General features: G+C 33.7%; 7 protein-coding genes across 16 annotated transcripts; 4 read left to right on the top strand and 3 right to left on the bottom strand.

Annotated features, from left to right (window-relative positions):
• The first annotated feature begins 3,713 nt into the window (after positions 1-3,713).
• Positions 3,714-11,718, top strand: LOC142552759 (uncharacterized). Of its 3 annotated transcripts, XM_075662563.1 has the most exons (7): positions 3,714-3,863; positions 6,599-6,722; positions 6,861-10,121; positions 10,252-10,494; positions 10,607-10,765; positions 11,219-11,477; positions 11,614-11,718. In XM_075662563.1, the coding sequence occupies exons 2-6, from the start codon at positions 6,636-6,638 to the stop codon at positions 11,462-11,464; spliced, it is 3,996 nt and encodes a 1,331-aa protein (XP_075518678.1). In that variant the 5' UTR covers positions 3,714-3,863; positions 6,599-6,635; the 3' UTR covers positions 11,465-11,477; positions 11,614-11,718. The 3 variants fall into 3 exon arrangements, with proteins under 3 accessions (XP_075518678.1, XP_075518675.1, XP_075518677.1); XM_075662560.1 differs by having other exon boundaries at positions 11,219-11,718; XM_075662562.1 differs by having other exon boundaries at positions 3,737-3,864; positions 6,608-6,722; positions 11,219-11,718.
• A 422-nt stretch (positions 11,719-12,140) lies between these two features.
• LOC142552760 (protein CYSTEINE-RICH TRANSMEMBRANE MODULE 9-like) lies at positions 12,141-14,052 on the bottom strand. The gene is made up of 3 exons (XM_075662564.1): positions 13,768-14,052; positions 13,151-13,313; positions 12,141-12,391 (listed from the first exon to the last, which is right to left on the bottom strand). Exons 1-3 carry the CDS (start codon positions 13,790-13,792, stop codon positions 12,346-12,348), a joined length of 234 nt encoding a protein of 77 aa, XP_075518679.1. The 5' UTR covers positions 13,793-14,052; the 3' UTR covers positions 12,141-12,345.
• Positions 14,053-24,333: 10,281 nt separating this feature from the next.
• LOC142552761 (protein PAT1 homolog 2-like) lies at positions 24,334-29,934 on the top strand. Its single transcript, XM_075662565.1, has 5 exons — positions 24,334-24,569; positions 24,798-24,964; positions 25,492-25,548; positions 26,009-26,090; positions 27,523-29,934. Exons 1-5 carry the CDS (start codon positions 24,506-24,508, stop codon positions 29,610-29,612), a joined length of 2,460 nt encoding a protein of 819 aa, XP_075518680.1. The 5' UTR covers positions 24,334-24,505; the 3' UTR covers positions 29,613-29,934.
• A 2,807-nt stretch (positions 29,935-32,741) lies between these two features.
• On the top strand, positions 32,742-38,101 carry LOC142552763 (polyamine oxidase 2-like). Of its 2 annotated transcripts, none has more exons than XM_075662567.1 (10): positions 32,742-33,246; positions 35,011-35,120; positions 35,196-35,284; positions 35,361-35,474; positions 35,790-35,844; positions 35,958-36,043; positions 36,136-36,238; positions 36,541-36,638; positions 36,739-37,168; positions 37,586-38,101. In XM_075662567.1, the coding sequence occupies exons 1-10, from the start codon at positions 33,204-33,206 to the stop codon at positions 37,892-37,894; spliced, it is 1,437 nt and encodes a 478-aa protein (XP_075518682.1). In that variant the 5' UTR covers positions 32,742-33,203; the 3' UTR covers positions 37,895-38,101. The 2 variants fall into 2 exon arrangements, with proteins under 2 accessions (XP_075518682.1, XP_075518681.1); XM_075662566.1 differs by having other exon boundaries at positions 32,744-33,246; positions 35,790-35,877.
• Positions 38,102-38,306: 205 nt separating this feature from the next.
• Positions 38,307-43,272, bottom strand: LOC142552764 (uncharacterized). Of its 3 annotated transcripts, XR_012821868.1 has the most exons (8): positions 42,813-43,272; positions 42,091-42,238; positions 41,449-41,640; positions 40,555-40,683; positions 39,908-40,077; positions 39,377-39,507; positions 39,032-39,127; positions 38,307-38,669 (listed from the first exon to the last, which is right to left on the bottom strand). XR_012821868.1 is itself a non-coding variant. In XM_075662568.1 (7 exons), exons 1-7 carry the CDS (start codon positions 43,078-43,080, stop codon positions 38,595-38,597), a joined length of 1,113 nt encoding a protein of 370 aa, XP_075518683.1. In that variant the 5' UTR covers positions 43,081-43,272; the 3' UTR covers positions 38,307-38,594. The 3 variants fall into 3 exon arrangements, 1 of the variants encoding a protein (XP_075518683.1); XR_012821869.1 differs by lacking the exon at positions 39,032-39,127 and having other exon boundaries at positions 39,859-40,077; XM_075662568.1 differs by lacking the exon at positions 39,032-39,127.
• Positions 43,273-45,633: 2,361 nt separating this feature from the next.
• On the top strand, positions 45,634-47,349 carry LOC142552766 (oxygen-evolving enhancer protein 2, chloroplastic-like). Its single transcript, XM_075662575.1, has 4 exons — positions 45,634-46,035; positions 46,303-46,535; positions 46,721-46,771; positions 46,892-47,349. The coding sequence occupies exons 1-4, from the start codon at positions 45,771-45,773 to the stop codon at positions 47,150-47,152; spliced, it is 810 nt and encodes a 269-aa protein (XP_075518690.1). The 5' UTR covers positions 45,634-45,770; the 3' UTR covers positions 47,153-47,349.
• Positions 47,197-59,925, bottom strand: LOC142552765 (anaphase-promoting complex subunit 5). Of its 5 annotated transcripts, none has more exons than XM_075662573.1 (21): positions 59,595-59,923; positions 59,323-59,482; positions 59,030-59,151; positions 58,361-58,397; positions 58,148-58,282; positions 57,665-57,887; positions 57,438-57,516; positions 57,243-57,328; positions 56,296-56,425; positions 55,994-56,026; positions 55,182-55,430; positions 54,547-54,624; positions 54,174-54,436; positions 52,669-52,728; positions 52,486-52,553; positions 51,209-51,314; positions 50,979-51,120; positions 50,500-50,598; positions 49,958-50,222; positions 49,231-49,298; positions 47,197-48,301 (listed from the first exon to the last, which is right to left on the bottom strand). In XM_075662573.1, the coding sequence occupies exons 1-21, from the start codon at positions 59,769-59,771 to the stop codon at positions 48,134-48,136; spliced, it is 2,748 nt and encodes a 915-aa protein (XP_075518688.1). In that variant the 5' UTR covers positions 59,772-59,923; the 3' UTR covers positions 47,197-48,133. The 5 variants fall into 5 exon arrangements, with proteins under 5 accessions (XP_075518688.1, XP_075518687.1, XP_075518686.1 ...); XM_075662572.1 differs by having other exon boundaries at positions 57,665-57,783; positions 57,832-57,887; positions 58,148-58,397; XM_075662571.1 differs by having other exon boundaries at positions 49,231-49,292; positions 58,148-58,397; positions 59,595-59,924.
• Positions 59,926-66,803: the final 6,878 nt, after the last annotated feature.

The raw sequence follows: 66,803 nt of genomic DNA on the forward strand, positions 1-66,803 counted from the left end.
TTATATCATAAAATTGAAAATCTATATTATAAAAAGATAGTCGGGAAATGGTGATAAAAATTTCATCTTGGCAAACGTAGACTGGACGGTTTGGTCGGCTGATGGTGGACTCCACAATTACATGTCTTTTTTTATTAAAAGTTTTTTTAAAAAAAATTCTAAAGTTTTGGTTTAATTTTGTCCATTGACCAAACCAACTTTATTCGTGTTTTATAATTTTGAAATACACAGTGATAATAATACCAATACCATATTGGGTAAACAAAGGCTCCTTATATTTTTACAATTGAATTTAATAGTAATCCATATTTAATTGAGTTGTTGGATCTAAAATGTAAGGCTCGAGATTTATTAGTTTTCATTGATGTGATATTCGGAAGATATGAGTATGCATGACATGTAATGAGAAGCACTAAATGAGATTATGAAGTGTTGCATAAAGTCTAGACCGCACCCGCGCTACGAACAAGACCGCACCCGCGGTTGATGGACAGAGAGTTGGAGATTAATTACGGAAGTGACACCGCACCCGCGGTGCTAGACAGACCGCACCCGCGGTGTTGTACCAGTAGGGTCAGCGCACCCGCGTTAAAAGACAGAGCGCACCCGCGGTCCAAGCTTCGGGGAAAGTTGATGCATATAAATACATGGAGCGCACCCGCGGTGCAAAAGTGAGCGCACCCGCGGTGCGACGTGCAGTGTGAAGGTTTAGCCATTTGTTTGACATACAATTGAGATATATATATATATGTATTGATTCTCACGATTTCAGCATAAGAAATCGTGGGTTTTCCTTCAACAAATTTCTTAAAGCCTTTCATATCTTCAAATAGTGATTTTGAGATATCTGTGTATCAGAAGTCGAATCCGAACATAGTATCGTACTCCTCTCGCTACGAGCTATACAAGGACGTAAGTTTCGTTACGTTTAGACATGATATGAATTTATGATATTGTCAGAATTGAATATGAATCAGATATGATGTTTCTGCTACAGTAGACATTGTATAACTGAAGTCAGATTAAAGAATAGACTGTTTATGAAATTGTTATGAATTTCAGAGTTGATTTAGTTGAGATTCTATATCAGAGTTGTGTTATTATTCAGATTTTGAGTTGTACTGATACTGGTTATGAATTCTGGTATTATATCTGTGATGTTGAGATAGACGGGGTTATCGTGGCTGTATTATTATGCCGTCGAAACATCAGTAGATTGATATTAATCAGATTCAGTAATGATTTCGATTGTACCGTGATATCATTGATATGAATTAGATTGTACCTTGTTCAGATATGGATCAGATTATATACTGATGTGAGTATTGATCAGAACAGGTCTTGAATTGAGTTATATACTGATATGGTATTTATATGATCGTCATTATCAGATTTGGATATGGACAGATTGGAATACAAGACTTCGTCTTCATCAGACCGAGAAGAGAAAGGTATAAATGGATGTTCATTAGGAGATCGACTTGAGTTAGATTTAACTCGAGTTTCCCTAAATCACATACTTGTATGGTATTGTTTTTATACCTTTGTGTTTTAATGAGTATGTTTATTCTATTGAATTAGAAGTAGAAAGCAGAGAGCTATTAAGTAAGAGTCACTGACAGAGGGGTTAGATTTTGACAGACTTGTCACTGACCCATTGCACATTGTCAGAATAGGCTTAGTCTTGGTAGATACGCCAAGGCACTGGACATTTGGTATATCGTTATGCTTCAGATACAGATAGCATTCTATTCGATATAGATTAGACCAAAGTCCAGAAATAAGAACGTACCGCCACTGCGACTGGTAGTAGTAGGTGGGAGACTTGTTACGTTCTTATTCACCGGGATCCCTAGATTAGAATGAGAGATGAGTCGAGTTTTAGATATTGAGACTAGAATTTGATTTACAGATCCGTATTGATTTATGTTTCGTAGATTACGATTCATGTTTTATTTACAGACTGGTATGGATACATGTTGTTTGATTATGCTACATGTGATAAGATATAATTCATGCTTTTATGTTAATTCAGTTAACTGCATGTATACATTATTTATACTGGGATTTATTCTCACCGGAGTATCCGGATGTTGTCTTGTTTGTATGTGTGCATGACAACAGGTGGGGCAGGATCAGGGTCAAGAGGATGATGAGAGATCGAACCGTGGTGCTTTGAGCTGCTGTGCGATTTAAAAGATTTGAGTTGCATCATTACTACCAGCTATAGATTTTGGTAAAGCGGCAAGCGCTCGATCCTACAGTTGAATACTGGTAGAATTGAAAATTTGATTTCAAAGATTTATACTCTACTCATTTTAAGTATTGAGTGCAAAAATAGATGAAAATGTTTTGAGTTATCGGTTAGTTCATTCTCTATCAAGTCGAACAATTTTAATAATTATTATGGTTTTTTTCAAATACATAAAATGGGTACCATTTGAAATTACTATATCAAATCATTACTCGAATCAAATCATTTCTCTAAATAAAGTTCCAAAGTATAACATGATATTATACCAAAACCATGGAATATAAACTTGAAATTAATGGTTATGTGTAGTTATTTTTTTGTTGGAGTATGTCTCTTATGAGACGGTCTCACGAATCATTATCTGTAAGACGGTTTAATCCTACCGATATTCACAATAAAAAGTAATACTCTTAGTATAAAAAGTAATATTTTTTCATGGATAACCTAAATAAGATATCCGTCTCACAAAATACAACCCATGAGACCGTCTCACACAAGTTTTTGCGTTTTTTTTAAATCTCAAATGACCAAATCAATTTCAAATTTCTGGATCTCCTAATGTATTAGGGCATTGTCCTTATTGCTACAAGAACTCAACCTTGTTATTAAAACATTAATTTAAATGTATTTCGTAATTTAATTTTAATTTTTCGAGCTCGAGATCGTAGGTAGATGCCATAATCAATAGACATCAACAATAAGCAATTCCACTTATTCATTATGTTATGATTTATTTATAAATGGATCTAATTAGATTAAGAGATAAAATTTCTTTCTTTCACGTACGATCCAATAAAAGGCAAATTTCAATAAATATTAATACTAATATATACATTACGTACATACAGAAAATAAATTTTCTCTTAATCTCATTAGATATGTATATATATAGTTTTGATATGCTCCTAATATACTGTGTACATTCATGTGAATATTAATCGAGTGACATTTTTTACTTATCGATTGTGATAAAACGTATAAAAATTACACATTCAACATGATTATCACTTCATCAATACTTACAAATACGATAATGTAGCTATTATATATATATATATATATATATATATACAGTATATTATTAAGTGTGAGACAATTAGAGTAACTATTTTAGAGGACACTAAAATATTTAATTTCATAATTATTCTTTTAACTATGCTAAAAACTTTTTCAAGTCACTCCATATTTTACATAAAAAAAATCTAAATAAAACTTTTTTTTTAAATTGAACAATTTTTCTAAATTGAAAATAATTTCATATTAATTAATTATTATTATTTAATTTAATCATTTAAAAATAATGGTATGCATCTTCACTAGTATATATGAACTCTTTCCAACGCGTCTGACGCCGTTGAACCGAACAATTCGAATTGGCAAAAAGGTCCCGCCACCCCGAGCCCACTACACCGCCGCGTAGACGAGGGCGACTCCTCCTGCTCCCCCTCCCCTCCCTATTAAATCAAAAAATTCGCAGTCTCTCTCCCCATTATTCTTCTCTCCAACTCTCAATTTCGCATAAAAAAGAGAGAGAGAGAGAGAAGATACTCCTAAAAAAAGCAAAAGCAGAAAAGGCAAGATCAGCTCATCACGCTTCTCCGATTCCACAGGCAAGTTATATATTACATATTCGTGTATTTAAATTTGATCTCTGTGTTTCTCTTCAATTTCATGTGCTTCTGCAGATTCTCTGTATTTTTGATCAAATCTGATCTATTTATGCTTCAATCTATTGCTCTCTTAGAATTTCTTCCTGCGTTTGTTGAACTTTGATAATCTGTGTACTGATTGTGACTTAAATCAGTCGGAAGTAGGCACTGAAACTGGATTGATCGAAGATCATCAACATGATTTTTTTTTCCAAAAAAAAATTGTTAATTCAAACAAGTAGTACTTTTACGATGATTGATTGATGATCATATAGGAGGAATTTGGTTGAGCTATCTATTTTTATTAATTTCTTCCCCTGTTGATACTTTTTTTGATGATTATGATCTGATTATTTGCCTGATTTTCGAAATCTTAGTTGGTTAGTCGCAGCATTATTGATAACAATTAGCATCAGAATACCCCTAAATCTAAGTGTGTAATCTGTATAAAAAAAAAGTAGAAACTGTTGTCTTTTTTTCCTGTTCTTTACAGCCTGTAAATTACTCTATCTAAAAGTCCAAAAGAGCACATACATAATAAAAATTATTATCTTCGAAAATTTGACAAATCTGAACAATATAGTATTTTAGGCAGAAAAATATATTTTTGTGCACTTATTAGCAAATGTTGAAATTTTTGCCCTTGTAAATGTGGGTTCATCAGCCTCCGCAGACCGTAAATTCCCAAAATATTTTGTTCCGCGCATTGTCTGGTCATTGCCTGTCAACTTTTTGTCTTCGAGTGAGTTAATTCGCTTCACTTACTTTTTTTGCCACTGAAATTGTAAAATATTTGTCTGGGAAATAGAAATTATAAAATATTCGACACAAGAATTTTCCAAACTTTTGTGGGTTCCACTAGCTTTGATAAAGAATAATTATGTATAAAAAAATTACGAAGTCATACATTATTTATATATATATATATATATATATATTATACAAATATAATTTTATATTTTTTTGACAATATTTGTATAAAAAAATTACAAAGTCATACATTATTTTTTTTCGTTCGTCTATTTTTAAAATTTAGTATTGTTTTTTATAGTAAAATATTCGTTAAATGATAGTAAAATTTTTATTTTTTTTATAAAATTTGCCTTTTTCAGTTATTTCGTAAATTTACGTATGCAAATAGATTTATATATAAAAAGGAGATATTATTTTTTTTACGCACTCAACCGAGCGAAGACGTCTGAATCTCTATTCTCTAGTTCAATTTCATTACACGGGAATATACTATTTTGCGTTTGGAAAGTCATTGTTTAATATAACGTAAACAAAAAAAATCAAATTCATATATCTTTCTAATTATTTGTATTATAATTATACTAGTTTTAATGAATTTCAAATATTTAAAATATCAGAGTCATTTGAAATGTATTGTGATAAATATAATTCTAGTGTAATAAGTAAGAGATATATTTGAATTTTCTTTGTTCAAGTTATTTAACAATGAAAATAGATTTGAGAACTCCATCGAAATGTAATCCCACTCTATTTTTCTAATCGATTCATGAGATGGAATAAATCAATCCGATATAATTTTGCCAGATAGAAAACCGGATCCGTGGGTGCATAATTTTGTTTCCACAACAAAAATATTAAATAAAAAATATATCGCCACAAATTAAGAGTGTAATTCTGAAACATATAAAATCATAGAAATATACAAATGAAAATTAAAAAAGATAAAGTTTATTATATTTAGATAAAAACTTGTGTGAGACTATCTCACGGGTCGTATTTTGTGAGACGGATCTCTTATTTAGGTCATTCATTAAAAAATATTATTTTTTATGCTAAGAATATTATTTTTTATTGTGAATATCGATAGGGTTGAGACCGTGTGGGCCATATAGATATTATTATAGAAGTGACCATTCGATTTAATCTTGCCAGATTTTATTGAACCAGAATCTCAAAATTCCCATATTTAATAATGGGGTCAAATTAAGTGCGGAAAAAATGTTATACGAATTAAATATTGTGGCCAAATTCAAATTTCCAGGTTTCCGTTCACAATTACTTACCCTACACTGCTACACATACCTCATTATCTCACGTCTTTGGAATATATAATAATCCATTAGAATTGGTAGTGGTAGGTAGGTTCATGGATTCGATGAACGTGTGCCCAGTTTTATGCATCTATTTATTATATATATATTGTTTTATTTCGGAAGTGGTGTCCTGATTCATCTGGTGTGCCACTGTTCCTTGCTGTTTGAGAATAATATAAAGTATATGATGATTCCTATTCAATCAAATATATTGTGCAATATGAGAATTTTGTATACGCATATTTTTAATATACTGTTGGTGAATTTCATGTTCTGAAGCATTTCCTCTCTCAACCAAAAATAGTAGGGGATTGTGACGAGCATTGAAATCTCGCATGTGGGGTCTAGTTATCAAAACCCCTAGGCACGTCAATAGTCGCAAATAATGAGATTAAGCGTTTCAACTAGCAACATTTATTATATATTTAAACCATTAATATGAAATTGATAGAATATAATTGCATATATAATAAAAAAAGAATATCATCCAAGACGACTTTTGAACTTGTATTAAATTCACGTCCTTAAAATTCGAGAATATGAGTTTATCCCATTTTCCTTTGCAAAATATCGACGGCATCGTGCAATCAAATTCGAATTCATCTATTAATTTCATATAATTATTTTCGGGATTTTAGAAATCGGTCAGCGGCAATTCATTCAGTGATGGCAGAAGAGACACCTATAAGGCGGGAGACTGAGGAGGACCAGGTGGCGGAGGGTGCTGAGAGCAATGGAGTGATTCCTGCTAAGGTAAAATTTGTGAACATGGTTGCTATTAGTTCAAATCATGGTCAGTTTAATCAAACTTTTGTTGCTTCATTTTGGAAACTTTAAAGCTGTAATTGTTTAATTACGCTTCTTAATTTTTTCACAAAATTTTAATTTCAGATAATAGAAGAAAACACAAAACAGGGGGAGAATGTAGAAAAGAAAGAGGAAAAATTGACGTCAAATCTTGATGGTGAATTCGTAAAAATAGAGAAAGAATCTCTTGATGCAAAGGATCATCCCTATGATGCTGAGACAAATTCCATAGCCGGTGAAAAACCAACTGTCGTTGAGCGTAGCTCTACTGCCAGCAATCCTGAGGCTAGTAGAGAGTTGTTGGAAACACAAGAAAAAGTTAAAGATCTTGAGCATGAATTGCAGAGAATTTCAGGTGTTTTGAAAGAATCTGAATCCGAGAACACAAACTTGAAGGATGAACTTTTGCATACAAAAGAGAAGCATCTGGAGAGTTCAAAGAAACACGGAGAATTTGAACTTGAACACCGACAACTGCAGGATCAGATATTAGAAACAGAGAAGAGATACAACGAGCAGCTGAAAACTCTGCAAGATGCATTACAAGCTCAAGAAGAAAAGAACGAAGCATTGACCGGTGTGAAAGAAGCATTTGATGGTCTCAGTCTTCAGCTACAGAAATCAAGAAAGAAGATGAATGATTTGGAGCTTGAGCTTGAAAATTCTAATACTGAAGCCAAAAAGTACGAGGAGTTGCATAAGGAAAGTGGTTTGCATGCTGAATCGGAGACACAGAAATCCTTGGAGTTGGAGAGGTTGCTTGAGGTTGCAAAATCTAGCACGAAAGAGGTGGAAGATCGTATGATTTCTTTACAAGATGAGCACAGAAGCTTAAACGAAAAGATTGCCGACAACCAGGAAATCGAAGAGGCGTTAAAGAACACTATTACTAAGCTTTCAGATGTCCAATGTGAATTGGAGCAATCAAAATCACTGGTGCAAGATTTGGAGCAGAAACTAGCTTCAAAGGAAGATCTTATCAATGAATTGACAAAGGGATTGGAACTGGCCAAGGCTTCTGAATCTAAGGCTAAGGAAGAAAACGAATCACTTGAAAAGTTGCTGTCATCAACAAAAGAAAATCTTACAGAGAAGGAATCCCATCTTGAAGATGTAAAGTTGAAATTGGAGGAAGAGGTCAGGTCAAAGGAAGAGATCGAAGAAAATTTGAAACTCCAGCAAACAAAGATGGAGACAGTGCAGGAAGAACTAACCAAAGCAAGTAAAGAAAAAGAAATGCTGGAAGGTGTGGTGACTGATCTAACCAACAAAAGTGCCCAGTTGAAGGAATTGTGTGATGAATTTGAGGCTAAGTTGCAGCACTCAGATGAGAATTTTAGCAAAACAGATTCTCTTTTATCCCAAGCAGTGGCGAACAGCAAAGAACTGGAACAGAAACTGAAAACCATTGAAGAGCTTCACACCGAGTCTGGTCATGCTGCTAATACTGCGAACCAGAAAAACCTAGAGCTCGAAGACATGGTAAAAGCCTTGAACTTAGCAACTGAAGATACAAGGTTGCAGGTGACAGAATATGAAACACGATGTATCGCACTGGAACAGAAAAAAATCGAGCTAGAGCAACAGCTGAATATGACGGAACTGAAATGCCATGATTCTGAGAGAGAATCGAGAGAGTTATCTGACAAAATATCAGAACTGTATGCCACAATCAGTAAGGAGAAGGAGGAGCAAGAAAAATTAGATGCCCAATTACAAGAATTCAAGGCCAAAGTTGATCAAATGGAATCTGAATTGGAGAAGGTAATGTCACACAAGTTGGAGCTTGAGCTGGAGCTAAAGAACGCTACAGACAAATCTGCTGAGCATGAGGGACGAGCCAATACGATTCATCAGCGAAGCCTTGATCTAGAGCAATTAATGCAGGCATCGGATTCCAAAGCAGTTGATGCAAGCAAAAAAGTGAGCGAGTTAGAGCTCCTTCTTGAAACTGAGAAATGTAGGATTAAGGAGCTTGAAGTGATGACAAGCTTATTAGAAAACAAATGTTTGGATGTAGAAGCAGAATTCAAGAAAAGTAATAATAATATATCTGAAATTGAAGCACAGCTTGAGGTGGCCCAATTAAAAGTGTCGAGCCTAGAGGTTGCCCTGCAGGCGTCCACTGAAAAGGAAAAGGATTTGATAGAGTCCTTGAATTTAACCACAGAAGAAAACAGAATTTTGAAAGATCTGTCAAAAACCTCGAATGAAAAGCTATTGGAGGCAGAAAATTTACTAGATGTTTTACGGAAGGAACTCAATATTTCCCAAGAGAGATTGAAGAGCATCGAAAAGGAGCTCACGGATTCTGGAATGAAGGAAAATGAAGCTGTGCAGAATCTTAAGTTAGCAGAAGAACAGCTAGAGCAACAAATTAAAGTCTTGGCGAAAGAGACTGCAAGAAGTGCAGAACTTGAATCATCTCATGAGATTCTAACGAGGGACTCTGAGTTGAAACTCCTGGAGGCAATTGCAAATTTCACCAGCAGAGATTCCGAGGCAAAATCATTAATCGATAAAGTAAAGAGTCTTGAAGACCAGATGATCAGTTATCAACAGCAGCTTGCCGAAGCAGCTGAAAGATGTGAAACTACTAAAAAAGAGATGGATCAGATTTTAGAGAAACTAGCTTCTTCTGAAAATGCCAACGAAGAACTCAAAAGTAAGATCTTGGAAGCAGAAGGTAAAGTTGATAAGCACATTGAAGAAAATTTGCTGCTGTCTGAAACTAACGCACAATTCAGCAGCAAAACACGAGATCTCGAAGAAAAGCTAACTGCCGCTTTTTCTGACTTGGAAGCCTCTAACAGGCAGCTAGCTTCCCACACTAACACTATCACTGATCTAACAGAGCGCCATTCTAAAGTCTCCGAACTCAAGTTGACAGCTGAAGCCCGTATCTTAGAAGCCGAAGCACAATTGGAAGAAGTTATTCAGAAATTTGGCCTGAGAGATTCAGAAGCCAAGGACTTGACTGAGAAGGTAAAAGCTTTTCAAGCACAGTTGATAGAAAATGAAGAACAGGCTAAGGAAACATCTGCACGGGTGAAAAGTCTAGAATTAGAATTGGAACAAACTCTCTTGAAATGTACTGGTCTGGAGAAAGAACATCAGACAAAATCGGGTCAGTTTGAAAAGGATGTTGAAGCTCTAGTTGGCACAAACTCAAAGCTTACTCTAGAGCTTGCCTCGTATGAGTCTAAACTAAATGAGTTAGAAAATAATTTTTCCATTGTGTCATCTGAGAAAGATAGTACAAGTGAAGCACTAAATGCTTCAAAAAAGGAGATAGAAGAGCTGACACTGCAGCTTGCTTCTGAAGGTCAGAAGCTACAATCTCAGGTTAGCTCTCTTCTCGACTAAATTAGCTCTCTTCTCGACTACAACATATTTTACGAGTTGAGATTGTTTGTTATGGACTTTTTGTGTTTGTGAAACTCAAATTTTTCTTATTAATGTCTTCATTGTGCAGATACACTCTATTATGGAAGAGAACAACATGCTTGCAGAAACATTTCATGGTTCCAAGAAGGATCTTGAAGCAATGATAATGAATCTTGAAGAACAGTTGAAAGACCGCAATTTAAATGAAGATGCCCTCAAGTCTAAGATGGAAATCCTCAACACTGAAGTAAACCAAAAATCTGAGTTGCAAGATCGACTAAAGGAACTTGAAGAACACTTAGCAAATGCAAAAGCTAGATTTAAAGAAGAGGTGACAAAATTATTCTACCAGTTTGATTAACCGATTGTTGTAGATTGTAAATACAGAAAATATGCTGTTTTGAATTGGTTAGTAAATTCTTCGTTCTATTTCTGGAAAACAGAAAGAGTTAAACTCTCAGAAGGAGCTGGAACAAGAAAATGCTTTGAAACGTTCCGTGGGTGAACTTGAAGCCAGGAAACACAAAGTCCTACTCTTGGAAAATCAAGTTAAAGAAATTGAGGATAAATTACATCTGGCTGACACAAAATTTAAAGAAAAGGTTAGACTCTACTTTTCATCGGCTTATACATGCATATTTGTCATCTTTTCATATTGCCAATTTAACTATCAATTGCAAGCTCGAGCTCGACAAGCTTCTTGCATGTGTATCAACTACTCAAACTATGAGCTCGGGGCATATTCATGTAGCATCATAAAAGCAAAATAAAAGATATAAAACTTGTGCTCCAGTTGACCACCCAAGCTTGAATTTATATGTGCTCAAGTGGGTCGAGTTTAATCGAGTTTCTCCTTTAGCTCATTTACACCTCTGCTCTAACTAATATGTACTAGAGTAGCTCGAGTTTGACTCAAGACCCGATTGAGTAATTGGCTAAGCCCTCTTGTTCTCCTAGTTTCATTTCATAGCTTTGCACTACATTTAACAACAAGAATTGTCTCAAAGTAGCCAAATACTTAATATAAGCATTACAAATTTCATTGTATAATACAGGAAGTTGAAAATATTTCCGTTGAAACCAAGGATGAGACAATAAGATCTCGGGATATTGATTCCTTCACCAACATTCCCCCCAAACGAAAGAGTAAGAAAAAATTGGAGGCACGTCCAGCCCAAACATCTTCCTCCGACACACAGATTCAAACCGCAGAGACATCACCAGGCATGACACCTAAATTCATTTTAGGTGTGGCTCTAATTTCAGTTATTGTTGGCGTTATTCTTGGGAAGAAGTATTAGCTTTGGAATTGAGGTTTGGATTTGGCTTCCATTTTTATTGATTTTTTGCCACTTGGGTTAGTTTGTTATTTATTTTGTACAAAAGCGCAGGGGGAAGCTTTATTTGTACGTTTGATTTTGTTTGAGGTTTGATCTTTTGATTAGGTCAGGATTGGTTTTGATTTGAAACCTGACCTGTAGTTTTATAGCATGGAAAAAGGAACAAGGAAGAATGTTCACTATTATTCTTGATGTAATCAAGTTTGTACTTGTTATGTTGTCTCTTGAAGAATGACCATTATATTTCTCATCAAGCTCGCATTTTCTAGCAAAGGCTGGACTCTAATACAAACTTCAAATTTGATATATTATTTTTCCAGAAAGCAGATTTAGGATTGAGTTTATCCTCCCTCTGCCAGTGGGGGTAGTTAAGCTCCAAAAGAAAGAAATTTTTTCTTCCAAGTGCAATTTTTTTGAATAATATAAGTTTCACTCTCCTGAAATGTTCAAAATCGTCCTTCCACTTCACATCGCCACCCTATATTATGTTCTTGGTTCGGAACATGTACAATTCTCCTTCGTTAAATTCATCATTACTTTTCAGTTTAACTTTGCAGATGTTGATAAATTTCTAAATTCTAAACGATAAATTTCTTCTAAAAGAAGATGATTTGTAGGAGGAAAGCAAATCAGGTGATGCCACAAGCCCAAAACCAATAGTTTTAGCGCAATAAAACTGTCGTAATGCTACAATTACGAAGAATTCAATACATGGGAAGAGCAACAGTGCAGATACACGAGTAAACTTCACGCACAAAATAAAACAAAATAAAATAAAATAGGCCCACAAGATATACATAGAAACTTAAAACATATTCGAACACAAGCCTCCATGTAAAAACTTAGAAACAAGCATCCAATACACAGCAGCAGCATAAGGCAGCGCAACTGCAGAAAACACAGGAACATTTCGTTACCAAATCATGTATTAATTCGAACATTGAAAACGGTTGCAATGTCAAGACCTAGTGGATTCAAATCTTTCGTTCTAAACGTCACTTGTTTCTAACATTAGATAAATTGATACCAAAATAAAGTTTAATATAGAATATGGACTGCAAGGGATTAGGAGTCTTGTTATGAAGCTTTTGCCTTGCTCTACTTATTCGTGAAGTTAACTAAAGCTTTTACAAGAGGGACGAAGAACCGGGAACCTGATTTTTTCAAATGAAACAAATTTAACTTTTGTGCATCGTTTTTTCTTAAAATATAAACTCTATTCTCTAAAATATGTTAAATGCCTAACCAATCAAAAAAATTAAATACACCATTACATACACCATTACACACAAACATTTCGACATCAATTAACAATTATGAGTAAAACCAACATTTGAGGGGGAAGAAAGGATTGCGAGTTTTGAGGAAAAGAAGCCTGAGTCAGTCTTCGCATCAGTTTGATGGAGATTCAGATTTTATACAAAAGTTTTAGTTCAAGAAAATATTCTGAATCAACTATACTCAAATCACAAACTGATAAATTATTCTACAACTCAAATCACGTGTTATTGATATTATATTTATGAAAACATGGAACCATTTCCTTTTTAACTGGGAGGCGAGATTTTTAATCAAGCAACTGAATCCACAAAATTCTTGATGGTAATAGTTTCTCATTATCATTAAACACAAATGTAGAGAACTGACCATCCCTTCCAGAAACCATCGCCTCTAGACTTGGTGGTGGCCGGTGGTGCCTGAATCTGCCCCTCACGGCCATCTTTCGTCGGGTAGCCGGCCGGTGGTGGTGGAGCCATGAACCCACCCTGAGCTTCCGCGGGGTACGCAGTTGCCGGTGGCGGATATGCAACTGAAAAATCAATGCGCTCTATAATGCACTCAGAAGAAACAAGAACGTAAACCAGGCACTCAGTAGCAGAGAGAGGAAGTCAAATAATTTTACGATCAACTCTGATTTCCAAAATTATTTTCTAGAATTTGTTGACTATAGTTTTGAAATAGAGAAAAATCATAGAATCGATTAATCCAACGAAATCATTAATTTCATAATCTATATTTTTGGATCCACAAATTGTGGACAGGGGGGGGTAGCAATCCATATCACATCCAACTGTGCTCAAATCCAATCAATCAAATCAAATAAACATTTACAACAGAATTATCATCTACAGTCAACTGATCGTCGATTATCCTCCACCTCTCACTAGATCCACAGTATTAACCAGCAAACATAAATACCAACGGTTGCGAAATCAAAAAACCAGCTGCATATATAAATTCACAGAGAAAAGTAAGAAACATACCTTGAGGCTCGTTGTGGCTGCTCATATTGATGGATTGTTTTTTTATAAAAAAATAAGCATCAGGAACAAGAATTAAGATCCGCACGGAGATCAATTACGAGTAAAAACGAAGAAATTATGGAGAATATCTGCGCATGTATAGGTGTATATATAGATCTTCGAGCATGGTGGAGTTGTTAAAGAGGTTACTTGCTGAGACAGGGAATCTGAATTGGGCGGCTGAAACCGCGTGAATGAAGAGACGAGGGAAACTTCAATCTCATATCGACACATGAAACCATTGGAAAAATGTGTACGTAGCTCGTCTGTCTATCAATATCTCATATTTGAGAAGAAATTCGAATTAATATCTCAAATTTAAGATGAGATCTTCCGTTCGATATCCAACTTCTCAAGTTAAAAAAACGAGCATATTATAATTACTTTTGAAGTAATTTTTGTTGTCTAATTTTTTAATAAATCCATAATTCATAAAATAAGCGTGATTTACATTAATCACCTAACAAGATTTATTATATCAAAAATTATAACTAGTGATAATTAAACCACGCAAGTATTCCAAGAAATAGATTAATACAGCCAAACGGCATTTCCATCATTATTTAGAGTGTGGTTTCTTCATTTGTTTTATTTGGATTTACAAGGGAACCTCACCCTACACAAATAGAGGGACATGTTTATTTTATGTATATATGTATGGATAATGACGTCGGATTGGTCAATTTTATTACGCTCACAAATTATATTATGTGAGACGGATCTCTTATTTGGATTATCCATGAAAAAACAATACTTTTTATGCTAGGGTACCGTTTGGTTCATGGTATGAGATATATAGTACATGGATAAGTAGTACTTTGTAATAATAAAATAAATAGAAAATGATAGTTAATATAAAGTTTGATTTGATTGATTTGTTTGATTAAATTTGAGATAATATGATATTACCATTTTGTCTTTGTTGAAAATATTAATAGAATATTAATAATATTATTTATTAAGAGTAATATCGTATTTTTATATTATTGATTTGATTGATGTGAGATAAATAAGTACGAATTTGATTGATGTGAGATAAATGATTAATAATATAATTGATCGAGATAAATAATAATTGTACAGAACAAGTGGTAAGATAGGACTATTTATATTAGTACTGAGAAGTACTCGAGACAAACGGTGCCTAAGAGTATTATTTTTTATTATGAATATCAGTATAGTCGACCTATCTCACAGATAAAAATTCGTGAGACCGTCTCACAAAAGACCTACTCTTAATATATTAAACTGATATTCCTTGCACGCATGAATTTATTCTTTCGTGGTGTTTTCGCTTTTTCCTTTTTAGCTCTTAACTCTTTTTTAATGATATCTCATTACCTGATATCGAGGTTAGCTCATTTCTATATTTTTTTGTTATTTTGATTTTTTATAACACAAATTCTATATTTTTTTGTTATTTTGATTTTTTATAACACAAATTCTATAAATGGTCAATTTTGTGAAATATATATATATAAAATATGAATTTTTGTACCTAATCCAAACACATAAAAACTATAAAAATTGCCATAGAAACGTGTTGGTTCACCGAGTTTCGAATATGTGATGCAATTACTACATACTTCGAAAATATTCTCTGTGAACTTATGCATCATATTATGTTTCAAGGAAAGAACTACGATTTTTATCTCGATTATATTTTATTTATATCAGTAAAGTTTTTTGTTGGTCTAAAATAATGTCGTACATAAAACTTCTCTGTTTTAAAATACTTAATCATATCTTTTTTTTCTCATATTTCTGCAATTAAGTCAACTTGATTAGCAAAAAATAGTAATAGTTATGTCTCACACCACAACCAAACAACGGATTTAGCGATAGTTTTCTGTATAACGATTTTATAAAATCTCGTCGTCATTGACATAGTGACGGTGTTTATGGTAGAAATATCGACGATATTCTGAAACAAACTATTGCCAAACTGGTTGACGGAAAACTGTGATCGGTTTGGCAATGATTTGAATTAAAATCCTCACGACGGTTTAATAAATTTTGTCTTTAAAATAAATAGTTTTTTACAAAATAAGTTAAAATAATTAATTTATATTTTAATAGAAATACTTCAAAAATACATTAATAAAAATATAATAATTTTTTTAATTTATAATTAAATTCAATAAAATCACTCGTTAGTTGCATGCATTTAATAATTTACATATATTATATGAAATATACAAACAATTATATATATATAATAAATATATAATATATATATATAATACACAGCCAGCTAGTTGCCTGTATATATGTATATATAACATGCACATTTCCAATACATTTAACATTTAATTACACAATATATAAAGATGCACATAATTCCATAAATAATATATAAGAAATAAATTAAATATAATATATATACACACAAAATATACATGTAAAATTGACCAAGCATCGGCTAAAATTGAAAACCGGCCACCAGATACGCAATAATAACAAAAAACACATGTTAGTGTTGAAAAATATATTTAAAATGTGTGTATTGAATATTTGAATGTTGAAAATAAGAGTTGTAAATATTGAAAATTAGTGTGTGATGATGTAGGTAATGATGTATTTTATTTTTGGATTATTTGTAAAGATTTCCTATAAATAGATCTCTCATTTGTGAAGAAAATCACAATTGAGTAGAGAGAAAAATATTATAAAGTGTGTAGTTTGGTAAATTTTGAGAGTTTGAGATTTTTACTTTTTACCATAAATTTTTACTTTTTCATAACACGTTATCAGCACGAAGCTCTAAAAGTCCTCCATCCTTTTCCAAACTCCAAACAGAAGAAAAAGGTAACAAAAGTAATAATATTTATTTTACTGTTATTTATTTATTGTGTATATATTTAATATATAATATAATGTTATTATTAATAATAAAAATAAATTTTTCAAAAACTTGTTATAAATCCTGGGAGTATGTTAAGACGACATCCCACACTCCCGGTAAGGGATACGACAAGTATAAAAGCCTATAAGATTTTTAAATAAAATATCTTACGACACATCATTATAATAATATGATATGATATACATAATTATTTAAATATGTCTAATATTATATACACCATATTATTACCATAAAATTATACAAATACATACATTTATTTTTTTATACACCAACGGTCATAAACGGTAACAAAACGGCTAGTTTTTGCCCTATAAATATGATCTCATAAACACATTCAATCACTCCAACTTTCTCTTCTTCTCTAAAAATTATTCTTCACTAAATTTTCGAAGAAAAAAGAAGATGGCTTTCTCAAGGTTATTTTTAATTATTTTGGTTATCATACTCAAGAGTCTTTTATTTATCGGAGAATATCCTCCTCGTGTGTTTTCTTTATTTTTACAAATGCTTGTACTTGTTGTTTATCCATTACTTTATATTGCAATATTCATTAACTAATAAAATGCATCGTAATTTTTTTTAGTACCACCATGTCAAATTTGACAAAGCTCGAATTTGTTGCGCTCGACATCACGGGAAAAAATTATATGTCATGGACTCTCGATATAGAAATGCATCTTGAGTCATTGGGTCTAAGTGAGACAATAAAAGAAAATGGCATATCGACATCACAAGAAAAGGCAAAAGCCATTATATTTTTGCGTCGACATCTCGACGAGGGATTGAAATGAGAATATTTAATTGAAAAAGATCTCATGGCTTTGTGGAAAAGATTGAAAGAAAGATTTGAACATATAAGGGAAGTTATACTTCCGACCGCCCGTGATGAATGGAATATGTTAAGATTCCAAGATTTTAAGAAAGTCAGCGGTTATAATTCAGCGATGTATCAAATAATCTCGCAGCTAAAATTTTGTGGACATGAGGTCACAGAATCAGAAATGCTTGAAAAAACATTTTCCACGTTTCATGCATCAAATATTACTCTACAGCAACTATATAGAGTACGTGGATTTGCGAGATATTCTGAACTCATCGCCTGTCTTCTTGTGGCGGAAAAAAACAACGAGCTATTAATGAGAAATCATCAGTCCCGACCCACTGGATCAACAGCATTTCCAGAAGTAAATGCTGTAAGTAAAAATGAATTTAAACCTGGAAATCAAAATCAAATTCAAAGACAAGGTTTTGGTCGAGGTCGAGGTCGTGGACGTGGAATTGGCCGTGGTCGTGGTCGAGGCCGTGGTTTTGAAAACAATAGAGATAATTATTTTTATAATTCATCTCAAAAGAGCGTCCCAAACCATCCACAGAAAAGGCATCATGAGAATACAAGTGTTAATGAGAATCACTCAAAAAGATATGAAAGTTCTTGTTTCAGATGTGGTACTCCAGGACATTGGTCCAAAATTTGTCGAGCCCCTGAACACTTTTGTAAACTTTATAAAGAATCATTAAAGGGGAAAGAAAAGGAGACCAACTTCACTGAACGCAGTGACCATTTGAGTGATTCAACTCATTTTGATGCTGGTGATTTTATGAATGATTTCTCTGGAAATGATCAATATGTTGGTGGGATAGAAATGAACAATATTGATGCTGCAGATTTTCTCAATGATTTCTCTGAAAATGAACAATATAGTGGTAGAATATAAATGTACAATAATTTATTTTTCATGTATCCATATAATGTTTTATTGTATAATTATGATATGTGTTATATTTAAATATATATTGCCAGTAATTTTATTTCATTGCATATTTTTTGAAGTTCAAAAAATGGAAAATGCTATGAGCAAAGCTGAAGTTTGCATACCCGATAGTGGTACAACGCACACTATCCTCCGAGATAAAAGATATTTCTTGGAACTAAAACCAACAAAAACAACGGTGAATACAATATCAGGTCCTGTAGGCTTGATTAAAGGATGTGGTAAAGCACAATTTTTGTTACCTAATGGTACAAAATTTTTGATCAATGATGCTTTATATTCACCACAATCGAAAAAAAATTTATTGAGTTTTAATGATATATATTCCCATGGGTATGATACTCAAACAATGAATGAAGGGAATAAGAAATATATGTGTCTTATCACATATAAATCAGGAAAGAAATATGTGATTGAAAAACTACCAATGCTCCCTACTGGATTGCATTATACACATATAAGTCTGATTGAATCAAACATGGTAGTTGATAATTCTTCAATATTAACCAATTGGCATGATCGATTGGGACATCCTGGTTCAATAATGATGCGAAGAATTATAGAAAATACACATGGTCATCCGCTGAAAGACCAGAAGATCTTTCAGAATAATAAGTTTCAATGTAAAGCATGTTCTCTTGGAAAACTTATTATAAGACCATCACCAGCCAAAATCCAAACTGAATCACCAATGTTTCTTGAACGTATTCAGGGTGATATTTGTGGACCAATCCATCCACCATGTGGACCATTCAGATACTTTATGGTATTGATTGATGACTCCAGCAGATGGTCACATGTATGTTTATTGTCAAATCGAAATGTTGCATTTGCAATATTACTTGCTCAAATAATAAAATTGAGGAATCAATTTCCCGATTATACAATCAAGAAAATTAGACTTGATAATGCTGGTGAATTTACTTCCCAAACTTTCGATGATTATTGTATGTCTATGGGAATCATTGTTGAGCATCATGTTGCTCATGTACATACACAGAATGGATTGGCTGAATCATTGATTAAACGTCTGCAAATGATTGCTAGACCAATGATTATGAAAACAAAGCTCCCTATTTCTATATGGGGACATGCAATTTTACACGCTGCTTCCTTAATTCGCATCAGACCAAGTGCATATCATAAATACTCCCCATTGCAGCTTCCATTTGATAAAGAACCAGACATTTCTCATCTGAGAATTTTTGGATGTATGGTGTATGTGCCTATTGCACCACCGCAACGAAAGAAAATGGGACCTCAAAGAAAGGTTGGAATTTATATCGGTTATGATAGTCTATCAATCATTCGATATCTTGAACCTCAGACAGACGACGTGTTCACAGCACGTTTTGCTGATTGTCATTTTAATGAGGAAATCTTCCCAATGTGAGGGGGAGAACAGAAACATACCGAAAAGAAAATTACATGGCATGTATCATCATTGTTACATCTGGATCCAAGAACAAAACAATGTGAAAAAGATGTACAACAAATTGTACACTTGCAAAGAATAGCCAATCAAATACCAGATGCATTTGCTGACACAAAAGGGGTAACTAAATCATATATACATGGTGCAAATGCCCCTGCTCGAATTGAAATTCCAAAGAAACAAATTGAAGATACTCATGATGTCATTAAACGCCTGAAGCGTGGAAGGCCAGTTGGTTCCAAGGATAAAAATCCTCGAAAAAGAAAATTTATAGAGAAACACGATGTTCACAAAATAAAGAATGATGTTCCTGAAGAAACACATGATGATCACAAAATAGAGAATGGTGTTCCTGAAGAAACACATGATGATGAAAATATTCTGTCAGAACCACAAACTGACGAGAATCATGAAATCTCTATCAATTACATTAATACTGGAAAAATATGGAACCGAAAAGATATGGAAGAAATTGATGATATATTTTCTTATAATGTGGCAATCGACATCATAAATGATAATGAAGATCATGAACCAAAATCTTTTGGTGAATGTAAAAATCGGCAGGATTGGATAAAATGAAAAGAAGCCATCCAGGTTGAATTGGATTCGCTAAATAAACGTAATATTTTTGGACCTATAGTCCTTACACCTGAAGGTGTAAAACCTGTTGGATATAAATGGGTTTTTATTCGAAAGCGAAATGAGAAAGATGAAATAGTGAGATATAAAGCTCGACTTGTTGCACAAGGTTTTTCTCAAAGGCCTGGAATTGATTATGAAGAAACGTATTCTCCCGTGATGGATGCAATTACGTTTCGGTATTTGATTAGCTTGGCGGTATCTGAAAATTTAGAAATGCGTCTTATGGATGTTGTTACAGCTTACTTATATGGATCACTTGATAGTAATATATATATGAAAATCCCTGAAGGATTTAAGATGCCTGAAGCACAAAGTTCAAAACTCAGAGAATGTTATTCTGTGAAATTACAAAGATCATTATATGGGTTAAAGCAATCTGGTCGAATGTGGTATAATCGACTAAGTGATCACTTGATGAAAAAGGGATATGTAAATAATTCAATATGCCCTTGTGTTTTCATTAAGAAAACAACATCCGGATGCGTAATTATTGCTGTATATGTTGATGATTTAAACATCATTGGAACGAATAAGAAAATTCAAGAAGTTGTGTCATACTTGAAGGAAGAATTTGAAATGAAGGATCTTGGAAAAACCAAGTATTGTCTGGGTTTACAAATTGAACAAAAAGAATGTGGAATGTTTGTTCGCCAGACAAATTATACAGAAAAGATCCTTAAACGTTTTAATATGGATAAATCAAATCCTTTAAGTACTCCAATGGTTGTTAGATCATTAAACATAGAAAAGGATCCATTCCGACCATGTGAAGAAGATGAAGATATTCTTGGTCCAGAAGTACCATATCTAAGTGCTATCGGTGCCCTTATGTATCTTACAAATTGTACAAGGCCTGATATATCTTTTGCCGTAAATTTGTTGGCAAGATTTAGCACATATCCAACAAAGAGACACTGGAACGGAATTAAACATATATTCCGTTATCTACGAGGAACGACAGACTTGGGACTTTTGTATTCAAAAGATGCTAATCCAAGTATAATTGGTTATGCCGATGCTGGATACTTATCTGATCCACACAAGGCACGTTCCCAAACTGGATATGTTTTTACTCGTGGAGGCACTGCAATTTCTTGGCGTTCACAGAAACAAACGCTCGTAACAATTTCATCAAATCATGCCGAGATTATTGCACTACATGAAGCAAGTCGAGAATGTGTGTGGTTAAAATCAATGACCCAACATATCCAAATCTCATGCGGATTATCATTCGACGAGAAGCCTGTGATACTATATGAAGCCTGTTGCTCAAATGAAAGAAGGATACATAAAAAGCGACAGAACTAAACATATTCCTCCTAAGTTCTTCGCATTCACCAAGGAGCTTGAGAAGAATAAATGTATTGATGTTCGTCACATTCAATCAATTGAAAATTCATCAGATCTCTTCACAAAGGCGCTTCCTACGTCAATATTCAGAAAGCATATATATAATATTGGGATGCGCAATCTACGAAATTTGTGAAGAATTGTTCGTGTCAACATGAGGGGGAGTTTACGTGACTGCACTCTTTTTCCCTTGCTATGGTTTTTATCCCACTGGGTTTTTCCTAGTAAGGTTTTTAACGAGTCAGTATAAAAACACGTAATGAAGACAATCATTATGATCATCATCACAAGGGGAAGTGTTGAAAAATATATTTAAAATGTGTGTATTGAATATTTGAATGTTGAATATTTGAATGTTGAAAATAAGAGTTGTAAATATTGAAAATTAGTGTGTGATGATGTAGGTAATGATGTATTTTATTTTTGGGTTATTTGTAAAGGTTTCCTATAAATAGATCTCTCATTTGTGAAGAAAATCACAATTGAGTAGAGAGAAAAATATTATAAAGTGTGTAGTTTGGTAAATTTTGAGAGTTTGAGATTTTTACTTTTTACCATAAATTTTTACTTTTTCATAACAGTTAGAATATAATCAAAATGCATGAAATTTGAAACATAAAGTCAAAAACTCGTCCATATATGTCAAAATTAGTGAAAATCGCTGAAAATGAGGGGAAAGGGATTTGATACACGAATTGCGATAGTTTTAAGAATAAAATCATTGATTTTTAGTTTGAATTCAATATAGAATAATTATTGGAGAAATATAGAGATAACAAAAAAATTACATATTTATGTATATCATTGATATTTAGTTTGAATTCAATATGAATAATTATTTGAGAAATATAGATATAACAAAAAAAGTACATATTTATGTAAAAAAATAAAAAACCGCATAGGCGACTGCCTCTCTACTATTTTTTAGTAAAACAACTGATAAATTTTAGGGTGAAATTTTAAAAAAAATCATTCCTAATAATTTGATGTATCAACATATATATTATACCTAATATATCATAACATAATATTTTAACTAAGTACACAAAAAATAAGTAGTAAATAGTGCATTAACATACATATTTTTTAAATTTATTTAGCATATTTGTGTAAATTTTACTATTGTTGTGAGAAAATTAGTAACAATTATATGATATATACTGCTTACCGATAGTCGAGCCAAACTATTTTAAAAAACGCAAAATCAATTTGTGTCAAATGTTAATTTTTTAATTATGTAACATATTATATTATATGACAATAACTTGTTTGAGACGGTCTCACGAGTCGTATTTTGTGAGACAGATCAATTATTTGAGTTATCCATGAAAAATATTATTTTTTATGCTAAGAGTATTAATTTTTATTATAAATATCGGTATAGTTGACCTGTCTCACAGATAAAATTCGTGAGACCGTCTCACAAGAAAACCCATATTATATTATACACACATTGGGCCCTTGAAGTATAGGGGTAAAAGCCCACCTTTCAAGATTTAATTATTATTAAATTTATGAGTTCATTATATTTATATATAACAAAAAAGAATTACGTGTCACAACAAATATGGCCATACACATTAAATTTCCCAGTAGTTTTAATTAATAAATTGGTTGATTTAAAATGACGGACCAAATAAATTGATGGATATATGGAAGCCCACGCAAATTTTTTTTTTGCCGTACGTGACATTCAATGTGCAATAATTTTCTGAATAATTTAAAATATTAGGTGATGACCATTATGGATTATTAACTCCTTTTCATATCAGGGTGACGTCAATTTGATTTTCCTTTTTCTTTACTTTTATATATATAAAAAGACACTAAATAATGTATTTTAAGAAATTTAAAATCCCCCTTAATTAAATAATTGAAAGGCAAGATTTTGAATAGATTTTGAAGTTGTTTTGTGGCGAAAGTGGTGACATAATAACATTCGATAATTTTGAGTGGCAATAATAATTGTGGAAGGCTGACAATGAAGCTTACTAAAGTTTCATTTCTTTTCACTTTATTTGTCTTCTTTAGAGCCATATTTACAAAATATATGAATTCAATTTTTCATTTGTTTATAAAATATACAGAGTATGTCTCTTGTGAGACGATCTCACAAATCTTTATCCGTGAGATGGGTCAATCCTATCGATATTAAAAAAAAAAAATACTCTTAGTATAAAAAGTAATAATTTTTCATTAATGATCCAAATAAGAGATCTGTTTCATAAAATACGATCCGTAAGACCGTTTCACACAAGTTTTTGCCAAATATATATTATTAGAATTAATATATTATAGATAGGTTTTGGATATTGTTTTAAATAATCAAACATTAAAAAATAAAATTAAATTGTTTGTAAAAATTAATCAAAATAAAATTGATAATAATAATAATAATAATTTATAATATTTGTTTTCGTGGAAACGAGCATCAAATTCATGATAATATAAATATTAATATTCGCACATACAAAGCAACATATTCCCCCTTACTGCTACAGGCGACAACTAACCATGTTAGCTACTTCTAAACCCTAGATTATTCCAGAATCCCAGTTGCGGATTGGAAGGAAAGGAGGAGGGATTTGGTTGCAATGTTCGGTTTTAGCCTTTCTTGTTGATTTATTGATTATGGAGAGATCCGGTGAAAAAGATTCTACTGACTTCTCCGACCCTTCAAGCAGCTCCATTTCTGGTTTGCGCTAAAGCTTCCCAGCTTGTTTTTTTCCTTATCTACAACGATCCTCTTTTTCTCTTTATCCATACCCATGTGAATTCTTAGTTGACAGAAGTGCCCTTTTAGGACTATTTAATTTTTATGCATATGTTTGGTTTTGGTTTGAAGATAACTGGTTTCAAGCTTGCTGGATTTATTGCTGCAGTTTGCTGATCATGGATTTGTTTTTTATTATTTGTGGTGCAGATAGCGCGCTGTTTGATGCGTCTCAGTATGCCTTTTTTGGAAACGATGTAGTCGGTGATGTGCAAATAGGGGGTTTGGAAGATGAAGAAGTTGGTGTTCCAGTGATTGGAGGTGGATTTGGTGGTGATGTGGAGTTGCACGAGTATCATCTTTTTGATAAAAATGAGGTGAATGAAAATAGATGCATATTATTTGCATGGACTTAAGGATTTTAGCCATTCATAGATTTGGATTTCATTCTCGGTGTTCGGTTCATGTGAAGAATTTCGTGTTTAGAAACTCTAAAGATGTATGCAATCATCTATATTCTATTCTATGGGCGTCTTTATTTTGCACATGCTACACTAAGTCGATAGCTTGCGGCTGATCACTTCATTTTTCTATCATCACGCATACTGCAGATGCAAAATTTATTATTTAACTGACTATCCCAGGCTCTCTCCTTGCTGCTAGAATTACAGGCAGTGTAATCCGTTCATTTGATCCTTGGTATTGATTGATCTCACATACATTTCACAATCTATACAATAATGACCTTGCGTTCTCGACTCTTACACACTTTTCATCATCCTAATGTGTTGCATTTGTATGCATGGATGCTATATTTTGCGCTAGTATTTGTGATAGTGTTTGTTGTGGCAGTTATTTGCGCTGAGTGATTGGTTACTGATTGAACTTTATTTACATTTCCCAGGGATCAGGATTTGGATCCTTATCTGATATGGATGATTTGGCTACTACATTTGCCAAGGTTAGCTGCCTTATAACCAAAATTTGTCAAGCCAAATAAGAAACTGAAATTGCAGGAGAGGTGCATGTGTGTGTTGGATCTTCTCTCTCTGTTTTGTTTTGTGCATGCACATAAATTTGTAGCTTCGTATCTTTTTCGAATGTTGAGAACCATGAGTGTGACTAAAGAAAAGAAAACAACCATAGAACAGGATGATTGAGAAACTCCTGTCTGGTTGAATTTGACCAGACAGTAAATGCATCAGGCATTGTCAAAGTCAAAGAGGTATATTTTTGGGTAAGCAAAATCGAAAGAAAACCATGGATTGCCGAAATCACTTTACTGATAAATCTGGTAAAAATAGTCATTGAAAAGTACCTTTAGTGATACTGAAAATTGAAGAAACTTCCTTTTTAATTGTTTTGTCTATGCATATTATTGCTTGTTCTTTTTTTCATTTGCCTCAGTTATATTTTCACAGTTGAACAAAGTTGTTTCCGGACCAAGACACCCAGGAGTTATCGGTGATCGGGGATCTGGATCTGGATCATTTTCAAGGGAGAGTTAGTTCTTGTCTATTTCTTTACTGTAGATTACTTGCCATTTTCTTTACTGTAGATTACTTGCCATTTTTATTTCAATTTATTTGCTGTATTTTAAGTATTCTATGGTCATTTGTTCATACCCATATCTTGTTAGGAGTTGAAAATTCTTGTTTGTCCTAAATATCGGGCCAGATTCTCACCACCACATCCCATGCTGGAGTGAAATTTGGAAATTACAGTGGTGTTTAGTTGGCCTCGAGCTCGATCCAACACAAAAAATTAGAAAGAGATTTTGAGTTTTTGAAATTGTGTCTTGATTTGATACATTACGAGTGTATGAAATTGATTTGATTAACATTTTTTGAACATAATATTTTAGTTCGAACGGTATTTTGTTCATATAACCTTCGTGAACATCCTGTTATTATAATTGTTTAGAGCTATGACCTGTGCTGCACATCGATGCCACTTTTGTTTCAAATCATGTAAATATGTAGAGGGTAAATATTACTTTGAAGCTGTCATGTTTGGTAGATTTCAAGTTCAACAGTATTTGGAGCAGTTACCCATCAAATTCCAATATGGATCCTTATCCTTCTAAAAATATATAATTTTTACAGCTTTAGTTTTGAACACCCTGGAAATATTTTTTTCCAGAGTAGTGGTGGCAGAATGGGGTTTGAGATAATTGGTGGGGTGAGGAACCTTGGAGAACTATGATTGTTGGGATGAATGTTTTGACTTCTCAAATTTTGCCAAAAAAAATATGATAGTGACATGGATAACCCTTAATTATAATGTAAAGCATTAGTGAAGTTTTCTTTGGTTATATATGTGATGCAAGCTGCTGTTACGAACTGAAGTAGTATAGCTCTGGAAATACTAAAATAAATTTTCTATTAATCTAATTTTGCCCATTATTGCATAACTTAATCCAGCAAGGATGAAGTGAGTTGGATCACAGTATTGATCTAACAGGAAATGATTGAAGCCCAGTTGTTTAAACTAAACCTAAACACCCATCTCCTGAGTGCAGTTGTTCACTAGTTTTGCAAATACGTAAGCATATCATCCTAATCTGAAGCTTGGAGATAGAAGAAGGGTGTTTGAGCAAAAGTGGGTTTTCCTAAATGTTTTTAGATGTCTGTTTGGAGAATTTATCTGGTGTCTAACTTCAAGGTTTTCCCTCTCCGTGGTCTTCTTTCCTAAATATGGTTTATTTATATTATTTTTCAGTTTATTCTCGTTTTATATCCTTTAATCACTATCTAGCCACGTTGTTAATGGTAGTACCATATAATTTTTTTCCGAGTGTGTGTGTGTGAGGTTTAGAAAATATAAAATTAAAAATTTCAAATTAAGAAATTTTTAGATTAATTTCTTGAAATTGTCCTTATATTATTATTCTTGTAGCCTTTATTGCTCGCTTATTAATGCCATTATACTTCAGGTTCATCTGCTACAGAATGGGCACGTGAGACTGATTTTCCTGATTGGCTTGACAGTCATATGTCTGACTCGGAATGTTATGAGGATAATAAGAGATGGTCCTCGCATCCTCGTCTCTCTTCAATATATCATCTGGAACCAAAACCATTGTACAGAACATCGTCCTACCCTGAGCAGCAGCCTCAGCAGCTGCAACACTATAATAGCGAGCCTATTTTAGTACCTGAGTCATCTTTCACTTCCTTCCCTCCACCAGTATCTCAACAAGCTCTGTCAAGTAGTTCACATCACCTGAATTTGTCATCTTTATCTGGTGGAACACAGTCACCCCTCTCTGTGTTAAACAACTCTTCATTGTCTAACCGTTCTCTCTCTGTTGGGGGTATGCCAAGAGGGTTCCATAATAATATTTCAAACATGCCCCTCCTAGCCTCACCAAATATATCATGTAATGCACATCTGCAAAACCACTGGAGTAGCCATGCTGGTCTTCTTCATGGGGATAATTTGATCCTCTTAAATGATGTTTTACAGCTTCAGTATCAAAATGGACTATTACCATCTCAGATGATGTCTCCACAGCAGCAGAGATTACGGTTTTCATTTCAACCATCATTGGCCCATTTTTCTGCTACGCAATCTCGATTATATAACACCTTTCCTTCACCATCACCCTTTAGTAAATCTGGTTCCATTGATAAGAGGGAGTTAAAATCTAAGCTAGCACAAAAAGGTAGGCATACAGTGCGATTCTCTGATCAAGGATATGATGCTAGTAGTCAAAAAAGTGGCAGTAACATTCCACATTTCAGATCAAAGCACATGGCTGCCGAAGAAATAGAGAGCATTCTTAAATTGCAGCTTGCTGCAACCCATGGTAATGATCTGTACGTGGATGATTATTACCACCAAGCTAGTATTGCTAAGAAATCTTCTGAAACAAGATCGAAATATCGATTCTGTCCATCTCACCCGAAGGAGCAATCTTCCCGGTCTCGTAACAATTCTGAGTCACAACCACATCTCCATGTGGATGTTCTTGGACGGGTATGCTTTTCTTCGGTTCGCCGGCCTCGTCCGCTTCTTGAAGTTGACCCTCCTCCCGTTGCTTGTGGTGATGTAAGTGCGGATCAGAAATTATCTGAAAAGACTTTGGAACAGGAAACAATGCTTGCAGCAAGGGTGACAATTGAGGATGGCCTATGTCTTCTTTTGGATGTGGATGATATTGACAGGATCTTACAGTTTTCTCAACCCCATGATGGTGGAAATCAGCTCAGGCGAAAGCGCCACACTCTGCTAGAAGGCTTAGCAGCCTCTCTTCAGCTCGTTGACCCACTTGGAAGAGGTGGCAATTCCGTTGGGCTGTCTCCCAAGGACGATACCGTGTTTCTTCGTTTGGTTTCTCTATCCAAAGGCCGAAAACTTATCTCCAGGTTTCTTCAACTTCTTTTACCAGGAAGTGAGCTTGCTCGAATAGTCTGCATGGCCGTTTTCCGCCATTTAAGATTTCTGTTCGGAAAATTTCCCTCTGATTCGGAAGCTGTTATTACCGTCAACAAACTTGCTGAGACGGTCTCTACTTGTGTTAATGGCATGGATCTTAATTCAATCAGTGCTTGTCTTGCTGCCGTTGTTTGTTCCTTGGAACAGCCACCTCTTCGTCCAGTAGGCAGCCCTGCTGGTGATGGTGCTTCAGTCATCTTGAAGTGTGTTCTTGAAAGAGCGACTCAGTTGTTAAGAGATCCTTATTCGACCAGCAACTTCAGTATACCGAATCCTACCCTATGGCAGGCTTCATTTGATGCCTTCTTCGGTCTGCTGACAAAGTACTGTGTGAATAAATATGATGGCATCGTGCAATCATTAATCTCTCAAAATCCTCCACACACGCTGGTAATTGATTCAGAAGCTGCAAATGCTATAAACAAGGAGATGCCTGTTGAACTTTTACGTGCTAGTCTCCCACACACTGACGAGAATCAGAAGAAACTGTTACTGAATTTTGCTCAGCGATCCATGCCTGTTACTGGATTTAGCACTCATGGCGGAAGTAGCAGCCAAATAAATCCCGAATCAGTCAAAGGTTAGCAGTGCCTTTGGCAAAGTTGCAAGTGGAACTGTGTATAGTAGATGCTGATCAGAAGGTCAGATCCTTTTATGTGCTTTTATTATTGTCAAAGCATGATGCATTCTTTATGTATGTCTTTATTGCCTAAAGTTATACTTTTAAGCTATGTTTTAGTGTCAGTTTCCTCCTTGCACCCCTCCTTTTCCGTGTCTGGGTAAGGATTATGTTCTGCTAATTTTAATGAACATAATACCTTTTATAATAATTGTGTATTATGTAAAATCTCTCGAAAAATTAGGTGACAATACCCTTTTGAATGTGATGACGAAGGGCTTCGTTTTATTGCTCTTTTGTGAACTTGGGGATAGAACCTGGAATTTGAGAAGGATAAATCTATGTACATCTTTTAGGAGGGAACGAACGGGAAAACTTTGTTTTGTTGAAGCTTAACATGTTACTACGTTACACTGTGCTAAAACTAGGCCTAGGTGGCATAGGGATTTTAAGTTTTTTTTTGGCTTTTTTTTTTTTAAATTGTGGACTTTTAATTTTAATTAAACGTACAATTAAAATTTTTTATAGCTCTTAAATCAAAGTCTAACAAGAAATACGATTATTAGATTATTTTAATACATCAAACTTCACTGGGAGCTGGAGGGAGAACTTCACAAAGATGATTTTGCATCCGGAAAAAAGAATGATCAAAGTGATGATATTAAATTAATTTAAACAATGATTTAATATTTTAAAATAATAAATTTCATTTTGTTTTTTATTAGTTATGTTTTCTCTTTCTATATCAAATAATGATTTAATATCTTAAAATAAAAATAAAATAAAAATTAATTCAAAGATACTAATATATAATGTGAATAAAAGTTATAAAATTAAGTTAAAAAAGCAGACTTGGCGTTGCTTAGGCTGTTAGGCGCGACTATGGCTTTTTAACACACTGTAAGTAGTTGCCAATAAGGTGGGACACAGATTGAAATGGGTTTGGATAACATCAAATATTTTTATAAGAAAGATATTGTTAAGAAACGAAGGGTAAATAATAATTTGATTTTGTAAATTTGTATTTGTAATATTTTTTTTATGTTATCAAATTTCATTTTTTGTTATTCGTATTTATATTTGATTCAAGTTTGATCAATTTTCTGGCACGATGTTAATGTGATGTGATATCCCCGGATTGAGGATGGGCTCGTGCCACTCTCGGTAGCCCATGTAGTCGTTGGGTCAGCATTTAGAAAGTTCTCACTCGAACGAAGGGGGGGAGGTCATCCAAGCCGACCCCCTGTATCCACAATCTCGTTGAACAGTGAGGTGGCCGACCTCCCATGTCGACCTCCAAGGAGGAAGCCGAGCCGACCTCCCATAGGGTGCTTTCACGCCGATCGGGAATGCCATGGCCGACCTCCCGAGCCGAGCTCCCAAGAAACCGAGATCCTACACGGGCTCATGCCTCCGAGAGCTCTTACCTAGGTATTAACGGGTAGCACACATAAATCAAGCCCAACAAGATCTAACCAAATCTGGTACAAGATCTAACCAAATCTAACACAAGATATAACCAAATCTTCCAAGATTCTGAGGTTCTAAATCTATCAAATCAGGACTCTATTGTTTTCCTATAAATACCAGGTTTCGTTCACTGTTTATTCATTCAGATATTCACATTCTCTCGTCACACACATTACTCTCTCACTGACTTGAGTGTCGGAAGGGCTACGCCAGAACAACCTTCTGATCCCTTTCTAACGTTCTTGTTTGTGCCTCCAGATTCCGAAGGTCCGATCCGAGCTCCGCAATCGAAGATCCGACCTCCCATCTATTTTTCAAAGGTATGATCCGAGCCCTCCAATCAAAGATCCGACCTCCCATCTATTTTTCAAAGGTCTGATCCGAGCCCTCCAAGTGAAGATCCGATCTCTCAACTGCCATCTCGAATTTCAGCATCATCATGCTGTAAATGTCAAACTGACGTTGTTCACACATGTGTATACACGTGTTGTCATATTAACAATTATGATGATAATAAATGAATAAAATTACAAATATCAAATCACAACCATGAAAGATGAATATAGGACCAAATAGTATTCTTGATGTCCTATGCTTTGTAGTCTAACGACGTTCCATGATCCCATTAAATGTCGTTGTCCTTTTTTACCTATTGGATATTCGATACTTCGGTTCGTGCTAGCGCCTCTTGGATACTTTTTATTTAGCAAAATTAGTTACTTTCCATATAAATTACGAATAAAAATCTTCTTAAATTAATGAGATTAAATAGATAATGTAATTTGATTTTATAAAAAAATTATTACAAGTTTTACAAAAATATTTTTATTGATCATATTACATGCTAAATAATCATGTAAGATAAAAAACACTATAGTATTTTAGAAAATATATAATTTATTATACATTTACATACAAGTCCATCAATACGTGGTAGTTATATAATTATCGTGTGCTGTCATCACATAAATGACTGCATAAAGTATATGTTTCCAAAATCTTCCACTCAAATTATCAATTATTAGCCCACCGAAAATATTTTAAAAACTCAGTTAAAATGAAGTGTACTATGATAATCGTTAAATTAACTATATATTCTCTGATAATGTTGAAATTAAAATATATTCAACATAATATTGTTAAAAAAAATTGGCTTCTGAGTCGTGACACAAGCACATATTCAAAAAATCGCGATAGTAAAAGTAAATCTTGAAATATTTTTAAATGATAAAAACCTGATACGTCTTTTTAATTTGATATGAAATACATATTTACGATATTTCAGGAGATTTGGTTGAGAAATTTTCTCATTTCAACAAACCTTGATTAAATAATTGTATTATTTAGTGTTTTTTATATCTTCATGAGATTGCTAATTCTATACATATATATATATATAGATACACACACACACACACACACATATATATATATATATTGGGTTGTTGGAAGAATTAAATTTCAAATTCATCTAATATTTAAAAATTTAATATTAGATGAGTTGCAAATCATCTATATATATAATATAATTATTATATATAAAAAAATCGTTATATATATATATATATATTTATTTATTGGGAGATAGGGTACGTACCTAAACCCGTGACGTATTTGCCAACATGCTCTATAAATAAAACCCCGTTCACTTGGACTACCGCAAAACTCTTCGTTGCCCCAACTTTTCTCTTTCCTCGGCCATAAATTATCTTATATTCAAACTTGGCACAATATCTCCGCATAATTAAGCAGAATTTGCTTCTGATTTTTCTATGTTTTTGTGATCGTAAACTGATTTGGGCTACCTAATTTAAACTTGAATCTTTTTTTTTTTTGCGTTGATCGAGCGAGGAGTTGTTTGGAAGACGCATGAGTGGGTTGGTCAAACTGGGTATCTCTTCGATTTCCAACCATTTCGTCATTCCTTACTCCAAAACGAACACTTTCTTGTTGTTCATATTGCTGTTGAGATTATCGAAGCTGCTGTTGAGACAGAGATTAAGATTGAACGATTTTTCCATTGATCTTGATTTTGATTGTGTTTGCTGCAAACTTTTTGACGAAATTTTTGTTGTTTAATTGGAAATATGGATTCACAGAACAACAAGAGTAATCGCCATTTGCAAGCAGGTGTGTTTTTGCATCTTTTTTTTTTTCTAAAAAAATATTTTCCTTCTGTACCTGGTTTTTGTTTTTATTCTATTCTTTTTCGTATTTGATTTTTTTTGTTTTAGTTTTTGCTGTAAACTTTGGGTAAAAGGGATAAATGGCGAACCTGAACAATCCGATAAATCGAATATTAACTGACAAACGGTTGGTTCGTTCACTCTGTTTCATCACAGGCCTGTGGCTATGGATCAATTAAATAATTTTTTTCGGTAAAAGATTGTTTTTTTAAAACGATAAGTGGAAAATATTGCATCCTACACGTTGGCTTTACATCAAGGAAAATTGGAATAATGATTTAGCTATATGTAAAATTATCGGCCGAATCTTTGTACGATGTTGACTTGGGCAACTGGTTTCTTTGCATCTTCAATATTTGACTCGCTTGTTGAACCTTCACCTTTGTCCGGGTTTGCCCAGAATTATTTAATATGATCCTACTTTTTAAATTTTTTTAATGCGAGGATAGATATAGGCATATAGCCAGCATGGGAAATCATTCTTCAACATGATAATATCTTCAGTTGACCTTCATCATTTTCTTCGATATAAAATTATTATTTTTCTTTGTAGAAGCCCGAAATTTTTATTATTGTGGTTTGGTATAACCGAGTTGTATTGTTTTCGAAATCCTATTGATAGTACCCAAGATCCGTTGATTTCACATGTGGATGCTATATCTGTATTTTATATGTGACGCGATAAGTATTTAGATGCGAAAGTTTCGCTATTTATCATCTAAAATGATGTTTGTTCCTCTCTTTCTCCCATATCAGGTGGGAGTTTCACTTTTTTTGCATGTTTCAAAGAATATGCAACTAATCCTTAAAATATTACTTCTTGGTACTTACCAGGAATTTCGTATTCAAGTAGATTGATTCAAAAAAAATTTCATGTCACAATCACAATACTCTATCATTGTGCATTATTATATATTAAGCTGCGTAGATGGTAGTGGGAGGTGAGGTCTAAGTGAGCTAGTGGGTGGGTTTTAACTCAGAGGCGAAGTGGGATTAAACACTGGTAGATCGTAGTGGAATGGATGATGCTGTGTTGTGATTATTTTTTAAGGGTGTAAAGGGGGTGGGGACCAGAAAGTTCGGTCAGGTCCAGTGAAGTGAAAAAAGTCTTCAGGAAATGGGACGAGTTTGAGGTGTGAATAATTTCCCCCTAAACTCCCTGGGTGATACATAATATTGCTCACCTTCAGGTTACTTCTTTATTTTCAGAAACTAGTTTATCTGAAGTCCAGTGAAGTGAAAAAAGTCTTCAGGAAATGGGACGAGTTTGAGGTGTGAATAATTTCCCCCTAAACTCCCTGGGTGATACATAATATTGCTCACCTTCAGGTTACTTCTTTATTTTCAGAAACTAGTTTATCTGAAGCTACCAGCCAAGCTTGGTGGTAAACTCCCGCTGTCTTGCTTTAATTTTTAGGCATGCTGCTGGTGGCTGCCCAGATTACATTTATAATATATGTAACAACATATTTGATAGGGGTTGAAACTACTGTTCAATTATTGTCTGACGAGTTTGTGGTTGGGTGTTCTTAATAGTTTCCAAGAATCAAACAATTAATGAAAATGGGATAATACTTTTCATGTGATAAATAATCCGTTCTTATTTATCGAACACTTTGCTACCCATGTAACCTCGATAGGTGGGAGGAGATAAATCCTCTAAGATATTTCAGAGGTTATATCTGAGTCAATTTTTTTATTCTTTTAGCTATTTGTCATTCAGGAAGTAGGCATGCAGCCTCTCCATCTGTCATTGTCATTGGCGCTGGTTTTTCTGGCATTGCAGCTGCACGAGCTCTTCATGATGCATCTTTTCAGGTAGAAACTTGGTATATATATTCGTATTAGTTGCATGATTATTGATAGTGGTCTTAAAAGTATGAGTTTTTCCAGGTAATTGTGCTGGAATCTCGGGATAGAATTGGCGGTAGAGTTCGAACTGACTATTCTCTTGGTTTCCCAGTTGATTTGGGCGCATCTTGGTAATTCAGTTCTGTATACGAGGAGTCTCTGCTAGAGTATTACCTTCTAATCTCCATCTGAACATCCTTGTTTCAGGTTGCATGGTGTTTGTAATGAGAACCCATTGGCCCCTCTTATAGGAAGACTGGGACTACCCCTTTATCGCACCAGCGAGGATAACTCAGTTTTGTATGACCATGATTTGGAAAGGTTATTCTTTGGCCTTTCAACTTGTGATATGATCATCTTCAAGATGATGAACAAGTTCCATTAATTTTCTGCCAATTCGTATAGTTTGTATGTGTAGTGGATTTCTGAACTTCAAAAGAAATAAGATATACATCATAACTAAGGCGACTCGTTGATAAATTTTACTGATAGTCTTTTGAGAATTTTTTCATTTATTCCGTCATAGTTTTCATGTAATTATCTTTTCTAATTTGTTTGCCAACATACATTTGAAAATTCTCTCATGCATCACCGCACAGTTATGTTTGGTGGCTAATATATTATTTCTGTTTTCAGTTATGCCTTGTTTGATATGGACGGGAAAAAAGTTTCTCAAGAACTAGTATCAAAGGTTGGCAAAACATTTGAGAGCATACTGAATGAGGCATGTTTTACTCACCATTTTTCTGGTTGCTTACTGCGTCATCTCTGTTTTATAACAGTTGTTTTGCTGACCATTTGCAGACGGATGTAATACGACAGGATCATAGTGAGGACATGTCTATGCAACGTGCCATCTCCATTGTTTTGGAGCGGAGACCAGATTTAAGGTTTTACCATTTATGATGTATAAACATAATTGTTGTCTGATTTATGCCTTTATAATGCATTACAAAGCTCAACCAAAAAAAATGCATTTCAGACTGGAGGGGCTTGCTCAAAAGGTGCTGCAGTGGTACATATGCAGAATGGAAGGGTGGTTTGCTGCAGATGCTGATACCATATCACTCAAAAATTGGGATCAGGTCATTTCATCATGATTGTTTTTTTCCTTTTTCTCTCTTCTTTCTATCATTGTCAAGATCATTTCAAATAAATATGATACTAATTCTTGTGAATGTCTTCTTACATGACGGCATGACCATTCTTTCACAAAAACATTTGAGACTCACCAAATCTAGAATGTATGGCTCCCTAAATCGAGCAAGGAGCTGACTTGAGCCAGTAGAGATGTTTCCTAAAATCCCTTGAAAATTAAGAGCATGAGCCTGAACATTGCTTGTTGGCCTGGGTGGTTAATACCTTTTGTAGCATTTGGGTTTTACAGGAACAGTTGCTACCCGGTGGACATGGGCTTATGGTGCGGGGATATCTTCCTGTTATCAATACACTTGCCAAAGGCCTCGACATCCGTTTAAGCCTCCGGTAGGGGATATCTTCTCTACCCCATTTACTTCTAAGCTGGGGATATCTTCTCTACCCCATTTACTTCTAAGCTTGGCCTTTTGGTTTTGTTTTATTCAAGAGTGACAGAGATTTTTAGGCATCATAATGGAGTGAAAGTAACTGTTGAAGATGGGAGTACCTTTGTAGCGGATGCTGCAGTTGTCACTGTTCCTCTTGGTGTCCTCAAAGCAAATTGCATCAAGTTTGAGCCGAGATTGCCCGCATGGAAGGAAGAGGCTATCAATGGCCTTGGAGTTGGGCTCGAGAATAAAATAGTCATGCACTTTGAAACCGTCTTTTGGCCAAATGTTGAGTTCCTGGGGGTTGTTGCAGATACATCATATGGATGCAGTTATTTTCTTAATCTGCACAAGGCCACAGAGCATTCTGTCCTTGCTTACATGCCTGCAGGACAACTGGCACGGGACCTCGAGAGAATGTCTGATGAGGCTGCTGCTAATTTTGCTTTTATGCAACTCAAAAGAATCCTTCCAAATGCTTCTCCACCGGTATTATTGTTTTTCTATTTCTGTATTCAGTCTTTCATTTTATCTTTTCTATCTTAACTTCCTGTGCGTGTGAATAATTGAAAAAGGGGCACGAGTTTATTAAGGGAGAAAACTAGCATCTAACAGAATTTTAGGAACTGCTCCAACAATTTCTACCCAGCTCTACCTCTAAAAGACAGACAATTGTTTGATGTGTGCAGTTAAATGCTAACCATTTGTTCCATAATTGATTAAATTTTTCTTCCCGGCTACTGCAAAATTTTGTCATTCTCGTCGTAGAAGATCATGTTGTGTTTCTTTATCTAAATGTATCTGTCTAGTAATTATTTAACAGAATTCACAAAGCTGCACTACTTTATTTATTTCTGTGAAACCAGAGGGTCTTATCACACTTGATTCTCTATATGAATCATGCAGATACAGTATCTCGTTTCTCGTTGGGGCTCAGACAAAAACTCATTGGGCTCCTACAGCTATGATATAGTAGGTACACCCCATGATCTGTTTGAGAAGCTAAGAACCCCGGTCGATAACCTATTTTTCGCTGGAGAAGCTACGAGTATGGATTACACAGGGGCTGTCCACGGTGCGTACTACACCGGATTAATGGCAGCTGAGAATTGCAGAATGCGTGTCCTGGAACGGTACGGGGAGTTGGATCTTTTCCAGCCAGTCATGTGTGAGGAGGTTTCGGTTTCCGTACCGCTGTTGATTTCTCGTATGTAACGTCAAGAGAGTGGAGTAAGTTGTCGAAAATTTCTGACATAGGAGAGTTTGCTAGCGCATTAGACATGTCTGATTGCTTTGTGAGATTGTGGAAATACAAAAGTTTCCAGAACGAATGATCAAAGCATTGGTTCTTGTCTTTGTGTTTGAGGTCTTCTTTGATGTGAGAAAATGAAGCTTCGAGTGGAGGTTTTTCGATGTAAAATAGTGAAGCTACTATTATGTTTTACAATAACTAAATTGTTGTTATTTGTGTTTGAGGTTCTCTTTGATGTTAGAAACGCGTATTGAATCATAAAAAAATAAAGTTGTAGAATGTACATCATTGACAGCTACGTGTGGGTGGATGGATAAATTTTAAAATTCTTGTGTTTATGAACAATATTTGTAAATATAAAATCTATTAACTGAAGGTAATGGTAGAGTTTACAATTTGAGCTATAGAAGATGCCTCGTTCCTCAAAACATCAAGTGTAGGTCGACGAAGCTTAAATCCCCACATTTTCGACAAAGACATACTTCTAAGCGTTTGAGAGGAATGATCTTACCCGAAGCTCAGGATAATGGCAACACTCAAGCAACTCTGTTAATGACACAAATCCAAGTTTTTCGCTCTGATCACAAACAAAAGATTGCTTTCTTTTGTGATTTCACCTTGTTCACTGTACAAATAATGGTGTCGTTGATAATATATGTGCAGTCACCTTCCCAAGGTGTGAGATTGTCTCATTAAAGAGTTCCAAGCAAGCAAAGCAGCACCTACAGCGGGCTCAACCTATTTTTTCCACGGAAGAACACAATAAAGAACAGCGATCAACATTTGAAAAAGATCATATGTACAAATTGGGATTTTCTAGTCTCTGATACATTGACTTTGATTCATGAGACGCCGGCCACCAAGAAGAAGGGTGTTACGGAGAACAAGAGAAACCAAAGCATTGAATGATAATATTCCCATCAAAGATTTCACTACGAGGCAGCGAGAAATTTGAATGACTTGATCTTCTTGTCCAGATATGACATAACATAAAAATTCTCGATTTCTTAACACTTCTTGTCTTAATTGGCACAAAGTGGAATTTTGTGATTACGATCATTTTGCTATGAAGAGGTATAGTTTCTGGTCCACTTGGTTACCTAATTTCGTAAGGCAACTGTCCGATCAAAATAAAATGGAAGTTTCTTATGGTTTCTATAACGCCAGGCACGGCGTTAAATCCTGTTCTTCATATCCTGCTAAGATAAAAAAATTCTGCTACCTGCGCGATAAGATTACTTAATCCATGAATCCACAATCTTGTGGTTGCTAATTTCAATGAGGCTCTCAAGTATGAATTAAACTCGGAATTTCACATGGAATCTGTAAGAGCTTTGTACGAAAATATGGATGAGATGAAATAAAAATATTTTAGATGATGAGATGTCAGAGAATCTAATGTAAGTGGCGTGAAGAATGGAAGCAAACAAACAAGACATACACACCTTTGGACGAATAGGAAGAGCCCCAGGGAAGTCCTTGGAGATGCAATTAATAACTTCGTTACCAATGTCCCATCTCTTATTGGCTTCGAGAACACCTCCAACCATTACAAGAGGAAAATTATCCATTTGATCTGAACAAAAATTTAGTAGGATTAATAGTGAATGGAATTTGTGGTTAGGCTTAACTTTATACAGCCAGCACAGCAGATGATAGATCATCAAGATAACCAATCGTCATTGAGTGCAAAACCAATCTATCCTATTCATAGATGATTTCACGTAGGGGAAAATTTGAGTCCAATTAGAACCACAAGTAGCATGCAGACATTCTGATAGAAAATGTAGCAGCTCAAAGATTTCTTGGATTTCAAACACAAAAATTTAGTGACATTGTCACTTTCTAACCAGTGGAAATTTGGAGTGACAGAGTCCTAGAGGTTAAAAGTTGATTGGAAATGCAAGAGAGGCAAAGTAGAGATCACATGACATCATAATTTTTAAGCTCTGGGCCCAGGGCATGGCATGCCACACCTTCACCACATAGCTGCAATCTCTCGATGACAGCTTTCACACTTGAAGCCAACTCTTTAACAGCATCATGTAAAATCTTGTTGGCCACTGAATCGCCAGCATCTGCACAAGAAACCACAACTGGAACAAGAGCAGCTATCCTCGCCCAAGATGGATCCACATAGGTCCACCTAAAATCAAATTTAAGTGATTCTTATTTCCCAGTATTGTCATTCAAATGCTTCGTCTTACTTCACATGTCACATTGCACAAGATTTTATTTTATTTTTTGAAACTATACGTGCAGGTTCTAGCTTTACCTAGAGCCAACTGACACACACTGCCATATAACTGACTGGATCAAGAGGTATACCACACAAAGCCCAAAAATTGTCTTGAATAAACCCATCAAATCTATAGCAGTCAACCATACAAATTTCTTAGTCACATTGCCATTGAAAAAAATAAATAGCATCTATTTGGTAGTGTCACGTGAATGTAATAAACTTTGATGAGAAGGATGATACAGGTATAAATATTAGTATACTCTGTAAGATCAAATTCATCAGCAAAGTGTCTGTCAATCAGCTACAATCATCATATTCAAATGGAACTAACACTAGCACAATGAAATTTTTTCAGTGCTGATCTATGCATCAGTAACATACCCGATTAGTTCATCCGGAGAAGAAAGACTGAGTTCATGCAAGATACAGTCCGTCAGTGTTGTTTCTGGGCCTCGACCATCGTGAGCCCTTATAACAGCTGTCAGTGCCTGTGCAGCTATACCATACCCACTGCAATTCAACATAAGAAGAATGACAAAATTTTAACCTGAAAAAATTTAAAAAGTAGTTGTGAAAAATAAGTAGACTAGTTGGAAAGATGCACTGGGAAGATAAAATATAATTTTCTTCAGGGAGTTGAGTACAAATGTTAACATCTAGACTATTCCTCAGTAAACTGTAACTGCCCTAGGTCAGATAAGCTCGTGAATGGCATCTTTCAGTTTACGAATGATTTACTCAGTATTAGGTCGAGGAAGTTCTAGTAATTGAATTGTCACCAAGTGATATTTAATGATGAAGCCTGAAGGCACAATTGGATGGTAGAGATAACCAAAATCTCTATCAGTAAGAAAGACAAAAGTAAAATACTGCATATATGATAGAGTGACTTCAAAAAAATCTTTCTGAGAATTAAGATAAAACATATGAAGAGTCCCAATGAGCAAGGTGTTTTAAAACTGCGATATGCAAGATTCAGGATATTTTGATAGCATCATCTTAACCACTAATACCTCCGAGACTTCATTATCCCTACAGTTACCTTTTGAAGAAACGAAAAAAATGAAACTATATTTAATTAGATATCCACCCAAAAACATGTAAAACCAGAGCAGGAATGACATTTTTGCTTTCGAATGCAAAATTTAGAATGATGACAGCACCATTCTTCCAATAATATAAAGAGGCATAAGTTTTGGCATGTGTACATGTATATAGAGGTAAATGCATCTCCACAAACATTGTATGCATGTACAAGTACTATAAAATCTCTACCTTCCCCAGTCACCTAAAATTGGTCCAGCACCAGCAGCCCGAGCTTCTCTCCCATCTTCTGTAAATCCATAGGCAATGGTACCTGTACCAGCTATGAGAACACATCCGTGAAGCTTTCCCATAGTCCCACAAGCCAAAGCTGCCACAGCATCATTCTGAACAAATAATCTGACATGGCTGGGAAATATTTCTCTGAGAAAACAACGAAAAATGAGAACTTAAAGAGTCAGAAAAGGTGGTGGTTAATAATGACATGGAATTAATTAAGGGTTAAAAAGGTGTGTCAATTAATTTAAATTCGATAAGATCAAGTTAATCAAAGTTGAAATACTCAAAGATCAATCATCTCACAAATATTCCCGGAATGGAAATGTAAAATTCATAGTATTTAAGTTGTGCCAACAAGTCTCTATACTAAAATGAGGCAGAGAAACCAGATGGTGTCAATCATGTCATGTTGCGAAACTATCCTCATCTTATGATGAAATTCAAACATTCATATAGTGGAGACCAGAACACTTTGGAGATGGAGGTGGGCAAGGCCTACTAAGAATGCTGAATTAAAGTGATTCTACACTGAAATAATAATGTATGCAAATGTACAAGAATGGCAAGGCAAAACAAATTCTTAGTCAAGTAAACCTCAGCCAACTGAGTATTCGATGCTGATCTGTTGGATGATTAACACCAGATACCGAAAGACAAACAGCTTGCACAACAGAACGTGTTGAAGCTGACTTTGAGAGAGCTTCTGCCATAACATGCTCCAAAGTGTCTCTAGCAGCAGTTTCTGTTAGAAAAGGACAAGAATCAAAACATCATTCAAATTCACTATCATAAGATGAGGTTGACGAACCAGTCAAAGTATCTTTTTTTCACTTGACGCATTCAATTCTGGTGATATTTCACAGTTACGATATCAAGTCACTAACTCCAAGACCTCAATGCAAATTGTAACATATCAATTAATTTTTCTACACTTCAGCACTCAACATCTATTTGAAAAGAAAATAACTAGTCTACAGCTACAAGAATTTTATTGTTTGGCAAATCCTCATATAGTCATCTTCTCCTAACCAAAATTATAAGAAAAATCTTGACCAACGCTCAAAAACCACACGAACCCACTTAAAAGAAGACATTGTATTTATCTATATCCCAGCTGCTTTTGCTAGGATTTAATCCACACAACCAAGATATTTTTTTTAATTATCCAACGATATTATTCCACCAAGGCACCATGCAAAATTTAAAAAAATGAGCACAGATTTTCCAGCCACATCACATCAAACAAAAAACAAACGAAGAAAACTAATGAAGTACAGAATACGTAAATATGCATACGTGAAGATATACAAATATACCTCCAACACTGTTGTGATTGGAGCAGCCAGCCACTGCCCGAGCAAGGATGGGCAGAGGGTCGGGCAGCGGCAGCGCAAATGGTAACACAGACATGCATACACACACGGTAGAAGTCGTCCCACCATCAATACCCAGGATCACTTTCAGGCCATCAACGCCACCATTCAAGCACACATCACCACCACCGTTCAGCCCGTTATTGCCGTGTGCGGCGACCACCAATTCATGCTCGAAATCCCAGATTTCCCTGTTCCTATACCGCTTCATTTGGTCGTAAAAATGAACTCAAAACTGGCAAGAACTTGCAACTGTTAACAGAGAGAAGTGGATTGTTTGGAGAGGATGATTGGTGGAATTAAATTATTGGGCTTGAAAAATATAGTATTTGGCCGGCAATAACGGGACAAACGCTTGAGGTTTAAACGTGTGAAGTGGACAACTGTGGAATTGAATTGAAAAGGCAAAATCAAATGCGTAAATAAAATATTTTATTTGAGTAATTTATGAAAAAATATTATTTTTTATATTAAAAATATTGTTTTTTATTATAAATATCGGTATAATTAATACGTATCACAGATAAATATTCGTGCGAGCTTCTCACGTGAAATTGAAAATTGAGATTTTTGATTTGAGGACTGCATGTGGATTCGACGAAATTTCCAGCCATCGGCTTGTTGAATCAATGAATGAAATTATTTGTGCGGTGGGTCATTACATCACACACTCCAAGGCATCGTTGATAAGATAAAAAGAAACTAGTCCGATGAGACACGATAATAAATTATTTTATAATTAATTTGATTTATATTTATAATAATTTGAAATGATTATAATTAAATTGAGTTCATATTGTAATTATAAAAATTAATTTAAAAATAAATTATAATTGGAAATAATAATATTTTTTTAAAAAAATAATGAAACTAAATTATAATCTGAAATAGTAAAATAAAAATATCATAAAAAATTCCCTCAATTATAGAGATTATTAATAAATAGTAATAGATATAATCTAAGCATAATAATGTGAAAGATGCACATAAAGAAGGGAAATTTGGAGAATAATCTTGGTCAAACTTTATACTTTTTTAAATGATTTACTCTAAATGTATTTGAGTATTTTCAAGTATACATATAAGGATCATTTTTTTAAAAAATAATTAACCAAAATTATTTTTCTCACTACAATTAAAAATCGTGTGTAACTCTAGTTTATCGTATATCTCCAATCAAACATCGAGTGAAACAATAACAAGGAAACAATAAATGTTTTGTTTTTTCAAACCAAATTTTAAGAATAGTTTGTTTGAATGAAAATTTTATATTTTAAATGTCAACCAAAGTTCATATACTAGCCATTACAATATCTTGATTGATGGTTAAAATACATGAAGATTTAAAAAGTAAGAATAAATTTATGATTTTAATATTAGTAAAATAAATAATAAAAACGCATAATTTAGAGTTCAAGAGAAGAGAACACCTAACTTCACTTCAAATTTCATGCAAATAATAATAATAAATAAATAACTTAGAAATACATTTTATAGTATCGAATGCATACTACATTACTAAAAACCATAACTTATATACTTTACTAAAAACCATAACTTATAGTAATAGTGTATCAATTTTTTAAAATCATGCAGTAGTCTCATCGTCATGTTTCAATCACTCTATCAGTAAAAACATTTAATACATCCAACAATTTTTTTCATGATAATTGCACACTTTGTAATTAACGAGAATGAAACTCATGATCTTGAATCTGATACAAATTGTAACACCGAACGCTTTCCGTTTTATAAAAAATTATAGTCGGTAATAAAAAACAAATAAAATATCATATAACAATTCAAACGTAATATCTTGATTGTTCTATCAGCAGACACAACTGATATAATATTCTATAAACTGATTTGATTGGTAAAATATGTATTTAATTTAAAGAATATCCCACTCATTTGATATCATATTATGTATATTTTTATTGTAGAATAAAAATCAACAATGCAAACAAATCTGAGAAGAGATATGTGAGGATATTTTTACTTGATCATTGTTTAATCTAACTTTTATAAAATATTTTATAAAAATATATGTATATGTTATGCCCACGTGTATTCAAATAGTTTTAAGTAAAATTATATATATATATATTTATAATAACGGAATTTACAGTCGTTATAATTTGATTTGTAATGTTCAAAGACAAAATTTAATAAATGTACAAATATCTATATCATATGTTTTATTCATTTGCATTTAGTATATACGCATTATAAATTTAAAATTTTGGTCACTAATGGTAAGTTATAACTGGGAGCCAAAAAATACATAAAATATTACATGTAACAGATATGTTTATTTAAAGAGTAGTTCTCTTGTGAGACGGTCTAATGAATCTGTATCTGGGAGACATGTCAATATTATCGATATTCACAATAAAAAATAATACTCTTAGCATAAAAAGTAATACTTTTTCATTGATGATCCAAATAAGAGATCCGTCTCATAAAATACGACCCGTGAGACCATCTCACACAAGCTTTTCTCTTATTTAAATATAACTTTGTTCTGATGACAAACAAACTAAACAAAATGTATGAATAAAAATGGATCAGTATATTTTATGTTAATAATTTTAACACTTTTTCACAATATATAATTCAAATAATAAAACCAATTTATCTAAAAAAATAATGGATAATTAATATTTTGTGGGCACTTCCCTGATGACATGGCACCAATCTTGAACAATATAACCTTATCATAAATCCAATCCCCCAAACACCACCACCACGCATTTTCCCTCGCATGATATTTCAGTCACATTCACTCTACTACTCCACACTCCTCTTTCCACATTCATCTGCATCAGACAATCAAGAAATAGATTAAAGTTGTAAAATAAATAGGAATATTGTGACAGAGTGGTAAATATATTCCAAGAAATGGCCTCAACTGAATGTTTCTTGAACAATCTTGCGGCACTGTCTTCTCCAGCTGCAAGAGCTTCTCCCCAGCGCAGCTCTGCGGCGAAAGCCGGCCAGGTGGTGTGTCGTTCCGCCCAGAAACAGTCAGCGGCTCAAGAAGACGGTGGCAACGCAGCTGACGAGGCGACCGCAGTGTCGCGTAGATTGGCTCTCACTGTGTTGATTGGTGCTGCTGCTGTGGGGTCCAAGGTTTCACCTGCGGATGCTGCTTATGGAGAATCTGGTAGATGCTACTTTCATATGCTCGTGTCAACCATTGTGTTGTTAAGGTTGTTAGAAAGTTATATAGCCTCTAAAATATGCATACTATCGCAAGGGAAGTTTTAATGCAAAACATGTATTATACAAGCACCTACCTCCCACATTGGGAATCACAGCAGATCAAGATTGAGTCTTCTTTTTTTTTTTTTTTTTGGAATCAGTAAATAAAGATATATTTTATTTGTTTGGATTTGGATAAATAATGACTTGTGGTGTTTTTTATGAGCAGCCAATATCTTTGGAAAACCAAAGACCAACACAGAATTCACGCCTTACAAGGGGGATGGGTTCAAATTATCCATCCCCTCGAAGTGGAATCCTAGCAAAGAAGTAGAGTTTCCAGGACAGATTCTGAGATACGAGGACAACTTTGATTCCACGACCAATGTTTCTGTTATTGTCACCCCTACCGACAAGAAGTCCATCACTGACTATGGACCCCCGGAAAGCTTCCTTGCTTCAGTAATTTTCCCATCTCCTCTTACATTTTTTAAAATAAGTAAATATATTTTTCTAATGATTTCCTAGCTTCTTATGCAAAAGTGAGCTCATTCTGCTCATCTATGAATGAGTGATCAGTTAAGTTAAAAGCATGATTTAGACGATAAGCTGAAGCTTATGTACTAGTGTATCTGCTAATTTTTCAGGTGAACTATCTTCTTGGAAAACAAGTATACTTTGGTCAAACTGACGCAGAGGTAAGTCACTTGGTTTACACAGATAGATTTACATATGCAATGGAAATTTATTCAGCGCGTGTCCTCAACAGTTGGTGATGTACTTTCTGATTTTGAACAATTTTCACTGTCATTTTTCAGGGAGGATTTGATTCGGGAGCAGTGGCAACTGCAAATTTGTTGGAGGCTTCAACCTCAGTGATTGGTGGAAAGCAGTTCTACTTTTTATCGATTTTGACAAGAACAGCAGATGGAGATGAGGGGGGCAAACACCAGCTGATATCGGCCACGGTGTCAAATGGGAAGCTGTACATTTGCAAGTCACAGGCAGGAGACAAGAGATGGTTTAAAGGTGCCAGGAAATACGTTGAGAATGCAGTAAACTCTTTCAGTCTTGCTTAAAGGGAAAGATTGAGACGTGAGTATTTTGTATGTATTTTAAGCTCAGACCCCCCCCCCCCCCCCCCCCCCTATGGTTCTCTTTGTTTCAGCACAAAGCTGTTGAATTATGCCTAAGGATTAAGGTCCAAGTTCTGTTCCTGCACAAAAAGAATCTCTTTTAAATACCTAAACCACAACTCTCTCATTATTTTACCTTCGATATACTGACTTCAACGACTCACCAGTACCTGCCAACCGAAAATCAATAAATATGGTATTCGATCGTAACTTTCTCATAAAGCCCGAAATAGATCGAGCCGAAAGCAAACGAGGATCAGTGTCAAATGTTATAAGCTGAAGGCAAACAGAGATAAATGCCCCCTACTCCACAAATTCCGGGTCCAAGTCACCCTACATAGCTAAATTCCGGGTCCATAAATGAACCTGTCTTACACGAGGAAAACCGAACCATGGTAGGCGTTCACACCTTCACATTTCAGTTCAAGTCCAACGACTCATTTATGTATTTCTTTGTTCATTTTAAATTAAAATAATATTAACGTGAAATGAAATAATTGAAATTTCATTGCACAAAAATTTCATTTGAACTTTATAGAGTGACAGCCGATAAACATGGTGCATAACACCATATCACAGAAGATAGCGTCCAAAATGATTTGTAGAAATATTAACTGCATGACGAAAGCATTCATAAGCTGAATAAAATTAGACATATACCCAAACTTGTCTCATGTCTGAAGGCAAATTAAGAACACTACCATATTAACCTCAAAACCATATCCGTCAAGACCCTCCACGACAATCATTTCACAGCCGACGGATCTAATAAATTAGCGTGAAACATCAAAGACAGGAAACGTCAAAATGGTCATAACCATGTTATATCGGCCTCAAATCCTCTACAACACAAATTTTACTACATAACCTACTACGCCAAAAAATATTATTTCCTTGATCACTGTTCTTTCCTCCAAATTTTCTCTACGTCTGTAACATGCTGGAGAGAAGACAATCGTTTTCTTGGGGATTCTCACATGCTAAAATATGTTTCTTAAATGAAGATGCAGCTTCTTCCCTATCATCAAACAGCCCCAGCTTGTCATACACAATGGCCATCAAGTGGAAAGCTTCGGCTGCCAACTCGTGATACTGTACAGAAACAATATATTCTCACCAGTTAAGTAAATAAACTAGCAATTCCTCATGGAATGAATTGAAAAAGAGACGTAACAAATCTAGAAGAACCACTACAAGGATGCTGATTTGGTGGACTAAATGTGTACCGCGTTGAAAATGTAAAATCCATTCCTTATTCACTGTCTGCACTGTTTCAACAACTCTTCACCTACGTAACGACGGTCTCATACTGATCCTCAATGAGAGATCTCATCTGAATGGATGGAAATCTATTCTAGACACGAACCTTTTTTTCATGTCAGATTAGTGCATGGATATCCGGAAATGATTCAAATTAGTATGACATATGTACTCTCATGGCTACTTGACAGGAAGGCACCAATGTCACTAGCACTGATACTACACATCATTACATCCCTGATTGCATACCACTAGATTAATTGCCAAGCAGAAAAGCTTTGATCGCGAGTCATCTAAACAAAGCACCACCCAGGATTACCGCAAACCAAAACTATTTACAGAAGAATATTTTGTCCATTTATATATGAAGTGGAACCTCACAGTTTGTATTTAGTAGTGAGCTCTTACAAGGAAGGTACTGTGCTGGCAGTGATGAGGTCATGTGGGTTTGTAGAACCACTAGTGTTGCTGCATCTTTTACAGGACTTGCAGAACTAATAGGTCATATGATTAGTTGAAGGATCAAGCATAGTTGGGTAGAAAGAACGACTGGTTATGATTCGGCAAGTGACAAATTCAGCTTCGAGGTCAATCAATATAGGTGGCACCAGAAAGATTGGAAGTTATAGTTCTTGAATCAACAAAATCAATATGGTCATTTTCTAAAACGAACTTAAGGGTTAAACAGTGGCAAAAATACGTCATTTCCCAACTAGCAGTAAAGTCATTTTGATCACATTGGAGATTAACCATTAACCAACCTCCAAGAGTTGAAGTTCTTCTGAGGCTTGTCTTAAAGGTTCTAGCACCATCCCTGGATTGTCTGCAACTACATAAAGAAAGGCAATAAAACACTTACATTAAGATCTTGACAGGAAAAGGCAGGAAGAAATGAAATGATAAAGGTATAAACAATACTCCAGTAGATAAGTACATCAGACACTTAGTGTGACAAATTATCAACTTCTATTCATTCGAAAATACAGACGGAATTATATAACAGTATATAAACATGGTGACAATAATGATATACATATAATACATCTTTACTAATGGTATTATCAAAAGGATGTTAACTGAATTTATGTAAAAAGAACTAATACAGTTTGATAGCTCCAACTTTAAAAGTAAATAGAGTAGAATTTAATTGCAATAGTAAGATAATTATATTACACAAAAAACAATAAATGTTTGGAAATTACGTGAAAACAATATTTACACCTACCAGACAATGAAAGAATCAACAAAAAAGAAGGGAAATCAGAGTCACTGTCGGATGCTGAGTACCATTTCATCATTTTTTAGATGAGAAAGGAGGATCACCATAAATGATTACTGGTTACCAAATTTCTCAGGCGTGAACACCCCGAATGAATGAATTCTTAAGACGCAGCCTCTTCCACTCCAATGTTTAACCATTCAAACTAAGTGAATTGAACGAACAGAATATAATTCTGATATCTTATTGGAGATTGGTGTTGACAGTACCTGAAAAGCTTGAATCAGATAAATAGCATTTAGCTTCCATTATGAATGCTCGAGCTCGGAGCTCCAAACCACCATGACCGAGAAGCATTGGAAAAGAACCATGCAGAAGGGCCAAAACTTTTATAGCATGATGTGATCCAAGAGAGAGCCACAACTCAGCCAGTGTCAGTGTTGCAGAGGCTTTCAGAAGATCCAAATTAAATGACTGACAAAAAGACAAGCATGCCAAGGCGTAGGGAATTCCTAAAACAGCATTGTCTGACCTCTGAAAACAAAGGAAGGTCCCTTGAGATAGAGAGAGCAACATGCAAGAGTTAAAACTAAGGGTATGGTTACACTAAATGCACAGATAATAGAAACGATTCCACTGGGTAAATGCCAAGTAATAACATGCAGGTTAAAAATAAAAGTGCAGTTATAAAACCATAAAAATTACAGTAAATATCACACTCCAACCAGCACTTTAAGTCACTATGTATGTACTGGTAAAACCAAAAAATTTAATAGAAGCAACCAGCCTACAACCATCAAATCCTGAATACCTTGTGTATTTCAGCAAGCAAGAGAAGAACATTGGCGTTTTTCACTTGCATGTTAAACTTATAACACATGCGGAAGAGAGAGAGTCCAACAGCTGCTGCCTGCAAAAACCCACACCAGAAAAATTAAATGGTAAAGAACTAAAGATAGACTAATTCACAATCTTTTATGGCTGCAGTCGGTAACAAAAAATCCACTTTCTTCCCTTTAAAATCTGTTCTATATGATCTTATCGACACTTTACAAACGATCAGAGGAAATCTGTAATTCAACAGAGAGAGGCAGGTAAAAAGTTCTCAACCCCTCGAATAAACAAAATCCTGATCCTCATAAAACATATACAAACGCATTGTAAAAATTGGAGGTTAAATGGTATATGACGGCATTATAAGATAAACCTCATTTATAAAACCTCAAATAACGAAGCCACATTAACCATTCTTGAACTTTTTTAATATAACAGAATGTGAAAAACTTGGACCTGGCTATATTGTGTTGCAGCAAGCAATGTTCGAGCATGACGGAGACTAGCCTCGGCCTTCAGTTCCATGTCAACACCAGTTACAGAAGAGGCCAGAGTCCCAAGTTCATCACATAAATGTTGAGCTAGTTTTAAGTGTCCCCTGCAGTAGCCATGGGCCCCAAAAAGAAAAACCAGTAAGCTATCCTGTATATTTGATATAAATGAAATAATGCAGATTTGGAACATGCCTATGTAATGCACGCTCATGTAGCAATTGTAATTTTGCCAACTGGATTCTGGACTTTGAAACACAGAAAAACTTCTCCTCTGCTATCCTTAGAGCAGCAAACGCCTCTGCCAAGTCAAACACAAACTGGAACATGAGAAAAGGTGGCAGAGGGAGTGGTACTCGAATCCATCTTGAACTTCTATTTCATATATTTGCTTGTTTTTTTATTTTCTAGTCATTTCCTTTTTCTTGTTTTCTTTACCTGAGGGCAAGGAGGGTGGATTAGTATCAATATAGTGATCTCAAGGACAAGGAAAAATTAGGTGACTTTTCCCATAGGGCGCTAACAAAAATGTTAATTTTAATCAGACATTTACCACAACATTTCCTAATAAATAGCTAGTTGTATGAGAAAGGAAAATACAGTGTAGGATAATGATTTTTCTTAATTAAACTTAATGCAGTAATATTTATGAATTATTCTTAGCTAATTATCAAGAATCATATGAAACATTTTAAGGGAAGCAACAAAAGAAAAACTTGGCACAAGATGCACTAAAATGTAAGAAAAGAAATATTTGGGTGCTGCGAAACAGGTTATTCAAATTCGCAGTAACTAGTTGTCATAGGAAGCCAAAGATATCAGAATTTTATAAAGAATGTCATCCTTTTTTTGCATTATTTGCCTTCATAGAGTGCAGCAAATTGATGTCAATCCAGCATTTAGCAGAGAAAAGTAAAGAGGAGTAGCATAATAAATTCAAAAAAAATTCCCTTGCACTTTTTCCAACAAAACAGGCATCAAGTTTAGACTTATATTTGAGCATCATTTTTTAAAATTTTTAAATAAAAATAGATGTTTTGTGCATTCATAATCTTACTAGAATCTCCTGCATGTTATATAGAAAAACCATGTTTTGATATTTTCATGCTGGACTCATACATAACAAACGTAGCTTAGGTCTCTAGTCCAAGAGCTACATAATCATGGCTGCAGAATAGAAAAACAAGAGGCCCATTAAAAAAAAACGATTGCAATAATGATACACAATAAGAAGTTTTTTCAAGCAATTATACTAATTAATCTGAAATAAATATTTACTTCGGAGAAAAGATGGACTAAAAACGGCATGAATAAAAACGAAACTAGCAGAACCAAGATAAACAGAATAATCCAGTCACTCAAGTATAATAAATCATTGCAGTACAGTAGTGTCACAAATAAAATTCAAACAAGTCCAACGACATGATCAGCATGCAGAGATCTAACTCATCACATATGATCGTATGTCTAACCTTTGTATCCTTTATGCACAGACAAATATTGGATGAGCTTCGAATATGCTAGTTGAGCATCTGCTAAACTGTAAAATAACCAAATGCTAGTTTCTAGTTAGACGATGATGTAAAAGCCCCACCTAAAAATTGACAAACGGGTGAAAAATAGAACTGACAGCACCTGATATTACTAATAATTACCTCGAAGAATCAACACACCAAGTAGCAAAAACCAGTGTATTTACTCGAGCTTGAGGAGCACTGGATATGAAGATGAAGCAAAATGAGAACATTGTACATTTGTGTTAGACAGGATCAAAAGTTGAGGGGGTAGGTTATTCAAATGGAAACAAGAAAAGATAAAACAGGCCACAAATCGTGCTCAGGGCATTCAATGAAATGTTCACTAAATAGTTGTAGACAAATGAGTGAAAAAGCAAGTTTGTCATTTTGTCCATGTGATCATATGAATAAAGTGAAATGAATGATTGGATATGATAAAGCCGAAGGAAGTAGTAAATAGTATGAATAAAGCGAAATGAATGATTGGAAATGATAAAGCCGAAGGAAGTAGTAAATAGTAATTTTTCCATTGTCTACTATCTACTCAGCTCTTAAATTACAAAGATGAGCAAATATACACACAAGAGAATACAGAGTGGGAGGCGACATTAATAAAATAAATTTTCACGAGGTTTGCCATTCAAGAATCAAATATTCAAATTAATTGAAGTAATAAATTAACATAAACAACATACAAACAGACCAACAATTTCGGAAATCTCGGACACAAAAGCTAGTGAAAATTATGCTATTTCCTAACGAAAACACATTTGCGGTATGAAGCATATTTCGAGCAATAAGAAAGTGTTGTGGTATTCTGATATTGTTATAAGTTAAGTAGGGATTAAGTATGCACTAAAACTCAATAGTTGGTAAATGCCTATTTTAGACCCGTGCCAGCGTGATCTATGTGACACCGAGGCGTGAACTCCATATGTAATCTGAGGTAAATGGACGAATATTAACTATCATACCATTACAGCACGCATAGACTGGGATGGGTACTCATGATATAACCACTTGTGATACAGGTAAGCGTATTCGAAAGCAAGTATTTAGCAAGTGTTGTATGCTCTGTTTCAATTCTGCTCAGCTTATGTTTCTGTTTATTTTGTTTTCAATAATTTATGTTACATAATTTTAAATCATTTTACAAACAGTGTGAGAGGTTTGATATTTGAGCTGTTGAGTTAGCAACTCAAAAAATAATACCATCTACTTTTAAACTGTTTTTTGCTTATACTTGTCATGTTTTATCTATGCCGCTCATCTGATAAAGTTCGGTTCTGTTTGATAAGCTCGGTATCATTCAAAATATCTTGCTCTGTGTTACGCAACCCACTAGTACAGGAGCTCTTATCTCAACCACTCATATGGCAGAGTGGACTTTAATCATTCACTCATTCCCATGTGCTAAATTTTGTAATTAAAATAGGATCCTTGTGATCATAGCTGGTCAAGACAGGTTCCTGATGGGCGTCGCATCTACAATATAAAGACATGAAGCATATGGCAAGATACTATTTTCTACAGTCAGGATAACATGCGCATAGCACTTTCCTATAACACAAATAAAAAATGAAGACATAGAACTGTTATCTACTTTAAGCAATAATAATAGAGAACAGATTCCAACTTATCACCTGCCGTACATCTCCCATGACGTTGCACGAACCAAATAAGAAGACCCTAATAACTGCAAGACTGATCCAGGAATAGAACTTGGCTGGGTAAAAAATTCTAATGCATTTGAATTACTCCTGCTTTCGTTTTCTTGAGAGAAAATTGATGAGCCAGCAAGCTTTTTCAAATTCTTCAGCCACTCCGTGCAGAAATGACCTTCAGTGGTCATCACAGAACTTTCATCACCAAACTCATTAATTAGACGAGAACTCAACTGTAATTCCTACAGTAATATCACCACAGAAGAAGAATGAAGACACCATCACTTCTCATTCTAAATAAAAATAAAAAATTGAAGAGCTCCACTCAGCATAACATCGATAAACTGAGAACCTTGCAAACATTGGCAGGGTTGGTCCTGAGCTGCATGGAGGCTTTCGGCCCAAAAGAAAGAAGTGGTCTTTGTACATGCTGCAAATTATAATGCTTCAATATAACTATCTTCCCAATAACAGCCAATAAATTTCCGAGAAAAGGTTATTCTTTGTGCCTGTAACGAGTTTTTTCCACTAGAAGAATCCAATTTCCACTAATTCTTTCAAAAATATTATCATTAATCATTATCATTATACTTCTAAATGTCCGTGTACATATGATTTGGCGGAGAAAATTGAAGAAAAAAGAACTACCGATGCTAAGCTTCAGGCTTTCAGCAATTAGCATTTAGCAATATAAAAAGTTCATCTGAATCTGTTTTTTAAATAACCAAGACTGCACCTGGATTTTCTAGAAACCCAACCAAACTAAGTGAACCATTCTGCCACAATATAGAATCAAACGCTTTTAGATATAACAAAGGCGAACAGACTCAACAGAAAGGTTTACTGGTTTTAACCAGCTGCTCCCACGAGATTGAAACTCAAACAATAGGTTTAATGATTTAAAGAATGGTAACTTGGCGACAAGATTGTCTAAAAAACTTGTACAAGTCCAGACAATTACAGTACAGTCTGGAAAAATATTCTCACCATTATATCATACTTCGCAATTTCAAGATGAATCGATGCCACCAGTCGTTTCAATTTAAGACTTTCTGCCCTCTTCAAGGATCTCCGTAAGAGCACATACAATTGTTGTTGAACGGAAACAGAGGTACATAAACCAGAAACAGGCCAATATGAAGATCCAACTATTCCAGATGTCTTTGAGATACCGATTTCAGACAAGAGATTGGAAATGGCAGCCAATGTGTACGCAAGACAGGTATCATCGCTGTACTGAACAAATGAAATAGATTGAGAAAAGCAGAACAAACTCATAGATTAACTGACATGTGGTTCACATATTTTGTAAAATTAAGGGTGAAAAACATATAAATGATTGATTCCGGGAACACAGAGAAGCATAACAGAGGTCTGTTGATGTTGAAAGTGCTTTATCCCACTAGAACTATCTTAGAGAAGACATTTTGCAACTTGTAGCAGCCCGTTCTAAGTATATGCGCAATTTAAAGCTGAAACACTGTTTATACACTCTGTACATGCAATAAAATTGAATAGCGGAAAAGAAGCCTAAATGCACCATTAATGTGTTACTAGTCACATAATCCATCACAAGGCTGAGTAGAAGAAGTATTCCTATCATCAAGGCCAAAATATTAATTTTAACAACCAAAAACCATGCAAAGTACTATAATTCAATCGACACAATCAGCATAAAAGTCAAACCCCCCAAGGATGGGATCACAATGCCTGAACAAGAAAATAAAATAAATCACCACGCTCATTAGAAAAAATTATATAGAGAAGTTCAGAATCTTAAATGGGACCAAAAAATGCACCTGTTGAGAAACTCGAACTGCCTCAGTTAAAACCTGGAAATCAAAGAGTGGCAACAGTTATGTTTCACCTATGACAAGGATAGATCTTAAAAACAGTAACCACCAAAGTAACACGTCATAGACGCCACAAGAACACACACAGAAAAAAACAAAAACAAACTACCAGCCGACAAAAAACAGCATACAGCCAAAACCTTCCAAGTGAGAAAGTATAGATATGAAAGACGGATAGCAAAAGTTGAAATAAAAAAAGTAAAAGGGTGACGAAAAGTTGCAGAGGCAATCACGTTCAATATGCTTACTTCTAAAGCTTGCTTTGGGTGCCCAAAGTGAAAATGCATCATTCCTAAGCATAACAAAGCAATTTCATATCTTCCAAAGCTACTGGGTGCAGAAGGCAATTGAACAGGATCAACTCCCTCTGTCCCTGCACTTTAAAATGAACATTTCCATTATAAGGTGATTGCTAGAAAAATCATGTTAAAAATAAGCAGCAGCAATGAGTACCACAACGAAATTAACTAACCTACTACAGAAATAACATGGATATGTATGTAAACCAACCATAATATATGCTTGGACGATAGATGGTAATACGAGGTGGTGCTAATAATATTGACAATTATGACCTATCAGGTGCAAAATCATTTCCAAAAATTAAAAACAATAATCGCCCATCAATAATCAAATATCAAATAATTGACTCCCAACAAAATTCTCTTTTCCCTGCATTATTCCATTCAAAAAATCGAGTGCCAAAGATCACCAGATAGTGGAGCAACTGAATATGTTTTAAGCTAAAGATCACTATGGAACTCATGAATGTGTTCAACTAAAAACTACACAAAAAAATAGACAAACTATTTCACAAAGATATTTAACTTTGTTAGGAAGGAGGAAAGAATAAGAACCAAACAGTAACAATGGTTTCATTGGCACGAAACCTACCGACAGAGAACAAGAGGATAGAAGGTGCTTTTCTCAACCCCAATAATGTTCTCTTTTAAAGTTGTTGCAAACATATATCTTTAGCTCTCATCCTAAACCAAACGAAATAATGTAATTTCCTCCATGAATCATTTACACTAAGTTTTCCTTGGTATTTATTTGCCCTCTTTGTTCTTCTCTTGATCTTCCATCAAACTTTGTGACTTCAAGCTTTGCAATGGATAAAACTCAACCAACTGCAGAAGCGTGAAATAAAAAAGGAAGCTCCAGAGTACAGCCAAAAATATGTATCAATCTATACCTGTAATCAAAATAGCGGTGAAGATTTTCCAATGCACCAGGGTAGTCATCATGGTAAAAGTAATTCAAATAACGCAAGTAATGAACCTGCAATTCCAGTATGGAGCCAAGAGAATTATTTATGTCAAGCTAACTAATCTCCCATTCAAAATGCAAAAGAGAGTACAACAAGTGGTGATGCAAAACAGAAACTCACTCGATGTAACTCTGAGGCTGATTTTTGAAGCTTTTTTAGCAGAGACTCAAAAACATTCAATGGAAAGGAGCTTCCGTTTCTGCAACGGGAAGACAGTTACTTGGATTCAATTAATGTTAGATTTTAATTATACAATCAGCTATAGATCCATAAAGTCCAATTATAGGGGTTATTTCTGAAGAATCTTTCAAGATGTTAATCTAAATGAATGAAAAAAGAGAACCAACTTTTCGATAACATCTGATTGCTCATGTAGGTATCCTTGAACCTGCCAGATTGTACGCAGAAAAGAGCCACTCTGGGAGCCAATGCCTCTCACCGTATCACTAGAAGATGATGCAGTATGGCTAGCTTCCATAGCAATATTACTGCTAGCTTCCATAGCAATATTACTGCTAGCTTCCATAGCAATATCTATATTTTCCAGCCCCCTCGAGGAAAAATCAGAATCTATTCATCAAGATGGCCAAATGAGCCAACAATTGGAACAGTTTTAGCCACCACGAAGCTCTTAAATCAAGATTTATGAAAAAATGGAATGGTATTGAAACTCAATCCTATTATTCCTATCTGCTTAACATATTTCCTATAAACAAAATAGCTAGAAAACTAAGGTAAAAAAAACTGAAGAAAAGTCAAACTGTTGATAACATATCATCAGTCCATAATGGCAATTAGAAAAAAAAAGGAGAAAGTTATTGATGAAATACCTCCAATGAATTCAGAGAAGGCTTTTGGTACATGATCATTGAACGGGATTGTCCCAGTTCCGGTCTTGTTTTCTTCAAAATCATCACCATCTTTTTCAAAAACAAGATCCTCCAACTCCATATTCCGAAACCCGACTGCAGTATTTGGGCAGTTAACTGAATCATCTAATTGAGATAACTCGTAAGGAGGGTAACCTGAAAGTGATTCCTTACAATATGTCCCTATATTTGTTAAAAGATGGCAGACACCCTACAAAGTAAAAGTTATTTCGTAATTTCTCATTTTCTGAAAAAAAATAAATAAATATTGATGAATGATGATCGTGACCTGAACAAACAACGATGAAAACATAATGTTAGGCTTGTATAGCATGTTTTCCTCCTTCAAAATGAAACATGTGTGCTTCTCAACAATCATTCTAATTTGTTCTCCAATAATCGAACTAAGCTCATTTTTTATTAGCACTTCATTTGGATGAATTAGCTTCAATTTTAAAAAAGCCTTAAAAATTCAAGATTAATCAAGTGCCTTTTTAAGCTTTAACCACTCGGAAATTACTTCTTCTTTGCTGTTATTAACTCGACGTAAAAAGAGCATTTGCTAGATACTTAATTTAATATTAATAATCTTCTGTACTTATTACAATCACGGTACAGGCATAAGCCATCAAATTATAATATTTGATTTTGTAAGTTCTAGTAATACTTTATCAGCTCTTATATTGTAAACTTATGACAACATGTACAATCTTAGAGCAATAAAAAAATCTAATACAAAAATGTATAAAGAATAAAGATACGAACACACAAAAAACCTCAGGAAAAGGATGAACTGTGTTTTTTAAAGTTTAAACTGATCATCAAATGGAGAAAACTAGTTACCTCAAATGACATTTGATTAAAAGAAAGCAAACAGCGGCGAACAAACATGCCAATGATGCTATTAGGATCAAGCATAATTTGATCATCATCCATAACATTTGAGTCACAGCCACCCAGAATCCCTGCGCAAAAAGTCAAATAAATCGAAAAAAAATTATATAACCCGCATAAAATACTACAATTTCACCATGTAAAATTTCGTGTTGATAAAGTTATATTATGCTTCATAATTCCAAAGTAGAATGTACAATCGAAATAATTTTTCTATTTTTGCTAGGGGAAAGAACAACTACCTCTCATATCGGTGAAGAAATTAAACAGGTCATCCGGAGAAGCCAGAGAAGAAAGCCGACGAGTTAAGTGATCGCTCAACCAATGATTAAGTACACCACCAATCTCTTTCAACTGGACAGTCAGCTCATCCAGAGTAGGCTCGAAAATACTATCACATGCCTGAATAACTCAAAATTCAGTAACTCGTAGCAATGCGCTAGCAGATTTCTACATTAAACCCATAAATTTTGGAAAAAAAATTGAATATTACACTTATTGATGGAAACCTCACCTTGGTAAGTGATAAGAGGAAAATGCCGAGACAATTGTGCTGCGAGACGGAGGAGAAAGGAAACGGGATAGAGATTTGAGAAGGCGGCGCGTAGACTTGAACTAAAATGCAAATAGAGAGTTTGTAGGGAGTGATTGTGAAAGTTGCCGCCGGCTTCGAAATGCCAGCGGTTGCCATCGGCGGGCGCCGGAGTTTTGGATTGGATTTGGCGGTTTCGGTCCCCGTCTAGGGTTTTTGAATTTGGGGAACAGGCGTCTTGTCCTCGTATTCTTGTAGAATCACGGTGTTTTTTTTTCCCCACGATTTAATTTCATTTTCTTTCCCCAAACTGTTTTCGGATCTCTTGAGTCAGCCGTGTCTTTCTATTTTCTTTTAACATATTTTATTTTTTAACGAATCAAATTTTGTATGATACATATTTTTATTTTTATTATATTAAAAAATATGTCAAATATATTATTTATTTGATGTCCTTCAAATATATAAATTATATTTAAATATTTATATTAGTTATAAAATTTTATTTTCAACTCTTATTGAGCTAAGAAAATGAAAAATTTAAATCTCAGAATAATAATGAATATAAGATTCATATTTGGAACTTTTTACAAAACATAAAAGGATTTATAAAAGATATACCAAAGAAATTAAACAACAGAGGATTTTACCGAGGTCCACCTCAGAATCATAAATTCATAAAAACCACCCATGAACGCCTTAAACGCCATCTCTCGGCTAAGCAGGCTAAAAGGCTACAACATGAATTTATTTTTCCTGGTTAAACTCGAACCTTGTGTTTACCATTTCCTGGTTCATCTTTTTACCTTATGTTCTAACCAAAGACTCTTATATTACATTAAATTCCAAAAATTTAAATAGATCTTTTATTATCTCAATCTGATCTCAAGAACAAATAAATATAGATCATGTCATAGTAAGGTAATAATTTAGCACGAATGCTTTAGCCTGTCATACAGGCTCAACTAATGAAATATAAAAATTTAAAACAGTAAATAAAAACAGAAAATAAAAATAGTAAGAACTTACAAATTTGTTACCAGAACTTCAAATTTTTATTGATATAATTCAGAAAGGTTTTTACAAGAGAGAAATGAGAGGGGAGTAAACTCAACCGTGTCCTCCTAAAGACACAGAATGAACATATAAATAGATAGAAGAGCCCGACACGAAACCCCGGATTCCATCTAAAATAAAAACAGTACAATACTTTATTAAAGTAAATAATACAATGCATTATTAATGCAAACAGTAGTCAAAAAGTCTACAGTGATATGATATTCCACCCGATATGCCATGATGTGATATTCCACCAACTGCACCAGCTGCAAATTCTTTTTCTGACGATTTTAATCATCTTTAATATTGTCTTTTAAAGAATTTTTCAAATTCTCAAAAATGTCATCTATCTGAGAAAATTGAGGAATATCATCCTCAGGGTCTTGAGCATCCTGCATCTTCATAAGATGAATAAATTGATTTTCACTAGATTCGGACGCCATAGATTTATCTGATTTTGAATCAGCACCTCCAATATTCTGGAAAAGATCTTTTTTCATTTCTTCAATATAGATCTCGATCATTTTTTCTTTTGAATATATTTCAGAATATTTCTGAGTAAGAATCTTGAAAGGACTCGTAGAGGCTTTTTCCTTTTCTTGTTGATTATTAATTTCTTTCTGATATAAAGAAATTTTTTCTTCCATTTGATAAAGAGTTTCATAACCATATGGTTTTCCAGTTTCTGGATCATCTCTTGATAATTTGTCCCAAAATTTTGTGGAACTAACCCTCCATATGCAAGGGATGCCTTCATCAGTGTAACCGAATTCTGGCTGCCATCTCCAGATCCATGGGATTCCAAATTCCATGAAAAATAGACATAGAGTCTTTCCATCAATCCAATGTTCAGAAAATGAATTTTTAATACTTGGAGAAACATTTAACCAAGTATTCATGGGTTTTATAAAAATCTCTGGCAAAATCTTTGCGGATGGACCAAATATCTTCCACCATATTAAAAACCAATTTGGAACTGGATAATGAAAAACATTTTCACAAATTTTTAAAAACCAAGTATGTTTTCTTTTTTCATTTTCATAAAACAAGGTTTTATTAAAACTTTCAATATAATCCCAAAAATTGAATTTAAAACTCATTTTATGATTTTCAGAATAAAATTCTTTTTCAACTAATGGAGATATACCTCATTCTTCAATAGATATGATCTTCTTGATGATAAACTTTGAAAAGTTATAACTTCCTTTCTGCTGAGTATTACTGAAAAAGTGAGTTATGTCAACACTTTTTGTAGATATCAGAAGATTTTCATAAAATCCTCTTTGCTTATAAGAACCATATACATATGATGTATTGTTTAAATATCTTTCCATTATAGTCCATGGAGTTTTTTCCCATTGGGTATCTCTTTCTTCTATAAGAAGAATCAATTCTCGATGTTTTGTCTCTGTATATAGAGCTGAATCATCATCATCCTCTTTTATAATATTAGCATATGATGCTGAAGATTGAGAATCTGTATTACTTCTCTGCTTTTGTTTCAAGAATTCTTGAAATTCATTGTATAACTCATTATTTTGCTCAGTATTACTGGCTGATGAACTGGATAAGTTCTGGGCTATAAGCCTCTGTTTACCATGCTGTGCAATGATATTAGGGGGTTTTCCCCTACCACCTCGCCCTCTATAAGAGGACTCTCCTCTTCCTCCTTGGGAATACATTTCTGTAGATAAAAACATTAGGATAAATATTCTCGAGTTAAGAAATCTGGTAAGTGATTTTCTTCACCTTTTTTATAAATTATTTCAAAATCAAAAGGAGCTAAATGAGCCTGCCATCTTGCAAACATTTGTTCAGAAACATCATGTTTAAAATCTTTATTAAACATAAATTTTGCAGATTTACAGTCAGTTTTTATAATAAACTTTTGATTATATAAATCATCTTGAAAATTTCAAAATACATCTGACAATAGCTAAAATTTCTTTTGCTACTGTGGAGTAATTTTTCTGGGCAATATTCCATTTCCCAGAATAAAATCTAATAAGATATTCTTGTTTATTTTGAGTATCTTTCTGTTTTAAGATTCCTCCAAAACCTATATCTGAGGCATCAGTTTCAACTATTTTATCCCATTGGGGATTAGCAAGCATAAGACAAGGAAGATTTTTAACCTTTTCCTTAATATTTTTAACAGCTATTGTATGTCTTTCAGACCAAGGTAAATGATTTTTCTTTAACCCATCATATAAGATATCAGAATCTTTAGTAAGATTTTTAATATAGGGAGAAATATAATTTAAACTTCCTAAAAATCTCTGTAACTGAGTTTTATTAGTTATAATATCAGGAAATTTTGAACCAAATTCTATACTTCTCTGTATAGGAATTATTTTTCCTTTCTCAATCATATGACCGAGAAATCTAATATTGGTTTGAAATAAAATCATTTTAGATTTTGAGATAACAAGTCCATTTTGAATAACAATATTTGTAAACATATTTAAATGTTTAAAATGTATTTCAATATCATTAGAAAATACTAAGATATCATCAATATAAACAATTATAAAATTGCTGTAATTATAAAAAATATCATTCATAATTTGTTGAAATTCAGAAGGGGCATTTTTAAGACCAAATGGCATTACTGTCCATTCATAATGTCCTATTGGAACATTAAAAGCAGTTTTATATCTATCAGATTCTTTTACCTGAATCTGCCAAAATCCTGATTTTAAATCAAATTTTGAAAATATGATAGCATTTACAAGTCTATCTAATAAATCTTTTTTATTAGGAATAGGATGTCTAATCCATTTTAAAACCTTATTAAGAGGTTTATAATTTATGACTAATCTTGGAACACCTCTTTCCTGTTCATAATGTTTATTAACATAAAAAGCAGTACATGACCAAGGAGATTGAGAAGGCTTTATCAAACCTTTTTCTAATAAAGAATGAATTTCATTCTTACATAATTCTAGATATTCAGAATTCATTTGACAAGGACGAGCCTTGGTAGGAATATTTTTTTCATCAAAATTCTCTTCATATGGAAGAGATATAATATGCTTCTTTCTATTCATATGGAAGAGATATAATATGCTTCTTTCTAGCCTGGCTCTTGGTCCAGTATATTTTGATGTTTATCCAAATTTATCTTTATCTTTGTCTGATATTAATATATTAGATTCTTTAACATTAAATGTTAAAACTCATGGTTATAATTATACTCTTGGTACAGAAGTTATATGTATCTGTTATCGTATTTATTATAAACCATTATTTACACTGAATCCTATGTGTAAAAGAATAGATAAAAAATTAAATGAAACTATTCTTATAGAAACTAATTTTAATAGATCTAATATTACAACCCGTAGATCTATAAAATGGGAAGAAATTGAATTTCCAGAAAGCTGGATAATTGAACAAGCTGTTCCTAGAAATCCTATAATAAATAGAGATTTACAACAGGTTATACAAAATAATGAAGGATCTGTTCAAATACAGTTTAATAATGAACAAAGAAGATTATTGCCATCTTCTATCTATACTAGATCAAGATCCAGTCATTCTTTTATTTCGCCTTTAGATTATTTAGTGGATATTCCTCAAACTTCTAAAGCTTCTACTTCTCAGATAAGAGAAGATGTTGAGTCTCCTGTACAAGATACAGTAGATGAATTAATTATTAATCAGAATAATATTGTGCATAAAAGTAACTTTCAAAAAGTTAGAGAAACTGATACCGTTTCAGAAATGAATTTTAGTATTTAATGGATAGTAAATCTAAAATTGATTTTACTAAAGGATCTCTTGCTAGAGCAAGGATCAATGCAGAATTTTATTTACCCAAATGGGAATCTTTCAGAAATTGGTATTTTAAAAGTTTTTCTGAAGAAGAATTTGAGTATATTGTTTCGAAATTTTATACATATTGTGAAAACCAGAATAAATTAATTCATTTTGTTCCTTGGTTTTTTAAAACATTTATTATAGACTATATTTCTATTCTTGAAAGAAATTATAAACTTTCTTCTGGACAGATTCAAAAATCTGTTTATCATCCTCAACAATCTTTTATTATAGAAAAGAATAATAAAATTTTAAATTTTACTGCTTTTTCTAAATTATTTGAAAATGATATGTTACAAATAACTGTTAAACATATTAATCAGATAATTGAAAAACAGAATTATACAAATTTGTATCTTACGATAATAGGAGAAGAGATAGTTTTTCTTAAGGATCGTATTGATAAAATAATTCTGGCCATTAATCAAATTAAACCAGATGTTCATATTCAAACAAAAGAAGAAGAAACTAATATTGTTTCTATTGCTACTTCTTTTATTCAATCCCCTCCAGATATAAAGGATTTTAAATTTAAATCTTCTGTTTCTGATATAGAAAAATTACTAGAAGAAAAATTTAGAAATCTTAATTTAAATACTCTTAATAAAGAGTTAGATAATAATGAGAATCATTCTGATGAAGAAATTAATAAAATTAAATGGGCAGATAGACCTAACCAAAATAAATATTATTATAATAGACCTACTCCCATGGACGTTCTTATTGAAGAACAAGAATATATATTTGCTAATAGTTATAATGGGAAAAGTATTTATGAATGGAATATTGATGGTTTTAGTGATAAACAAATTTATAATACTGCTCACAGAATGCTTATGTATAGTACTATGTGTAAAACTTCTGGCAATACTGATAAAAATATCGCTAAGATGATTATATCAGGTTTTACTGGTCAACTTAAAGGTTGGTGGGATAATTATTTAAATCAATTCCAAAAAGAAGATATTATTAATTCTATAAAGATAGAGAATAATATTCAATCAGAAAATGTTGTATATTCATTAATAATGACTATGATTGAACATTTTACTGGTAAATTCACTGATGATAGTGAAAAGATTCGTACTTTATTAAGTAATCTAAAATGTAAAACACTTACTGATTTTAGATGGTATAAAGATACCTTTTTATCTCGTATATATGAGATACCAGATTGTAATAATAGTTTCTGGAAAGCTAAATTTATAGATGGTTTACCTTTTCTATTTGCTGAAAGAATTAGAAAAGTATTAAGAAAAGATGAGATTAATATTCCATATGATAATTATACTTATGGAAATTTAATTAATACTTGCATTAAAGAGGGTTTAGCTCTTTGTAATGAATTAAAATTAAATAATCAAATTAAAAGACAGAATTTACTTGAGAAAAAACAATTAGGTAAATTTTGTGATCAATTTGGTATGGACTTACCTAATAAAGGTAAGAAGAAAATTAAAGAAAAAGATGAAAAATTTTATAGAAAGAAAAGACATTTGTCTGATAGACAAAGAGATAAAAAGAAGAAAAGAAAAGAAAGCCGTGATTTACGGAAAGAAGAAAAATACAAAAATAAATTAATAATTTGTAGAAAATGTAAAAAGCCAGGACATTATGCTAATCAATGTTGGGCTAAAAATAAAATTAATAATTTAGATATAGATGATAATCTAAAAGAAACATTATTTAAAATAATAATGGATTCAAATAATAATTCTGACAGTGAAACTGAGAATTCTTCAGAATCTTATATTTCGGAAGAAATAATAGATAGTGAATCAGATATTTCTGATGATTTAAATGAATGTAATAATTGTATACAAGGAAAATCTTGTTTAAATCATGTAGAAGATAAAAATGATGAATTTTATAAACTAATGTCTCAATTCAATGATTTAAATATTAATGTGTTAACTAACAATAATATTTTAGAATTTCTTAAAATGATTAAGGATTCAGTATTAAAATCCACAATTATTGATCAAATGGAGAATACTGCTTCAACTAGCAATAATAATAATAATATTCTTGTTAAACAAGAACAAGCTTACTCTATGAAAGAAGTTAAAAATCTTCTTCAACAGAAATATAGTAAACAGAATCCAGTTACTATACAGGATTTAGTTAAAGAAATAGAAAATCTTAAAGAACAAGTAAAAATTTTACAACACAATAATAATAGTTTAAATTATCGTGTTTCAATCATTGAAACTAATAATAATAATTCAGTTAATAATTCTGATAGTTTTGATAATCTACAAGAAATTTTTTTTCCTGATCCAGATAAAAAACATTTATCTGTTTTAAGCA

Source organism: Primulina tabacum, chromosome 8, assembly GCF_025594145.1.
Source record: "Primulina tabacum isolate GXHZ01 chromosome 8, ASM2559414v2, whole genome shotgun sequence".
Taxonomy (NCBI): domain Eukaryota; kingdom Viridiplantae; phylum Streptophyta; class Magnoliopsida; order Lamiales; family Gesneriaceae; genus Primulina; species Primulina tabacum.

Coding starts and splice junctions, on each gene's coding strand:
- LOC142552759 (XM_075662560.1), top strand. CDS start 6,636: ATGGCAGAAGAGACACCTATAAGGCGGGAGACTGAGGAGGACCAGGTG. Junction 6,723..6,860: donor ATGGAGTGATTCCTGCTAAG/GTAAAATTTGTG, acceptor TTTTAATTTCAG/ATAATAGAAGAAAACACAAA. Junction 10,495..10,606: donor AAGCTAGATTTAAAGAAGAG/GTGACAAAATTA, acceptor TCTGGAAAACAG/AAAGAGTTAAACTCTCAGAA.
- LOC142552760 (XM_075662564.1), bottom strand. CDS start 13,792: ATGAGCAGCCACAACGAGCCTCAAG. Junction 13,314..13,767: donor CAGCCACAACGAGCCTCAAG/GTATGTTTCTTA, acceptor TTGATTTTTCAG/TTGCATATCCGCCACCGGCA. Junction 12,392..13,150: donor GATGGTTTCTGGAAGGGATG/GTCAGTTCTCTA, acceptor TGTTTTCTGCAG/TTGCGCTGCCTTATGCTGCT.
- LOC142552763 (XM_075662566.1), top strand. CDS start 33,204: ATGGATTCACAGAACAACAAGAGTAATCGCCATTTGCAAGCAG. Junction 33,247..35,010: donor TAATCGCCATTTGCAAGCAG/GTGTGTTTTTGC, acceptor TTATTCTTTTAG/CTATTTGTCATTCAGGAAGT. Junction 35,878..35,957: donor TTGAGAGCATACTGAATGAG/GCATGTTTTACT, acceptor GACCATTTGCAG/ACGGATGTAATACGACAGGA.
- LOC142552766 (XM_075662575.1), top strand. CDS start 45,771: ATGGCCTCAACTGAATGTTTCTTGAACAATCTTGCGGCACTGTCTTCT. Junction 46,036..46,302: donor TGCTGCTTATGGAGAATCTG/GTAGATGCTACT, acceptor TTTTATGAGCAG/CCAATATCTTTGGAAAACCA. Junction 46,536..46,720: donor CGGAAAGCTTCCTTGCTTCA/GTAATTTTCCCA, acceptor CTAATTTTTCAG/GTGAACTATCTTCTTGGAAA.
- LOC142552764 (XM_075662568.1), bottom strand. CDS start 43,080: ATGAAGCGGTATAGGAACAGGGAAATCTGGGATTTCGAGCATGAATTG. Junction 41,641..42,090: donor CGAATACTCAGTTGGCTGAG/GTTTACTTGACT, acceptor TTGTTTTCTCAG/AGAAATATTTCCCAGCCATG. Junction 39,508..39,907: donor ATTGCAGCTATGTGGTGAAG/GTGTGGCATGCC, acceptor ATTTTTGTTCAG/ATCAAATGGATAATTTTCCT.
- LOC142552765 (XM_075662570.1), bottom strand. CDS start 59,771: ATGGCAACCGCTGGCATTTCGAAGCCGGCGGCAACTTTCACAATCACT. Junction 57,517..57,664: donor CAATCAGATGTTATCGAAAA/GTTGGTTCTCTT, acceptor TTCCCGTTGCAG/AAACGGAAGCTCCTTTCCAT. Junction 54,437..54,546: donor ACCCTGCCAATGTTTGCAAG/GTTCTCAGTTTA, acceptor ATATTACTGTAG/GAATTACAGTTGAGTTCTCG.
- LOC142552761 (XM_075662565.1), top strand. CDS start 24,506: ATGGAGAGATCCGGTGAAAAAGATTCTACTGACTTCTCCGACCCTTCA. Junction 24,965..25,491: donor ATCTTTTTGATAAAAATGAG/GTGAATGAAAAT, acceptor TACATTTCCCAG/GGATCAGGATTTGGATCCTT. Junction 26,091..27,522: donor TGGATCATTTTCAAGGGAGA/GTTAGTTCTTGT, acceptor ATTATACTTCAG/GTTCATCTGCTACAGAATGG.